The sequence below is a fragment of the Cricetulus griseus genome, chromosome 7, assembly GCF_003668045.3.
Source record: "Cricetulus griseus strain 17A/GY chromosome 7, alternate assembly CriGri-PICRH-1.0, whole genome shotgun sequence".
In the NCBI taxonomy this organism is placed as follows: Eukaryota; Metazoa; Chordata; class Mammalia; order Rodentia; family Cricetidae; genus Cricetulus; species Cricetulus griseus.
The window spans coordinates 67,653,885-67,725,316 of record NC_048600.1 but is presented as its reverse complement, the minus strand read 5'-3'; the positions used below and the strand labels follow the sequence as shown (position 1 = coordinate 67,725,316).

General features: G+C 46.7%; 2 protein-coding genes across 7 annotated transcripts in view; both read right to left on the bottom strand.

Moving 5' to 3' along the window:
• The window catches only part of Kif3a (kinesin family member 3A), a 36,876-nt gene extending 24,697 nt beyond the window's left edge, over positions 1–12,179 (bottom strand). For 2 of the 3 annotated variants that reach the window (XM_027427527.1, XM_027427528.2), the window contains exons 1-4: positions 11,704–11,883; positions 8,419–8,692; positions 335–479; positions 138–222 (exon numbers count right to left, since the gene is read on the bottom strand). In XM_027427527.1, coding sequence (XP_027283328.1) covers positions 138–222; positions 335–479; positions 8,419–8,692; positions 11,704–11,868 — 669 coding nt within the window. In that variant the 5' untranslated portion in view covers positions 11,869–11,883. Of the gene's footprint in view, positions 1–137; positions 223–334; positions 480–8,418; positions 8,693–11,703; positions 11,884–12,033 lie in introns of those variants that run through there. The other variant, XM_027427530.2, reaches the window with a different exon arrangement.
• An 8,295-nt stretch (positions 12,180–20,474) lies between these two features.
• Septin8 (septin 8) lies at positions 20,475–48,878 on the bottom strand. Of its 4 annotated transcripts, none has more exons than XM_027427532.2 (10): positions 48,710–48,878; positions 35,830–35,950; positions 34,045–34,240; positions 33,530–33,716; positions 32,583–32,744; positions 32,009–32,105; positions 31,434–31,602; positions 31,152–31,284; positions 30,850–31,040; positions 20,475–21,772 (listed from the first exon to the last, which is right to left on the bottom strand). In XM_027427532.2, the coding sequence occupies exons 1-10, from the start codon at positions 48,737–48,739 to the stop codon at positions 21,607–21,609; spliced, it is 1,452 nt and encodes a 483-aa protein (XP_027283333.1). In that variant the 5' UTR covers positions 48,740–48,878; the 3' UTR covers positions 20,475–21,606. The 4 variants fall into 4 exon arrangements, with proteins under 4 accessions (XP_027283333.1, XP_027283335.1, XP_027283339.1 ...); XM_027427534.2 differs by having other exon boundaries at positions 33,530–33,710; XM_027427538.2 differs by lacking the exon at positions 20,475–21,772 and adding an exon at positions 25,196–28,209 and having other exon boundaries at positions 48,710–48,877.
• Between the last annotated feature and the right edge of the window lie 22,554 nt (positions 48,879–71,432).

Genomic DNA, 71,432 nt, shown 5'->3' with positions numbered 1-71,432 from the left:
CCTAGAACTCACTCTGTAGACCAGGCCTAGAACTCACAGAGATCCACCTGCCTCTGCCTCCTGACTGCTGGGATTAAAGGCGTGTGATACCACAACCTGCCCTTCAATTTTTATCTTAACTCCAAGTCCATCCTTACTTCCAACCGCTGAGACTGATCCTTGCCCAAAAGGTCTCGAACTTCTTCATTATATATCTCCAAGTATGACACTCGAACCAAAAACCTGCAAGTACAAAGGAATATTCAATGTCTTAAATATGTTTATAAATTTGATGCCTTGAGGTCTTTCTCAGGTCTGAACCTCTCACTATTAGGAAATGGAAGCACTCTCTCACCTTGTGTCACCCTCTGCTTTTGCGATGTGACCAAATATGTGAGCAAATGAGTTTGGGATGACCCCTCTGAGCCCTGGCACAGCACGGACGCCTTCCATGGTGAAAGTCTTGCCTGTCCCAGTCTGTCCATATGCAAAAATGGTCCCTGAGAATGGTGCAGAAAGTCTGTTATTTCCAGAGTCTGATGATCCAGGACAATGAATCTTAAATTAAGCTGTTGACACTGTCATATAACATACTCCCTAAAATAAAACTTGATTCTAAAGCTGGGCACAATGGAACACATCTATAATCCCAGCACTGGAAAGGAAAATGTAAGAGGATCATTACAAGTTTGAGGGTAGCCTGGACTACGACATAAGACTGTTTAAAAAAAAAGCCAAATGGTGGTTGCACATGTCTTTAATGCCAGCACTCAGAGGCATTAAAGTTCCAGGACAGCCAGAGTTACACAGAGAAACCCTGTCTCAAAAACAAAAACATATTCTAGTACACATTCAACCAATGTACAATATGTATCAAGTATTAGCTGGCGGTGGCAGCATACACCTTTGATCCCAGCACTTGGGAGGCAGAGGCAGGTAGATTGTTCGTTCAAGGCCAGCCTGGTCTATAGAGTGAGTGCCAGGACAGGCTCCAAAACTACACAGAGAAACTAACTAAGATGGAGTAATAAAGACTAAATTAACCAAATATCCTGGCTAGAATTGAAAGTAGAAAAAAATGAAAGCAAGAGTTTTCAAAACAATTAATTAAAAAACAATCTAATCCAGGTGTGGCGGCATACACCTTTAGCGCAGCACCCAGGAGGCAGAGGCAGAAGCAGAGGCAGGTGGATCTCTGTGAGTTCAAGGCCAGACTGGCCTATATAGTGAGTTCTAGGACAGTCAGAGCTACATAAAGAAATCCTGTCTCAAAAGCCAAACAAAATTCTGGTCTCCATGCTCCTGCCCTTAACTAAAGCCCTGAGAAAACTTCCTTATGCCAGGGCCTGGGTTGGCTTAGTCTTATGCTACCTCTTCAGCCTCACCTGAGGACTGAGACTGGGCCCTCATTCACCCTAGTTCCTCAGCCTACAGCAGACACAGGCAAATGCTTGCTGAATAAGGTCAAATACAGAGCTTAGGAAAGACCAACAAATCCAGGTCACAGAACAAGAGAAGGCCACAAATAGAGGCCAGCAGACTTCCTGTGAGAACTCCAAAATGAGACTCAAGTGACCAAAATCTGGAGGAGGCAGTGTCCTGGGGAGAGGGATGAAAAGAACACTCTGGACATTGGCAAAGGATGCTCAAGTATGAGTACCCACCAGAATACATGGAGGAGGAAGGAAGCCATCCAATGGGGGTGGGGGAGAAGCATGTTTGGAAAGATTGGAAAGAATGATCAGTATTCACACTAGCCAAGAACAAACAGACTGGAAAACACCACAATTCACAGGATGTTTAGTACAATACACAAAAGGATCTTACCTCAATAGTGGAGAAGGATGGAGCACTGTTCTGGTCTTTATTAGCCAATCTAGAAAGAGATCTGAAACTAGGCATAGTGGCACATGTCTATGATACCAGAAGTTGGAAGGCAGAACAGGAGGATTCAAAATCATTCTGGGCTATATGTGAGTCTGAGGCCAACCTGGGCTATATAGCAAGTTCGAGGTCAACTTAGGCTACATGAGACCTTGACTCCAAACCAACAAGAAAGAAAGGAAGAAAAGGGGCAGGAGGGGGTAGGTGAGGAACAAAGAAGAGAGAATGAGAATATGTCTCCCTAAAAGGGTCAAACTGGTTTTCAAGTAACTGCTCTGAGAACAAAAGGTTTATAGAACTAAAAAAGACCAAGAATTATGGTAAAATTCACAATGTCTAGCATCCAACCAGAAATTGCCACATCCACAAAAGAGCAAAATGATATGGCCTACCAGAGAAGTTAGTCAGGGCTGGAGAGATGGATCATCAGTTAAGAGGCCTGGCTACGCTTTCAGAGGTACTGAATTCAATGTCCAGAAACTACATGGTAGCTCACAACCATCTATAGTGGGATCTGATACCCTCTTCTGGCATAAAATTGTACATGCAGATAGAGCACTCATACATAAAATAAATAAATCTTTTCTTAAAAAAGAATATTTTATAATAATAAAAAAAGAGATCAGTCAACTAAAACCAAATCAAAGCGAGAGCTGCCAGAATTAGTGCCCAAGCAATCAACAGGGCTAGAGATATGGATGTGAGAGATGAAGACCCCAGGCATGTAGACACATAGACCACAGGGTGGGGGGTGGAAAGTGCAGTGAGAGTGCTAAGAGCAAACGAGGCATCATAGAGGGATCAGTACTTTAGAAAACATAATCCTACAAGCAAAACAGAGAAGACAGAAAACAAAAGTGGAGCAGAGCATCAGGCAGCCACAGGACAGTTTCAGTGTTCCTACACATCTCTGGAGTTTCCAAAAGAAATAAGGACAAGGACTAAAACTATTTAAAGAAAGACAGCAGAAAATTTCCCACAATGGATGCAATCTGTAATCTACAAACCCAAAAAGTTTAGTACCACAAACACAAAGAAAGACCCAGCAAAGCATACGGCAATCAAATGAAATGAAACCAACAATAAAGCAAAAAGTCTTCAAGTCAACTGAGGAGAAAGACACACTTGTGATGATGGTGGGGCAAGCTCCACTGCAGCTCCCTACTAGAACTGCACTTCCAGGACACTGAAATGGTTCTGTGGGAAAGAGGCACTTGCCATGCTAATCTGGTCACCTGAGTCTGAACCCTGGCCCCACTGTGACAGTGAAAGATGAGAACCAACTCCACGGAGATGTCCTCTGGCTTCCACACAAGCCCTTGGCCAAGTACATGCCTTTCTCCTCCCATTTCTCTCTCTCTCTCTCTCTCTCTCTCTCTCTCTCTCTCTCTCTCTCTCTCTCTCACACACACACACACACACACACACACACACAGATACACACAAGTACACTTTTTAGAAAAGAAATGTGCTTTCAATATTTCAATATCAAAACACAAATGGATTAAAAGGATGGAGAAAAGACACACCATGCTAAGAACAATTAAAAGAAAAGTTAAAGTGTCTATATCAATACCACACATAGCCAGTTCCAGAGCAGAGTAAGGGGGATGATTTCACAGAGTAAAGGACGTAGCTTAGTGGTAGAGCACTTGCCTAGCAAGCATGAAGCCCTGGGGCAGAAAAAGAAAGAAAGAACGAAAAGAAAAAACAGAAAAGAACAATTTCACAATTTAAAAAAAAAAGTCACCAAGTCTCTGTGAGTTCGAGGCCAGCCTGTTCTCCAGAGCGAGTGCCAGGATAGGCTCCAAAGCTACACAGAGAAACCCTGTCTCAAAACAAAACAAAACAAAACAAAACAAAAAGTCACCACGATGGCAAAAAAATCCTAAGTATTCATGCACTTTCTCACAGAGTCCCAAAATATAAGAAAAGGAAAGAACAAAAAGTAGGAAGTCCAGCATGGTTGTTCATATGTTTAATCCCAGCACTGAGTTCAAGGTCAACCAAAGGTTCCTAGTGAAACCCTGCTTAACAAAAAAAAAGGCAAATCAGAAAATGTACTCAGATTTCTCTGTGATTGACAGATCAAAAAGACAAAAGAGCTGAACAATGCTAGCAAACCAACTGACTAGTAAATGTTAAAAGAATACCCCTGCCTCAACAGTAGAACACACAGCCTTTTCAAATATACACAAGGCATTTAATAATACATTACATTCCAGGGAAGGAAAAAAGTCTCAATAAACCTAGTAAGATTCAAATCACAAAAGTATGTTCACTAGCTTCAAGTGTTAATTTAATTAATCTTTATCACACAACACTAGCTAAAATTAAATTAGTGTAGAATCAACAGAAAACCTCTGGAAAAAAACCCCACAAAATATCTCAACTAAATATAAATAACATATAAACAAAGTATTAAAGAATCAATGAGGTGGATGATTCAATGGGTAAAGTGCTTGTCACACAGGCACAAGGACCTGAGTTCAATCACAACATAAAAAGCCAGAGGTGGTGACATTCGCTTGGATTCCAACACTGAGGAGGATCCTGGAGCTCACTAGCTAGCCTACCCAGCTCCCTATCTCAAAAACAAGGAAGATCCCTCCTGAGGAACAACACTCAAGGTTGACTTCTAGCCTTTGCACACATGTGGGTAATACATGCAAGCATTCGGCACAAACATCAAGGCACGCGCGCGCGCGCGCGCGCACGCACACACACACACACACACACACACACACACACACACACACACACACACACACACACAAGAAAGCATTCTGAAATGGGTGTAAGTGAAAACATGATTTGTATGTCAAAGTCTTAGGTGACACTAAAGCAGTTATGTGAGGGCAGGATATATTACTAAACTATATTAGAGACATGAAACGACTAAACAGCAACCTCAGTTCCCACCTTAAGAAAACAGAGGCTGGGTATAGTGGCTCAGGCCTTTTATCCAGCACTCTGGAGGCAGAAGTAGAAGAACTTCTGAGTCCCAGGCCAGGCTGGCCTACAGAGTCAGTTCTAAGACAGCCAGGTCTACATGAGAGACTCTGTTTCCAACAAACAACAATCAAAAGGAAAAAAAAAAAAGAGAGAGAGAGAGCAAGAGGAAAATTAAATCCAAAGTCAGAGAAAAGGAGCAATTAAGATTTGAACAGAAATCAGATAGAAAACATGACGCAATATAGGAAAAGTGAAAACTACCCCAAGTATAAATCTCCAGTCAGGAAAAAAAAAGACGCAAATCACCATGTGGGGACCAGAAAGGTTAACACAAAACGAAATTGAAGACAAAAGGTTGGAAAGAAAAGTAAAAACTGTCTTCACTGGCAGACAATATAATTATGTATGTAGAAAATCCTAGAGAATTTTTTTTTAAGTATAAGGGTCTGAATTTGATCTCCATCCCCCACCCGAGGGGCAAACACTAAAACCAACTAGAATTACTGTTTAGCATGGTTGCAGGATACAACCTTGCTAAATATATGAAATCAATATATAAAATCAACTGCAAGTCATGAAACAGCACTTTGTGCCATTAGGCCAACACTACCAAAATGACAGTAACAGATGCTGGCAAGGGCATGGAGAAACTGGACGCTCACATTGCTAGTAGGAATACGAAATGGTGATGTCACTATGAAATACCATTTGGCAGTTCTTCAAAAGGTCAAATGAAGTTACCTCGTGAGACTCAGCAATCCCACTCCTAGGTGTGTATGCTCAGAAAAGTTAAAAGCATGTACAAGAGTATCCATAACAACATTATTTCTAACAGCCATAAAGCAGAAACAACCCAAATGTTCAACTGATAAAAGTACAAATAAAATGCATCTATACAATGGAATATTATTTGGTTATTGAATGAATACCGATTCATTCTACAATAAGAAGGAACCTAGAAGACACTGTGCTAATGAAAGAAGCCAGATAAAAGACTACTTGGTATGTGAGTCCCTTTCCATGAAATGCCAGGGCAGGAAAACTCAGCAGAGCACCAAGGACCAAGGTGAGAGGACCAAGTGGCTGACACTGAGATGCAGAATCCTTCTCGGGTAGCTGGAAACTGTCTAAGAACACTGTGATCCACTGAAAACCTATGAGTCCTACATTATAAAATGATGAGTGGATTTATGTCACTTCAATTTTATCTTAATAAGAAAAAATACTTAAAAACCAAATACATGCCGGCCACTGGTTGTGCACACCTTTAATCCCAGCCCTCGGGAGGCAGAGGCAGGCAGATCTCTGTGATTTTGAGACCAGCCTGGTCTACAGAGCAAGTTCCAGGACAGCCTCCAAAGCAATACAGAGAAACCCTGTCTCGAAAAACCAAAATAAAACAAAACAAAAACAAAAATCATTTCTGTATACAGATATGTATGTATGTATGTATACAGATATATATGTATACAGGTATATATATACACGTTATTTTGTTGTTGTTGTGCTTTTTTTTGTTTTTTTCTGAGACAGGGTTTCTTTTCGTAGCTCTGGATATCCTGCAACTCACTCTGTAGACCAGGCTGGCCTCAAACTCACAGAGATCCACCTGCCTCCTGAGTGCTTGGATTAAAGGTGTGCACCACCACCGCCCGTCATATTTCTGTATATATACATATTTCTGTATATCAACAATACTTAGTCACAAGATAAAATTAAGCACACAATTCTATTTACAATAGAATGCTGAGAAGTAGGCAAGAAAGAGGCTGAGTGGGTAAGACACTTGTCACCAAACCTGACAACTAAGTTTATTCCTGGGATTTCCATTGTAGACAGCAAGAAATGACTCCCCCAAGTTGTCTTCTGGTTGTTATACACATGTCCTCATGTAAGTAAGTAAACATAATTTTTAAACTTATAAGAACAACATGAAGCTGGGCAGTGGTGGCTCACGCCTTTAAACCCAGCACTTGGGAGGCAGAGGCAGGCAGATCTCTGTGAGTTCGAGACCAGCCTGGTCTACAAGAGCTAGCTCCAGGACAGATTCCAAACCCACAAAGAAACCCTGTCTCGAAACACACACACACACACACACACACACACACACACAAAGAATAACATGAAAACTATTAGAAGAAGTGAGAGTTTAATTAAGCAAGACATAAACAGACAGTCATGTTAATGAAACAGAAGACTCCTTAGTGTCAGTACAGCAATTCAACACAACTGGATCAATATCCCAAAAGGTATTTTATGGAAACTGTCAAGTTGGTTATAAAATGTATATGAAAATACAAAGGGCAAAACCAATTTTGAAAACAAAAAAAAGACAAACAAACAAACAAACTCAGCCAAGTTGGAGAATGGTTGCTACCTAACTTCAACAGCACTACAAAGCTACTGCTATCAAGGCAGACTAGCTATGGAATAGGACAAGCAGTCCAAAAGTAAGTACACATATTTATGTAGATTGATTTTTAACATTTCCCCCACCCCCCAAAAGCCAATTCAATAGCAAAAGAAGGAACTTCTTGTTGGCTTTGTTTTGGGTTTTTTGGGGGGTGGGAAGCAGGGTTTCTCTGTGTACCCCTAGCTTTCCTGGAACATGCTTTGTAGACCAGGCTGGCCTCAAACTCAGAGATCTGCCTGCCTCTGCCCCCAAGTGCTAGGATTAAAGGCACACACCACCACCATCAAATGATGTTGGAGTAATGGGGTATCTATATATACATATTTGTATCTGTATATATGCTTACCACTGACAATCCAAATTCAGAGATCTATCCAAGACAAAAACATATAGCATCATTATTTATCTTAGTAAAAAGGCTGTATTTCCATCAATTGGTAAATGGACAGTGTGTGTTACAGACATACAACAGAATGCAATTCAGAGAGATGGCGGCTAGAGAATCAGGAAGGAGTTCGAGTCTAGCCTCAAGTACTAACAAATTCAAGGTCAACCCAGGCTATATGAGACCCTGTCTCAATAAAGAAACACAATTCAGTAGTATAAAAAAAAATCACAAAGTAAGCCAGGTATGGTGGTGAAAGCCTTTAATCCTAGCACTGGGGAGGCAGAGGCAGGAAGATAGGAAGACTTCTGATCAGCCTGGTCTACAGAGAACAGCCAGGGCTAGAAAGAGAAAAACTCTGTCTCGAAAAACCAAACCAAAATGTGAACACAACACACGCACTCACGCACGCACGCACTGCACACATGTGGTACAAGCACAGACCTATACATAGGCAAAAATACTCACACATATAAAATAAAAATAAATAAATAAATAAAAGATGGCATTTTATGATGTCACTTAAATGAAATTTCAAAAAGAGAAAACTATGGTGCTGTGATGGCAGATCAAAGGGTGCAGGGTGGGAGGTTGCAAGAACAGTGGAAAGGAATGCTTGAGGATGACATTAGGGTTCTAAACAGTACTGTGAGGTCTCACAGCCGTATATGTTTACCATAATTCATCAAGTTGTCCTTGCAAGTGGTAAACTACTTATCTTAGTGGGCATTACTTTTACAACAATAAAGTGGGATTTTTTTGTTTTTTGTTTTTTTTTTAAGCAAGCTGCTTATTCACTCACCATTGTAGCCTTCCAGAACAGAATCAATAATAGGTCTTGCAGTTAAGTTATATACATCAAGTTGTTTACTTTCTGGTCCAAAAACAGTATCAAAAGTAAATGTCTTTGGAGGTTCGTTGGAAGAATCAGTCTTATGGACGGTGATAGTTCCCCTCATCTCATCCACGCTGACGGCCTGTCTATAGCACATCGATTTCTCTCTTTCATTGAGGGGCCGGCACCTAACAACAACCTTCACATTATCGCAGCTTTCTGGCTTCTCGGATTTATTGATCTGGTGGAGACAATGTTTACAAAGAATGAAATGAACATTCATATCGCCCTAAATTCATCATTGAAAAAGGCTATTTTTCTACCTCAGCACCCTGAATGTGCTAAGACCTCACAAGTCTTTATTAAATGCATATATATATGATGCAAAGAGGAAATTTCTTTTACAATACAAAAGACAGGAGAGAAAACTCTAGTTTATATCTGTAGTAAATGCTTCAAATGCAGAAAATAGACTAGTATATATGACATTTACTCAACAGTCCCTGACATCCTCTGAATTTCCTGCCTGCAAAAAAGCACATGTGAACATGGTTGACAAGCTTTATCAAGAATGTAAGAGGTCAATCTAGGCACTATGGTGCACACCTTTGATCCCAGCACTCCAGGAGGCAGAGGTGGGTGGATCTCTCTGTGAGTATGAGACCAGCCCATATAATACAGTGAGGCCCTGTCTCAAAACAAACCAACAATGTATAAGGTCCTTTGCTCTCCCATGGCATCTAGTTTCATTTTCTAGAATGCATTTGTAAAATTTTTATCATATGAAACACCCATACATGACTTACTATCTCTACAGAAGACAACAGTAAGTTAAGGACAGAGAAGGCCAAAGACATACAAGGAAAAATGTCTAATGAATGTTTGTATAAAGTTTTGATTTTCAAATTTTTACATGACTAAGAAACTAAATCAAAACAGTCCTATTACTATCGATATGCTTCTCTCCAACTCAGCCTTCATTACCCTAAGCTAAGTTACATCACTGGGCCCTGCGTGACAGTCTCCTAACTGTGCTCCTGCATCGAATTAAGCAGCCCTTCAATCTATCCTCCTACATGATAGTGTAAACACAAATCAAATCATGATACTCTCCAATGTAAAACTTTCCCACAGATGACAAGCCCAAAATAAAAAAAAAAAAAGTTATGGCAGTATAGAAAGGTCTCTAGGTTTTACAAAATACTCTGCCTCCTCTCAGCCACAACACCCTGGGTTTCATGATCTTTTCCTGGAATCCTTATTCACTTAGATAATATCTATTTAATCCTTCAGTTTTCAGGTCAGCAGCCACTTCCTTTGGGAATACTTCTCTGACTAGGTCAAATGTGCTTTTTTTTTTTTTTTTTTTTCCTGAGCGCACATCCTGCTTTTCAAGGATACTGTTTTACTCTTGTTTGCTTCTGGATTGATATCTGACAATCTATCTCCACCTGAGTTCCAACAAGCAGTCAAGGGGCATAAAATTTCTTTATTTGGCTCAAATTTACAGGGTCTCATGATACAGGGCAGTCTGGAACTCACTATATGCTAAGGATAGCATTGAATTCTCTCTTTATTATTTTATTATTACATATCTATTATTTATTATTTTATTTTATTTTTGGTTTTCTGAGCCAGAGTTTCTCTGTTTAACAGCCCTGGCTGTTCTGGAACTCACTCTATAGATCAGGCTGCCCTCGAACTCACAGAGATCCGCCTGCCTCTGCCTCCAGAGTGCTGGGATTAAAGGGATGCACAACCACCAACGGGCTGCAATTTAAGTCTTTTAAAAACAAAAGTAGGTCTGTATCTGTAGGTCAACATTCTTTTATGGCAACATTTGCCAATTAATCAGAGCCTATTTCTATCATGTACCACTCATCCACTTCATTTTATTAACACTGTCTTTTCTCTGTTAGTGTGTATGGTTTTCACCTCTGCTTCAAAAGGCAAGCTTCTCTTTCTCCAAAGTCAAAAACTTGCCAAATGGAGCTGGAGGCATGGCACAGTGGTTAAGACCATTTGCTGCTCTTGCAGAGGACCTGGACTCAGTTTCCAACATGCACATGGCAGCTCACAACTGCTTATAACTCCAGTTCCAAAAGAGCCACAAGCCCTTTTCTGCCTTTCCCTGGCATGTGTGCACATACATGCATTCAGGCAAACACTCATACACATAAAATTGAATTTAAAAAATGCCTGGCAAGTTTTGCTCAACCAACCCTACCACCTACATGGTTAGCATATATACAGCTGTTTATTGAATTAACACCTGTGGTGCTTTATTATTTATGATTTATTAAAACTTGCCTGAGTATTCAGAAAGCAAAGTCAGCCACAAGTCATAGAAGACAGGCACACACTTTTAATCCCAGCAGCCAGAAACTAGGACGTGGTGGTACACACCTTTAGTCCTACAACTCAGGATTAAGAGGTAGACGGATCTCTGTGTCCAAGGCCATCCAGATCTACACAAGATTGATCCAGTCCCAAAGAGAATTAGCTCACACGAAGATGTTATCAGCTCCTGGGATCACACACCTTTAATCCCAGTATTAGGAAAGGTATATAAGACAGGAGAAAGGTCTCAGTATCAGGCATTCATTCTCTAGCAACCTTGAGAATAAGAACGCCCAGCCCTTTTAGAGATAAGAGCTCTCTGGTAGCTTGCCTGCTTTGCTTCCCTGATCTTCAGGTTGAACCCCAATATGGTGGGTCTTTTATTTATTTGTGCTATAAGTGCCGTGAAAGCAATAAATAGAAACAAACATTGAGCCGGGCACTGGTGGCACATGTCTTTAATCCCAGCACTCAGGAGGCAGAGGCAGGCGGATCTCTGTCTACAGAAAGAATTCCGGGACAGCCAAAGCTACACAGAGCAACCCCATCTCGAAAAACCAAAAAGAAGAAAAAAGAAAGAAGCATTGAGCACTTTGTGCTGAATGCCAACCCTTGTCCTTCAAGTGTCCTGTGCATTATTTTATCTTTCCCTGATAAAAACCACAAGAAGTTTGTGTGGAAACTAAGGGTCCTGGCAATTTGAATAGCTGTCGTTGGGCTCATAACCAATAAATAACCTTCAGGGCTCAAGTCTTCTCCAACGAGACTTACAACCACCCCCTTATTATGGCACGCTAACAGTCCGTGAGATTTTAGAAGGTAACCAAATCGCCACCGCGTACTCACACAAAGACACCTACGGGTTACATTTTGCACCATAAGCTAAGGCGCCGGAGAGGAATGACAGCTTACACTCTGGGGAGTCGAGGACCAAGAGTGGACTCTGGGGTCTCGGGCATCCGCACGACCCTCGCGGCGGCGGGCAGCCACCAAGCCCCGGCTGCCGGGCAGCGCGAGCCGGGCGGTAAGCAGCACGCAGTGGGGCAACAGGGCGGGTCCCGGGTGCCCCACCCCCATCCCGGTGCTCGCAGGACCCCAGCCCCGCCGCCCTGTCGCCCTTCCACGCCCAGGCCTCGCGGCCTCACCGCCCCGCCCGCTCGCCCGCCGCGCGCTTCTATGGCAACGGCCGCGCCCCCGAGCAGGGCCGCCACGATGAGTCGGAGCTCCTGCGGCGCTCCTCACCGGCATGGTGGCCGCGTCCCGTGCTCCTCCAATGTACCCGCTCGGGATGCAGCCCAACACCACCGCGTTTGCGGGCGAGGTTGGCCACAGGCGACCGAAACACCCCGGGGCTCTAGAGACTGCGGCTCACTCAGCGACAGAGGGCAGTGCGCAGGCGCACTCTGAGCTAGCCCCGCCCAATCTCGGGTGCCCTTGGCTTCGTGAAGGCCGCATGCGCAAGGACTTTGGCGTTCATCTCCACGGACGCCATACCGAGGCAGAGCCTGCGCGGTTGTGCTAGTCCTCAGGGCTGCAAAGCTAAGGTTTACTTTGAGGCCCTGGGGACACCTGGCTCGCTCAGATTGCGAGGACCTTCTGGGGCTGGCCCTATCCCAAGTGTTAAAAATAATAATGGATAATAGCGCATCAGATTCTGATTAATCCTATTTCAATGAGGGATATCAGAGGTTGGGTTCTGTTTCTCTCTGCCGTCTGCCTTCACCGGCGGTTTGAGACTTTGAAAAAATGTGATACATGACCTTCGTCTCTTTGGTTGTACGCACACGTGTACATCTGTGCATTCCTCAACCGTTAAATTGAGTGTCCGGCGCTTCATTACATAGGTGAGGGCTTTTGTTTGGGGGCGGTGCCATGAATTGAACCTTAGGCCTCAGGTATGCTGGGCAACAGCCCTACTACTGATTTATGCTCCTGTTTCAAACTGAGCTCTTTGAAGACAGAGGTTTATTTCTGGCCTGAGGTATCTCAATGAAAATAATATAATAATAATAGTAGTAATGAGGACGTGGGGGTTGGAGAGATGGCTCAGGGCTTAAGAGCACTTGACTGCTCTTCCAGAGGTTTTGAGTTCAATTCCCAGCAACCACATGGTGGCTCACAACCATCTGCTACAGGATCAGATTCCATCTTCTGGTGTGCATGAAGACAGAGCGCCCATATACATAAAATACATGAATAAATAAATCTTTTTAAAAAGGTCATGACTAAGCCTGGCAGTGGTGGCACATGCCTTTAATCCCAGCTCTCGGGAGTCAGAGGCAGTGAGTTCGAGACTAGCCTTGTCTACAAGAGTGAGTTCCAGGAGGGCCTCCAAAGCCACAGAGAAACCTTGTCTCGAAAAACAAACAAACAAAAGTCATGACTGCTCCTGGGTATGGTGGAGGAGAAGCTTTATTGTAGATAAAAGGAAGAGCATAGTCAGAGGCAGGGACATCTGGGAGAGTGAACATGACCAGACTGAGCTGGGCCATGTGAGAAGAGGGGAATGGAGGGAGCAATTGCCAACTAAGAGGAGTATCCTGGGTCAAGAGACTGGTATAGCCAAAAGGGCTGGATTATATGGGAAAGGGCGGCTGTGGGAAGGGCAGCCCAGCCCCTGAGCTATATAGAAGTTTAGGGTCGGGGTTGGAGTGTGTCAGCCATACCCTTTAACAGGTAGGGACTGAGAGATGCTGGGAGAACCTGGTGTCCAGGTCCACTTTGATATGTTAAATAGGCACCTCAGCAGTTTGTTCCGGGTTTGAGATCTAACCCTAACAGTATCCAACCATGAAACTGGCTCAAAGACAAAGCTCCTTCTAAATAGCCACTTGCTCAACAAAACTGGTTTGGATTTTTCAGTTATGTGAGAGTTGTTTTGGTTTTGGCTTGATACAGGGTCTCAACGTATACACCATGCTGACCTTGAACTCACAGAGATCCTTGACTCCCCCGTGCTGGCATTAAAGGCATCTTCATCATGCCTAGAAGTTATAGGAGAGTTTAAGTTGCAAATAATTATAAAGTGTGTTTTGTGTTAACATTCAAAATGTTCATCTTGGAGCTGGAGAGATGGCTCAGCAGTTAAGAGCACATACTGCTCTTGCATTAGACTAGAGTTAGGGGCCCAGCACCAAAGTCAGGCCTTCACAACTCCAGCTCTAGGAGATCCTAGGCCCTCTTCTGGTCTCTGTGGGCACTATACACACATGCATATATATATACTCATAGGCACACAATACACTTAATTAAACTTTAAAAAAATAGCCTGGGGGCTGGAGAGATGGGTCAGCAGTTAAAAGCACTGTCTGCTCTTCAAGAGGTCCTGAATTCAATCCCCAGCAACCATCTGTAATGATACAGATGATATACAACCTCTTCTGGCCTGCAGGCACACATGCAGGCAGAACACTGTATACATAATAAATAAATCTTTAAAAAAAATAGCCTGGGGGCTGGAGAGATGGCTCAGAGGTTAAGAGCACCAGCTGCTCTTCCAGAAGTCCTGAGTTCAATTCCCAGAAACTACATGGTGGTTCACAACCATCCGTTATGAGATCTGGTGCCCTCTTTTGGTGTGCAGATATACATGGAAGCAGAATGTTGTATACATAATAAATAAATAAAATCTTAAAAAAAATAGCCTGATGGTGGTGGCACACGCCTTTAATCACAGCACTTAGAGGCAGAGGCAGGTGGATCTCTGAGTTCGAAGCCAGCCTGGTCTACAGGTCGAGTTCCAGCATAGCCAGGACTACACAGAGAAACCCTGTCTCAAAAAATAAATAATAACAATAAATCTTTTAAAAAATGTTTCTCTTCAATACATCACACAATTGGCCATGAATGTTAGTAAAATGTTCTATATTTCTCAAATGTGCTGAGTAGGAGAGACCCATTTCTTTATGATAATATAGACCACCATAGGACAACTGTTGCTAATAGATGATAATCCCTCATTGATGGGGGAGGTCCTTCTGTGTATATGTTTGTCCTATTGGTTGATAAATAAAGCACTGTTGGCCAATAGGGGAGCAAGTTAGGCAGGACTAGGAGAGGAGGAGGATTCTGGGAAATGTAGGAAAAGGACACAGTTGCCATCTAATCACCGGGAAGACAGGACGCATTCCGCCGGCGTCCTGGAAAAGATAAGTCTTTATAAAATATATAGATTAATAATTATGGTTGATAATTAAGACTGAGCTAGCAGATAAGAAATCCTAGTCATTGGCCAGCAGCATTGTACTTAATATTAATCTCTGTGTGTTAATTTGGGCACCCATGTGGCAGCAGGCACAGGTGGCTTGGCAGAAAGATTTATCATTACGCCTCATCATTTTATTAAAGTTTTATATTTATTTATGTATGCGCACCAATACGCGAATGCCAAGATTCATGTGTGGAGGTCAGAGGACAACTTTCAAGAGTTGGTCTCTTCGTCCACTATGTGGATCTCACCAATGGAATTAAGGTAGTCAGGCTTAGTGGCTGTACCCACTGAGCAATCATGCTGGCCCCTAAACTTTTTAAAAGATGTCTTTATCCTAAAGTAATCCAGCTTCCTAGTTATGCCTACTTTACCTTGTATAATCCTGCATTCAAATGCATGCTACATGACATTACACTACACTGAGATATAGAGGCCACTATAAGCGTCTGGAAGCTAGAGACTTCAGATATGACCATTGTACATTGAGTCGCATGTGGTGAGATAAAGGCAGGCATATTTCGTGAGTTTGAGGCTATCCTGGTCTACATAGAGAGTTCCAGGACAGCCAGGACTATGTAGACAGACCCTGTCTTAAAACAAATCATTTGATCCACACATTATGAAATAGGTAGTAGTTGTTGTCCTTACTTTATAAATAAGGAAAATTCTTTCAAGGTCCCCTAGATGGCTACCTGACTCAGAAAACATGTTCTCAGTGAGCCCAACATCATTGTGATTAAAATTTCCCCAGACCCTGCCCTGCATATCTCCTCTCCCTACTTTATACATCACTACAGCTATCTGAAAGTCAATACATATGAAATATACATATAAACTTTTAAAATCGCATTCACTGATTTATTTTGGTGGGAGCAGGGAGGCACACGTGGAGGTCAGAGCACCTCTGGGGAGGTCAGTTCTCTTCTTCTACCACAGAGCCTGGAGATGCAATTCAGGTCATCATGCAGGCCAGCATGGCCTTTATCCACTGAGCAATGTTGCTGATCCTACATACAAACTTTATTAAGACGTTATTGATGCCTTGTACCCTACAATTCATCAGTTTAAGTTGCACACTTCATTGGGTTTTGCTAACATGAGTAGAAGTGCATGACTAGCACCACATTCAGCTTACAATATTTTCTTCACCCTAAAAAGACATTCTGTGCTTACAGGAGTCGTTTCTTCCCGGCTTCCTTCATGACCCATGATCTCCCAGTACCCTGAGTCCTAGACAATCATTTTCTTCTCTATGTCTTTACCTGTTATGGATAGCTCATACAAATGGAATTACATCATGTGTGGCTTTTTTGAATGAATTCTTCCACCTTTTTAGCAAGATTGATGTTATAAACTTTGCTTGCCTGTATGTATGTATGTACGTATGTACATATGTACATATGTATGTGCACCATGTGAGTGCCTGGTGCTCAAGGAGGCAAGAAGAGGGAAACAACAAAACAAAACAATCCAAAGCATTGTCAACTCCAAGGTGAGACTGTAGCTCAGTTGGAAGAGAGTTTGCCTGGCATGCATGAGGCCCTGGGTTCATCCATAACACCTTCTCTGGGTGAATGTCCCTAATTCCAACACTTGGGAGATAGAGGAAATTCAGAAGTTCAATGTCATCCTGGGCAAAAGCCTAAAATACATGAGATACTGTTTCAAAAAAAAAAAAAAACCAATATTACCAGCTCCCTATAAATTCCTTGTATCTCTTTCCATCATTATTCAACATCCCAAGGCTACTGTGATGGTTTGAATAAGAATGGCCCCCATAGGCTCATAGATTTAAATACTTGGTCACCAAGAAGTGGCACGGTTAAGAGGTGTGACCTTGTTGGAGTAGGCGTGGCTTTGTTGGAGGAAGTGTGTCACTTGAGATTTCAAATGCTCAAGCCAGGTTCAATGTTTCTCTCTTCCTGCTGCCTGTCTATCTGAATGTAGACCTCTCAGCTACTTCTCCAGCACTATGCCTGCCTGTGCATCACTATGCTTCCCATCATGATAATATTGGATTAAACCTATGAAACTATAAGGCAGCTCCAGTGAAATGTTTTCCTTTATTAGAGTTGTGATGGTCATGGTGTTTCTTCACAGCAGTAGAACACTGACTCAGACAGCTAGTATGCAAGTGGATAAATGCAGAAATGACTGGACTACCCTTAGAGGAAGGGATTATCACTTTTTCTTTGAGACAGGGTCTTGTGTAGCCCAGGCTGCCCTCATATCTACTACATAGCTGAGGATGACCTTGAACTTGTGATCCTCCTGCTTCCAACTCCCAAGTGCTGGGATTTCAGGCATGCACCACAACACTGCCTTTATGCGGTTCTGGAATCAGATCCAGGGTGTTACATATTGTAGGCAAGCACTGTACCAACTGAGCTACATCCACAGCTGCAATTATCACCCTTCTGGATAAAGTGCAAACCAGACCCCGAGATCAAGGCTCAGTAGCAGTGCAGACTGTAGGTCAGGAGCCATCCCAAGACTGAGGAGCAGTTTCTTGATGCTCCTCCATCTGGTCTCATGCACCCAGAGCAGTCCTGTGAGATGCAGGTTGTATGGTCAGGCACACCAGATATCCCATGAAGACAGGGATTTTGTCTGAGGCACAGGTTTGTTTAGGGAAGAGGTGTGAAGCATGGGTATAAGGGAGGAAGAGGGGGCAGAGTCTCTCACTCACTACTGGGATCAGACTTTCACAGTCCTAGGGACCTACCACTCAATATCACAGCGAGTCTTAAGATGCAGTCGCCCCCAGTGGCAAATGAGCCCACCAAGCCCACCTCTCTCTCGTAGGTGCCCCAACTGTAGGGTCACAACATGCCTGGATGTAGGCTCCACCATGCTGGTGCCTAGGGTGAGAGGTGTTAGCTATCTCTGAGTCCTGCATTGCCTTTGCTCTCCTGGCACCTTCTGTCAGAGGACCCCTGGTGGCCTTTCAAGTTCCTCAAGCCTAGGCCGGACTTGAGCAGCCAGTGGCCTATGCTGCATCTCCAGTGTCTCCTTCCATAGTGCCCAAAGCTTGCCCTCCTGATGCTCATCCTGCATGGAGATGATTTGCACACCTGTGCCTTGGTAACAATCCATTACCTCTTCTCCGGTACCCAGGACCCTATGCTCCAGGGAGTGGTCTCCTCACATAGCTATCAGGTGCTTCTGCCTTAGAACAGGCCACCACTGAGGTGTTTAATTCCATCTGGGTTTAATTTAATATTTCATTGACCCTTTGGTCACCTGAATCAGGAGGCTCCTGACACTACTGGACCAGGACTCCCCCAAACCTATGCACCACCCTCATCCATTCTTTTCCCAACAAGTCGAGTTGAGCCTGACCTTGCTAGAAATCCTTTCCGGGCTCCCAAAGCTAAGAACGTCTTCCATTTCTTAACTATTTTTAATTATGTGGTATGAGTCTGAGTGTGGGTTTGTACATGTATGTGCAGGTGCCTGGGAAAGCCAGAGATGTTGCATCACCTGGGAGCTGGAGTGATAGGCAGCTGTGAGCAGCCTCGTGTGGGCGCTGGCAACCATACCCTGGTCCTCTGCAAGAGCAATGTGCACTTTTGACCACTGAGCCATCTCTCCAGGCCTTCCTTGAAGGCTAAATTCAACCTGGCTCTTCCTGCTACCTTCCTACATTCATGTGATTACAGGAAGGTAGAGAGGCCTTGGTGGGATGGTGACAGTTGCTAGGACAAGTGACTTCAAGTCTACTTCCAGAACTGTGACCTAGTTGTGCCCATGAACTTGGCTCTTAGTGACTCTGACACTCTTCTCTGAGAGGAGCAGGAGGCCCAGATGCTGGAGGGAGAGCAGAAGCTCCAGATTCACTGCAGATTTGCTTGGCCATCAGAGTTTCACTGTGGATCTGTCAGGAGATGTTTTCCCAGTCAACTTTCCAGACTTTCACACGCCCCCTGACCTTGTCCACTTTGAGGATGGGGATACTGCTGCCTTCCCTTGGCTGATCTCAGTCTCCAAGGAAACAGGAAAATATGGCTTGTGTGTCCAGTTCCAAACCTTCAATACAATGTTTATTATTATAATATCCTTTGTGAGCTGGAGAGATAGCTCAGTGATTAGGAACACATGCTGTTCTTGCAGAGGACCTGTGTTTCTTTCCCAGCACCCGCATGGTGGCTCACAACCATCTGTAATTCCAGTTATAGGGCATCTGTCTTCCTCCCCTGGCTTCCTGGGGCACCTGCACTCCTGTACATAACCCCCCACATAAACACACACACACACACACACACACACACACACACACACACACACACTTTTTAAAATATGTTCAAAAAGATACACTTTGTGCCCTCTAAAATTCATTTTTGTTCAATTAAGCCTCACATGAATGACCTTTAAAACAAGTATTTCTGGAGGTTATAGTAATATTTTGTTTCTCTAAAAGTGTAGGACTGTCATTAATGCCCTTGGCATTTAGAAGTTTACAAAGGCTTCTGAGGATAAAGCATAGTTGTGTTTGCTTTTGGTTTTGACTTTCTTAGACAGGTCTTGGGAAGCCAGGCTACACTCTAATTCACTGGGTAGCCAAAGATGACCTTGAACTCCTGACCCTCCTGCATCCACTGGCAAAGTGCTGGGATTGTTTGTGTACCACCACACCTGACAGAGACCGTTTTCTCAGAACTGAATCATCTTCAGTAAAGGCTGAAGGCAGGGGTGTGGAGCTATGGATCAGTTGGTAAGGAGTTTGCTATGCAAGTAAGGACCTGAGTTGGATTCCCAGTACCCATGTTGTAAAAGAAAGACGGGTTTGGTGGGGCACACTTACAGTTCCAGCCGTGGGGTGGTGTAGAGACAGAAAAATCCCTAGGAATTGCTGGCTAGCTAGCCTCACTTGCTTGGCAAGTTCCAGGCCAGGAGGAGATGAGAGACCCTGTCTCAAAAAAACAGGTAGTTGATACCTAAAGAATGACATTCAAGGATACCCTCTGGCCTCCACATACCTATGTAGTACACACACACACACACACACACACACACACACACACACACACACACACACACTCCAAAGGGAAAATAAGGTTGACGGAAGATATGAAACTGCAGGACTGTGAAGGCCATGGGCAGTTTGTTACAGCGCCTGTTCAGGAAGCTGGAAGGCATCTTTTTTCTTTCTCCATGTAACCACACTGGGACTGGGAGCAGTGAGCAAACCCACAGCTCCTGGGAAATTTGGGGTGAGGTCTTGCCCTGACCCCAGACGGCCCAGCCTGGGGAGCACCTCTGAGTCTGAGCTGGCAGGCAGTGGGGCTTGAGACCTTTTGCAAAGGGGGTCCATGCGATGTACATTACAAGTCACCACTTCATAGTGACTTGCCAGACACACAATGTGGTTTGGTTTTTCTTCCAGAAGTATTTTCAGTAGCAGGCCACTAGAAGACAAATCTACTCAGCTTGTGGATGCCCCAGTCCCCATGATTAAGAAAACAAAAGCTACTGTGATGTGATATAGGGCTTTAGCCCCTTTTATTTTCTTTTTACAGTCAATTCCATGTGTAAAAGACTTCACAGAGCATTGTGGCTCTGACTGTACCCCAGGGGAGCTGCGGAGGAAGGGGCTGGCTAATCTGGACAGACTTCACTAGGACCTCCACATGGGAACTTTGCTGGGCTTCTTGGTTATAATAAGCAGGAGTTGACAGAGTCTCCCTGAGACTCATCTGTGCCTTTGGAACAGCTGTTTACAACACAGAACACGCAAGGCACAGGCGTGCAACACACCCTTGCACATGCACCACGGCGAGGTGACCCGCAAAGGCTCACAACATACAGAAGCGTGAAAAAAGTGTTATCTTTATATCCCACACCATTCCACCAGACTCTCACGTCTAAAGGACACAGAAGTCACTGGACAAAGACATTTAGACAGCACTATTATGGTCAGTTTCTCTCTTAAATACACACTGCAAAAATATTTTAACTTTCTGTTCTATGAATATTGTATATAAATATCTGTCTGCCTTTGCTCTACTTTACACACATTCACTTAGCTGTCTTTATTCACCTACACACAATCCTTATTGAGGCGTTAGACCGTACTGATCTGGCACTTAAAAAAATATCAGACACCGGTTCGTGTGGTTTTAGTTGGGGGCGCGGGGGGATGGAGGTCATCCTTCCGGATGTGCTTCTGTTAGTAAGGCAAAATTATGCAAATGAGGAAATGGCATGGCGTTTTGGTCTGTTACGAAGCATGAAGGTTAAATCACTAAGGGCAGTTTCATTATGGAAAACTGGTGCTGTTGACAAGGTTTCTCCTCAGGTCAAATGATTACGGGTAACTTTCCCGCTCCCTTTAGTTTGAACAATAGGTTCACATTTCTCAGAATCCAAACATGGCCATCTACACTCTTTAGCCTCAGAGAGACCATGTCACACTTAGCAGACTACCTGGGAACGAAAGGGGTTGGGCCACCCCTGATGGAAATCAAAACCGTTTGCACTTTTGGTTATTGATATGTGAAAACTAGGGGGAGAGGGTGGGGCTCTGTTCTAACATTAAAAACCATGGTCTCCAGTTCCACACCCTGATGGTCCTGAGCTGGCCCCCATGTGGCGAAACTGCTGCCTCAGAGGAATCCTTCCCTCCACGTCGCATCCCTGACCAGGCAGCTGCAGCACTGTAAGGCGGGCCACCAGCTGCTGCAGTTCAAGGGTTCCACATTGGTTTTGGTCATCATCACTTTAGAGTTGGAGAGGCTCATGCCCGACTGCTGTGCTCCTATATCTGATCTGCTAAAGAAAGCACAGGTAGACATCAACTTGGTCCTTCTGGCTGACATGTTCTGTGCTGAAAGGGGTACCCATGGCCCTTCTTGTTCCTTTGTGGGCTCCAGAAGATGCACTGAGCATGACGGCTATGACAAGAGTCGGTCGGACTGTAGTCCGTGCTTTCTGTTTGTGGTCATGCTCTGTGCTCCCTAGTATGGCAAACCTTGAACTCATGGGGAAGGGTTTTGGCCAATGAGGAACAAGAATACAGGCAGTTTGATGGCCAAGGTGGGGAATGGGCAGAGGATCTGAGTGCTTAAATCGAGTGTGTGGTGACAGGCATAAGGTGGGGGCCGTGTCAGCAGCCCTCAGGACAGATTAGGATGGAATGGTAGATTAATGATAGTTACTGAGGTTGGAGATGAAGGTTCCTAGGACGGTAGAGTTAATGCTATGAAGTAGGGTACTTATACCATGTTCAAAGTGCCTCACGTGACCATCTTGGCACTCGACTGCCCGTTCCTGTGTCTGATGACTGTTACCAGTCTGTGCTGACACCCATCAGTGCTTAGCAGTACACAGGCTTCGAAGTGCTTGTGAAGCCACACCAGAGAAATCTGTGGTTACCCTCCTAGACCAATTCTGTTTCACCTCCCAGTCAGCCTCTCTGCTACCACCCTGAGACCTCCAGGACCTGTGAACTCTTTGGCTTTAAGTGTCTCATAATGAGACTGGGAGAAAGTTCTAGAACCACTGGGGAAGCTCCTCTGTTCTCAGAGGAAAGTTGTATCAGGACCAGAAGAAGTAAAGTGGCCTGAAGCTGTGACCCTGCCTCCCCTCTCTGTCCTCTGGAACCAGGAAGTCAGGGAGAAGGCTGCACACTTACTTTTCCTTCCTCAGCTAGGGCTGGCTCTGTCCCTCAGAGCTGGAGTAAGAGCTAGTGTGAGCCCTCCTCCACCTGAAGGATGGGGCTGGTCCTCGGGTGTTTTTCATTTTCTGAGACAGGATCTATGTGGTCAGGGCTGGCTCAGAACTCACAGAACTCCACCTGCCTCTGCATCCCCAGTGCTAGGATTAAAGGGGTGCACCACCATGGCTGGTTCCCTCACAGACCAATTCTTGCTGTTCTGCCTGCCAGGCTTGCCAGGTCCTTCCAGCTTCTTAGACTTAGTCGAAAACACAAGAGCAGCACTTCAGTCCCAACCACCCTGCTCCGTCTCAGAGATGGGAAGTCTCTCTGGATCTGAGTGTCCCAATGTGCTGGTGATTTCCCTGGTGGACTTTGAAGCCCTACAGTTCCCTCATCCAGAGGACTTCATGCTAAGGATGCTTCTGTGACACATATGAAGAGGATGCAGAGTCCCATGCTGCTGACTGGGTGTGAGTCCAGCCTACCCTGCCTGCCCTGCTGCTAGGAGACCTGCATGGATGACAGGGAAGAAGCCAGCTGCCTCTCTGAAGCCATAATCAATACCATGGAGCCAAGTTGGCCAAGATGCCAGCTGGACCTGTGTCAGTCCCCAAACTGGGGACTTGAATGACAAGGCCATAAATTCAGAGGTGGTTCATGAAGCTTTGTCACTGTGAGAGGCAATTTTATAAATGAGCTAAGCCATGGGGTGGGGATGTGGGTAGGAGTAGGGGTGGGTCTGTTGCCAGATGCTCACTGTGTGGTCAGGGATCAGACAGGCCACATTGTGAGGCCAGGGTACCATTTTTCCTCTTTGTTGGTTTTCCTTATTGGAACTTCCCTCCACACACAATTTATTTACATACAATGTGGACATCAGAGGACAATTTGTGGAAGAAAGTTCTCTCTTTCCACATGGTCTCAGGGAATCAAACTCAAGTTGGCAGACTTACAGCAGCCCTCCCGACTCCTTTTTTCCAGCCCAAATTGCAGCCCAGGCTGACCTCAAGCCTAAAAATCTTCCTGCTTCAGCCTTTGGAGTACTGAGATCACAGGCACATGGCACACCTGACTGTCAGAAGTTTCTGTAAAAATATACTTGGAATGGATTTCAGTGCTGCAGGAGACCTACTTTCCATTAAAAGAACTGTTGTGCATCCCTTACTAGAGTCATATATACCTGGAACCCTGTCCTCTGGGTCTTGTTAGTAACTGTTCTCCAGGTAGGTTCTGGGAAGACCAGGAGACAAATGGGGATAAGGGTAGGGAGCTGACAGTAGCCAGAAACCTGACATTCAGACATCTCCAGTTACCTACAGCAGGCAGGCAAGGTAGACATGCTGACCTGCCTCTTGCTGTTCCCATCCAGAGGCCAACATGCATGAATAGATGCTGTGTTGGGATGGGAGTTCATCTTAAGGGCTCACACCAGTGTGGGTACCCTGTGGCACTGGCTGTCTGCTGCATGCACAGCACCTGGGCCTGTCAACCAGGTGGCTCTAGCTGTAAAATGTCTGAGCTGATCCTATTCTCAAGCTCATGGAGAAAGAATATCATCAGAATGAGGAGGTGGCCTATTACCTGTGTGTCTACAAATGAAATTATTCTTCTTGGGTGGTGAATGCTTCCACTGCCAAAGTACCACTGTGCATTGTTAAAAGACTGCATCAGGGGCCCAGGGTCTGTTCTGTCTCTTCGGTTTTTTACTAGGAACTTACCTCACCTCAACTTATGATTGGATAATATGAACACAATCCATCTTCCTTCTGTACCCACCTGGAAGGGTGAGGGGCTAGTGAAGAACTGAGGCCAGAGGAAATGGAGATGGAGAAAGACCAGAAGCATCTTGTTCTTTTCAACTACCAGTCCACCCTTCCTTCCAAACATTTCCATCTCCCGAGGCATCCCACCTCCACAAAACCATCTCAGGCCCACAACCCACACCATCACACTATACTTTAACAGTGACCACATTTCCACTCTTCCCCTGTGATCCTGATAGGATGTCAAGCTTTAGCTCAGAAATTAAGGATGCAGAAAACCAATATTCAAATTGTAGCTCTTCCAGTTGCTTGCTGTGCTGCCTTAGGTAATTATGAAGTCTCTCTGGGACTTCCCCTATAAAATGTGGTCAGAAATAGTATCTAATCACAAGATGATGAGGATTAGAGATGTTAGAGCATGTCATTACAAGAGCTGAGAACACATACGTGTTAGCTGTCCCAAGCCAAGTTTCCTCAGTAAAGATGTAAACTCATTGAGGGTAGGGTATGCCTTCTCTCAGTCTTGGACCCTATAACTCCTCAAGAGCCACAGACTGCAGATTCTCCTTCTTGTGACTCCTTCGTACCACAAGCACTCACAGGTGCCTGTATCAGGATTCACTAGGAAATGAATTTTTTTTTTCAGGAGATCTGTCCCCACAAAGGTCACAGCAGAAGCAGGCTGTATTTGCCACAGCTACAGAATATTAATATGCTCAAGAAACTCGAATCAGAAAAGCTACTGCCCAAAAATGACACAGCAAAAAACTCAAAATAAATGCAAAATTTAATGAAAACAAATGAGTACAAAGTGGAAGGAAAGGAACAAAAACAAGTCAATGGATAGAGGAGTAAATGGATTAACAACTGAAGTGGTTTTAGAAATGCATGGTAACATAACAGACAAGCAAGCTGGCTTTCCTGGGTCTCTTACCCAGTGTGAGCCCTAAACAAGGGGAGTCCACACACACACACACACACACACACACACACACACACACACACACACACACACACAAACATATACAGGGTCAGTGTGCACCATCACAAAACACCTGGATTCAGGCCACCCAGTATGAGGGAGAACACACATCTTGGTTGGCCTGGAATACTTCTGCTTGATGGTTGTTGACTTGGGTTTCTTTTCTTAGTGCTGGGGAGAGAATTCAGTCCCCAGTCATGCTAGGCAAATTCTCTAGCAATAAATCACATGCCCAGCATTTTTTTAAAAATTTAATACAGGGTCTTGCTAAGTGGCCCAGGTTGGCTTTGAACTTTTGATTCTCCTGCCTCAGCCTCCTGAGGGCCTAGGGATTTGGCATGATTATTAACAGAATCTTTTTCTCTCAAAAGTCCAGGTTTGAACCATAATTTACATGGTGATTCTACCACAACACAAAATGACTAAAGGGAAACATAACAGCAAATGTCAACATGATCCTATGACAGTCCTTATGAAGCCAACAAACGACAGGGAAGGAGGAGTAAATCCAAGCTATACGTGGGGGTCGAATCCCCAAAGGGGCAAGTTTCTTGTTTTTCTTGCACACGAAGGATTAATTTAACCTCAGCTACAGATAACTAAATTCCACACAGCAGGAGAAAAGCTTGCCATGGCTGACAGGATCCATGGGGGGCAACTTAGACCCTAGAAAGTGCAAGCCAAGTCTCCCCAGGGATGCTAGCAAGCTTTGGGCCAAAAGGTGGGCACTGACCAAAGCAGCCTTCCAGTATGCCCAAGTTGTGGCTGGTGAGCTGTAGGAGACAATGGTAGAATTTGCAGGCTCCTGAGTGTCCAGCATGGGGCCAACAGTCCTGTTTTATACAACCGGTGGACCTGTTGGGTCATCCTAGTCTCTATATTATATTGGCTAGAAGAGACTGCTCCGAAGGTCAGGTTTGGACCTAAGTGAATACACCCTCAGATATACAGTGTCCCTAAGAGGAGCCACTGGCCTGCAGTTCACCTCTGCCTCAGACACCAAAGTCCAACATCAGTTCTGCCATGACTAGAGGCAGATGAGCTATGAAGCTCACAAGGTTTCCAAGGCCTGAACCGAATTTTATATTCTTTTGCTTAAAACAGTCTTGGTAAATAGCTAAGTCCAGCCTTGCAGCCAGGATCCACCCTGGACATGGATTTTCCTCAGAGCATCAGCAGACACTATTCTCCTGCTGTGTGGGGCCTCTCACAGGTACAAGAGGTCTTAGGGGCATTGAGCCTCAGTGGACTCACAACCTTCCCCTCCAGCTCACTCTGAATGAACCATCATCTTAGAAATTCAGAAGAAGCCAGACTGGTCCTGGACGAAGAGAGGCAGGCCTGGTAGAAAGGGGGAAATGTGGTGGGAGAGAGATGGGGGTGTAAAAAATTGAACCCCGCATGAATCAGTGTGGTTCCCTCAGTTTCTCAATGAGTGGCCCACTGGGTAATCAGCTTCTCAGGATGAAGTCTTTCTGGGGAGCCCGGGGTCCAGTCTCGAGCTATACAAACACTGAGGACATTAGTTTTCACCCATTTTCAACCCTGAGGCTTGCAAACCATCAGGAGCAGAGCAGAATGGATTTTTGTCAGTACTTTTCTTGTTTTTATTTTATTTTTGAGACAGGATCTCATGTTAGCCAAGCTGGCCTCTACCTCACTATGTAACTGAGGTCAGTCTCTGGCTTCCTACCTCAAGCACTGGCATTACAGACCTGCACCATCACACATGGAAGTGACTTTAAGCGTCCATCTGGAAACTACAGCTGGAGGGGAAGCTCTTAGCTGCTAGGCTTTTGGGTTTTGTTGTTTTTTTCTCCCCCCTACCCCACCTCAAATTGCCCTAATACTTCAGACACCTTTATTTCCTTGCCTCAGCCAGGAAAAAAGTAACAATGACCTTGACATGACAGCCTTCTCCCAACTGAGCACATTGATTGGGAGCAGGCAGCTTATTTGGAGTCAAACACTTAACACACATGCACTTGGTCCCTGTCACCTGTAGCACCTCTAGGGCAGAGACAAGGGCTTTGGGCTGCTGTTCCATTTACATTCACAGTAAAAAGGCTGGGCGTGGTCTTGTTGGGGGTCCACTTCAGTCTGTAAAGAAGTCCCAAACACTGCCAGAATAGGAACTTTATTTCCCACCTCTCCCTATATATCATAGGGGTGCTTTCTATGTAAGAAGGTTTAGAGGTCTTTTTAGTTTAAAAAAAAAATCAGGCAATCTGTGTTACTTATGAAAATAATGGGAAAGATAGATATTATTTGTCTTTACATTGGTGCCAAAATAAAAATTTAGAAGTGTTTTAGAGTTATTGAAATTAAGCTCTAGGTTAGAAAAATTAAATGAAGGGTAAACAGGCGAATTTTGCAGCATGTATACACCAGACCACAGGCCACGCCTAGGCACCACATGAGTCGCTGGCTTGATGATGAACAATTAGGCCTAGAATCACTGGCTGGGGCCATCACTAGAGCGGCCCATAACTGCTCCGTCAAGGAATAGTGACACTGTAAATGGAAGACCAGCCACCGGCTCTGGAAAAAATAAACCTTGTCAGTTTTGGATGCCAGCATTCATGGCTTTGACACGTTTGCATAGAGAGGGGTAGCTGGCCAGGCCCAGGTAGCCTGGGGCCAGCAGGTGGGGACAAGGCAAGGCTGTAAACACTGGAGTCTGTACCGGCTCCCAGTCCATCCTCACACCATGTTATGGGAGAAGGGTCACAAGGTGTAACTCAAGCAACTTAACACATGAAAGTCTAAAGTCCGCTCTTGACATGTAAGTCTGTGCGTGCTTTAACTGAAAAATAAAAATAAAACAAACAAAACAAAAACAGACACATTAAAAGATACGGAGACCAAATCAAACAAACAAAAGACAGCAAGGTGGACACTGGGAAAGGGCAGTCAGTTTGGCATTTGTGATGAGCAAAGCAGGGAACTCGCTTCAGTTTGTGGCGTCCCGGGCTGAGGGTCAAAATCTGATTGGAAGTAATTTCGCAAAAATTGATTAAAATTTAAAGAATGAATACAAACCAACTAAAGCCATTTAACTAAATGGCCATGAAAAAAATTCACTTCCCAAATGCATGCCTGGCCCACCCTATCCCACTGGACCAGTACAAGAGGAGTTGTGGACCCCTAAATCCCAACCAGCTCCACAGGTACAATGTCTTCTCTCCCAGGGTCAAATCGACTGAAGCTCCCTAGTGTAAACCCCGAACAGAAAGGGCTGGCTTTCCAGACCCAGATCTGGGAAACAATATTCCAGGAGACCAGATAGCTGGGACAGGCCTCTACTGTGTCTATCTTCACAGTGGGGTTCTACACTCAACTGCCCTGCAGTCTTTTTTTCCTTTCCTTTTCTTTGAGTCAGGGCTCTTGCTATGTAGCCCAGGCTAGTCTAACAACACATTAAATAGCTCAGATTGACCTCAAAGTTAAAAGCAAGCCTTTTGCCTTTGCCTCCCCCATGCTGGGAACATGGGCATATGCTACCTCACCTGGCTGGCCCTGGGACTTCTCCCATTTTCTTATTTGGGGACACTGCCTACTAACCTCTAGGCCACAGCAGCAGAAAGCAGGACAGTCACTTTGAGTATATAGACTCTGTCCCCTGTCCCTCTCACAAGGAGGCACATTTCTGAGATGCCAGCTTAAAGCCCACACTGGTTGCACAAAAACCTCCACACTCAAAACCAAGGGCTGGGCATGGGACCAGGGCTGAAAGCAACTACAAATTCTCGCTGGGAGGAGCTGGGCCTGGGGTGCTCTGGGAATAGGCAGCTGGGGTGAGTTGTCAGGCATCAGGATGGGGGAAGTCTACAAAAAGGGGGAACACCTGTCCCAAAGCAGAGAGCAAACCTTGGGAACCACAATGTGCATCTATTCCTAAGTGCTTTGCCTACCCCAGGGAGAAGCACTTTAAGTTTGAGGCATGAGAGTTAGAGAAAGTGTGTGAGTGTGTGTGTGTGTGAGAGAGAGAGCACATGCATCAGTAAATGCCACCTAGGGGTGAGGCAGGACATAGTTGAATGAGTTCATGCATCAAGATGTATCCCAGGGTGACAACTAACAGTCCACTCACTGTGTGGGCCTGACCTCTAGACTCCATGACCCCCAGATTGGAAGGCTTGGGTACATGTCTCCTTAAACAATACAAGGGATAATAGGAGCCCAGGAATGAGGGTGAGAATGGATGCTTGCTTACTTTTTGGGTTGGCAAGAAAAAAATGAGACCAAATATAAGCCAAGGGCCAGGGAAACCCAGCCTCACTCACTACTACAGCAGTGAAGAGGCCCCAGATGCTGAGGCGGATGGGAACGCCATGGCGTGATGGGGCCTGAGTCTCTGAATGAAGTAGAGTGGGAGACTGAGAGCTACTGGAGACAGGGTATCAGACTCCAGATAAGAATGTGGGAAAGGGCTGTGGAGAACACCAATATGACTGGGATGCAGACCAGTGGTAGAGAGCTTATCTAGCATGTGCAAGGACCTGGGTTCAATTCCTAGAACCACAAAATAAATAATAGTTGGTTTTTTGTTTGTTTGTTTGTTTGTTTTTAAGAAGGCAAAGAAAAGGAGGAGGCAGTGGGGCGGGAGGAGGAGTAAGCAAAGAAAATGCTAAGGAAACATAGCTAGGAATTCTTCTGTGTCGTTAACTTGACACATCTTAAAACAGCCTCCTTGCCATCTGTCACTCTCTATTCTACAGGAACTGCTCTAGCCCCTACAAGAGGAGCAGCCCTGCTTCCACCTCTGCAGACCTTCCAAAGTGACTGTGTAGAGACGACAGTCTGGGGCAGTGCTGACTGGCCTGCCATTATGAGTCCCTGCTGTTATGTGTCATCATCTACCAGCTAATATGAGTTCCACAACCCCTGCGCCAGAAGTCTAGGGGGATATGCGCCACAGATGCTCAAGCAGAAGCATAGGTTCTTTTGGAATCTGGCAGGAAATGAGGGCAGTCCCACATCCATCCCTCTCCTGGCCTGACAGAATTGTCCCAGTCTCCTGTGGCTACACCTGCTTGGCTGGTCCTGGCTACTTGGCTGTCCATGTGACCCAGCTCCTTCACTGCTATAGCAGTGAAGAGGCCCCAGATGCTGAGGATGCTGTGGGGGGATGAGGATGCTATGGGAGCATGACGGAGGAGAGAGAGATCAAAGGGGAGAGGTGAGTGTAGGGCACGGGGGGCTGGATGGAGAGTAAACAGCTGCCAAGAGAGAGACCCAGAGGGTGAGACATCGAGAAAGAAGACTAGCACAGGAGCAAGAAGGAGGTGCACAGGTAGAAAGCAAGTGAGGAGTTGAGGGCAAACTACAGTGAGCCTGAGGCTGAGCATAGGTGAGTGGTGACCCAGAGGGATGGAGAAGCGGAGAGCAGGAATGACTGAGCCCAGGGGTAAGGAGACAGCCCAGGGAGGGAGATGCCACTTACTTCTTCTTGTCCTTGTCTTTCCTCAAGGGCTGCTGTGAAGTGGCATGCAGGGCCTGAGCCTGCAGGGCCTCCATGGCTGCCTTCCTGCAGTTGAAGGCGTTGGTCTCCTCCTCCAGCTCCCTGCGCTTCTCCTCCACCTTGCGTTTCTCTTCCTGGTGGATTCGCTTCAGGTGCTCGAACTTCTCGTGGAGCTGGGGAGGGGAGAGGGCGGCACCTGGGTATGGGCAGTGTAGGTCTCCCACCTCCGTATCCGCCACCCGCCCTGACACTTCCTCGCCACAGCCCCTCGGCCTGGCACACACCTCCCGTTCCTTCTCCTTCAACTCTAGCTCTGTCTCCTTCACTTTGTTGACGAACATCTGTCTCATCTCTTCCTCCTTCCTCTGTAGCTCGCTCAGGAACTCCTTCCTCTTGGCCTCATATGTCTCTTGGAGGCTGTGGAGACCCAAAGGAGAGGCCAAAGGTAGAACTGAGGCCATCAGAGCGATGGAGTCAGGTAGAAGCTGAGGGCGAGAGGGTGCGGCCTGAGAGAGCAAGTGCTGGTGTGACAAGAGTGGCTGAGGCAGCACAGGGCAGACTATCACCTGAAGGGCTGGCTGTCACCATCACTGTCCTGGAAGCCCATCTCCTCCAACTTGCAGCGTCGGTAGAGCTCGTAGTGCCGACTGTGGGTCTGCTCCCGCAGGTCCTCCATGTTCACCCGAATCAACATCTCCCGCAGCTTCACGAAGTCGCAGTGATTCTCATTCTCCACTGAAAACAGGCGTGAGAAGCATGAGGCAGGCATGCAGACAGGCGGGAGGAATGGCTGGGTGGCAGTTGGGTGCCTTGGTGGCTCCAAAGCATCATGAAGCAAGTGTTCAGATCAGCAGGGGAAAGGTAAGACAATGGTTAGGGGCCTTGGTGGTTCCACACAGCAAAACAAACATGCAGATGGTTGGGGTACAGCAGGACAGTGGTTGGATGCCTCATGAAGGAGGCATGGAGACGGGTAGAGGAACAGCAGGAAAGTGGCCAGGTGCCTCAGGGAGTTCCACAGAGTGAGGTGGCCATGAAGATGAGCAGGGGGATAGCAGGACAGTGGTTAGGGCCTCAGCTGGCAGGACAAGAGGAGACTGAGTTGAGGCCCCAGCTGGGGATGTACTCGCCCCACACTCACCCTGCACCACTCCCCAAGGGTACTGTCGTGCTCGAACCAGCTTGTTGCCCACCTTCACCTCCTCTGTGCTGCCCACCACAGCAAAAGGCAGGTGTGCCTGAAAGGGGGCCCAGGTATATTTGTGAGCACTGAGCAGGGATGAGGGGACAGACTCTCTCACCACCCCTGCACGCTAGGGAGGCTCTGGGGTTAGAGGCTCACTTCCTATCTGTTCTCGACTCCTGTCTGGGTTTTCCTGCCTGTGGGGTGCTCTTCTCAAGGGCCAGTAGAGCTCACTGACAGGACCTGTAACTCTGGCCATGCCTGTACTTGCTCCCTCAGGCATCATTTTCCCACACTTAGTCTAGAACCTGTGACACTAGATCTAGTGGATCCTTAGTGCAAACCAACATCCAAATCCTCTAGTCTGGTGCCCCCAGAATTCAGGCCTGAGAGGTGTGGAATGCCCACCCACCCTGTGCTGGAGACTGGAAAGATAACATTCTGGGAAGCTGAGTCCCCAGGGACTAGGTCACAGACTTGTGTCTCCAAGCCCTCTGGTTCTGGAGCCTTGAGGCCCTTGTCCAACACTCACATTCATGACTGCATTGATCTCTGCAACAGCCTCATCGTCCGTGGGAAACTGGTAGATCTGCACTCCATTGCTGACCAGCTCACCCATGATCTTGATCTTGAACTTGTGGAGTTCGCTCTTGGAGATGGTGTCAGCCTTGGCAATGATGGGAATTATGTTCACCTGTGAAGGTTAGGGGAGGAGGCAGCTATTTTGAATAATAGTCACTGACCATGGACAAGCACTAAGAGGGGGAAATCAGGAAGACAGTGGCTCCAGTGAGCAGTCACAGTCCAAACTCAGCCATCTGTGGCCACTGTGATATCTGGACCCCTAGGCATATTCAACTTGGACCCAGAATGCTCTGAAGGTCCAAATTGGCCTAGGGTCTGACAGATCCAGTAGTGGTGACCAAGCTACCCACTAAGCAAGTAAAATGACCCAGGAGTAGCAGCTATGGAAAAATGCTCCCGGGCCAAGGTTACCCCATTTTTCATGGTGACAATAACTCCTGAGATGGAAAGGCAGTCACAAGGGCTGAGAGATAACTAAGGGGAGCACATGTCTTCCAGGACCCCAACCCTTCCTGACATCCTATGAAACTGTCCTGTACCCTCATTCACAATCCAATTCTGAGTCATTCTCCTCTCCTAGTGGGGAAGCCATGTCAGACAGGAAAGAAATGCCAGGGGAAACTAGAGATTAAGAGGCCGGGATGGAAGTGGGACACTCTGGGCAGAGGGTCAGCAAGAGAGGTTAGTTACAAGGAAGGAAAAAAAAAAAAAAAAAAAAAAAAAGCAAGGCTCCAAATGAGAAGGAAGTTGCTGAGAACAGAGCTCTGAAAAGCTCAGTGAGGGCCAGTGAAATAGCCAGAGAGGACCAAGCTGACCACAGGATAGCCAACTGCAGTCACCCACCGCCTTCCAGAGGTGAAAGAAAGAGGTCAGGTGACAAGGAAGGGCACACACCTTGCTATCTAGTTTCTTCATGGTTACCAGGTCCAGGGACTTCAGGGAGTGCCCCGTGGGAGTGATAAAGTAGAGACAAACATGGATCCTCGTGTCATGGTAGTCAAAGAGTGAACGGCGGATCTTCAACTCCTCCTGTAGATAGTTTTCAAACTGTGCGTCGATGTAGTCAACTATGGGCCTGTAACTACAGACAGCTTCATCACCTGGGAGGCAGGCAGACACTGGCTGCAGCATGAGCAGCCCAGAGCCCAAGACAGGCTATCCCCACTCTCCTCCCTGGGACCAGCTTTGCCCTATCTGGTATAGGATTGGCCTCTTCTCCTATACCCTCCTAGAGAAAGAACCGCTCTGTCAATGGCCCAAGACCTCAGCCCTTCCCCAGCAGCCTTCCCAGGTCATCTTAGAGCTGTATGTACAGGGCAGTTTGAAAGTGCTTGGGATGTTTTTTCAGGTGGGGGTCAACAAGTTCAGAGTGGACAAGGGTAGGTGGAGCCGCCCTTCCCGCCTCTTGCCTGTCATCCTTATTGATCTGATCCCCAAAGCCCACAGCATCCACGATGGTCAGTTTGAGATGAACATTACTCTCTTGGAGGTCATAGGTCTGAGGCCGCAGGCGTACACTCTCCTCATGATGACTAGCTTCCTCAGTCTCAAAGGTCGTGTTGAAGAGTGTATTCATTAGTGTGGACTTGCCGATCCCAGTCTCCCCTGGTGAGTGGGGACAGCAGGGAAAAAAGCGAATATCAAAGGCTAGAACCGGGGCTGTCTAGCTAGATGAGGTGAGGCTCAAAGGCCCTCAGCTGTAGAATGAGACAGGGGAAGGAAGCTGCCTGCTCCATTCCTCACTGCCCTGTCCTTGGTAGCCTCTGAAAAGTGTGGGGGCTGTTGCTCAGTTTTAGAGTACTTGCATGGCATGTATAAGGTTTTAGGTTTCCATCCCAACACCAACCCCTACCTCCCAACCCCAACCCCCAAAAAAGGTCTGTAGAATGGCTCAGGGGTAAAGGCACTTGCTGCCAACCTAGCAACCCAAGTTTAATCCCTGGGACTCAATGGTAGGAGAGGAGAAGTGACCCCAAGTTGTCCCCTGACTTCCACTGTCATGTGCCCCCTCAAATAAAATGAATAAATTTTTAAAGTGGAGGGCAAAGGAAAAGGAAAAGAAAAGAAAAAGAAAACAATATTCAGAAGAATCATAAAGGAAGCCTTTGATGTAAGACATGGCTATTCAGGGCATGTGACATTTCCCTAGGGAGTGGGGAAAAGGCAGTACCAGGCTATGGAGATACCACTGTATGCTGGCTTCAAAGGGACCTAGTCACAAAACACAGCTTATTCTGAGCATCACCCTTTTTTGGTCAAGGTGGTCATCAGTCCACAGGAACAGGACCTGAAACTACCAGGAGCTGTAGCCTGAGCAGCCTCAGCTTCTCGTGGTCTCCTTCCCAAGGGATACCTGCAGAGGGCCCTGCACAGTCTTTGTGCCTCTGGGAGTCCTAGGCTTTGGACACATGGAGCCTCCCCAGTCAGGTTGTGTTTGTTCCAAAGTGTACTAGAGTTTTACCCTGTGATCTGGTGACAAAGTAGGGTCTCATTCATCATCGTATCCTTGTCACATAATAAGACGGAGAGATTTTTTTCTTTTTGGGTTTTTCAAGACAGGGTTTCTCTGTGGCTTTGGAGGCTGTCATGGAACTAGCTCTTGTAGACCAGGCTGGTCTCAAACTCACAGAGATCGCCTGCCTCTGCCTCCCGAGTGCTGGGATTAAAGGCATGCGCCACCAACGCTGAGAATTTAAGGACTTATTTTTATCTATATGTGCATGTCAATGTGAGTGTATGTGTGAATACCTATGGGAAGTGAGAAAGGGGGTGTCCAGTCCCCTGGAACTAGAGCTACAAGTAGTTGTGAGCCATCTGACATCGACTGGTGCTGGGAACAGATGCCCTATCCTCTGGAAGAGCAGCAAGTGCTCTTAAGCACTGGGCCATCTTTCCAGCCCTGTGATTTTTTTTAAATAAATGAATGAACTAGTGACTGTGGAATTTCTATGATAAACACCACTGTTTAGGCAGTACTTTCATGGAACCACTTCTGTTTCCTCTTTGTGGTGACTCTGAGTCAGGTCCTGGCTTTAATCCTGTTCTTGATCCTGGCAGAGGCAAGGCCAAAGCCTAAACCCAAGATCTCCCTCTTCTTGGGAACCCTCCACCCCAGCTTGATAGGTGCCAGAACAGCAGAACACTGTCTCCAAGAAATCTCTCCTATCTTCTGCCCTGACCAGGCCACCACTTACCCACACAAAGAATGTTGAAGCTGAAGCCCTGTGTGACTGACTTGCTGACCAGCTGGTCAGGGAGGCTGTCAAACCCCACATGGCCGCCCAGGGACAGGCTCCGAGGCTCAGGCTCTGCGTTCTGCCAAGAAAAGCACAGCATGACAGTGAGCTCCCTGAGGGAAGAAATGTCTGTGTCAGACCAGCCCTGATGCTGGTGCCTGAGTTCTCAGCACCACCCAGGATATACCTTGAAGTCATCAGGGTTCCAACTCCATGCTACACTCCCATAGAAGGCCCCTGAGTTCCCCCCACCCCCACACATTAGAGACCAGCTGGCCTTGAACTTGCTATCCCACTGCCTCAGTCTCCAAAGTGTTTAAGATTATAAGTGTGAGCCGGGCATTGGTGGTGCACGCCTTTAATCCTAGCACTCAGGAGGCAGAGGCAGGCAGATCTCTGTGAGTTCAAGAGCAGCCTGGTCAACAAGAGCTAGTTCCAGGGCAGCCTCCAAAGCCACAGAGAAACCCTGTCTCAAAAAAAAAAAAAAAAACAAACAAAAAAAGAGGAACAATAAGGCCCCTGAAGAGAGTCAAGGCTGGACTCAACTTTGTGAGGATGATTTCTCTGGTTTACCTGGGAATGGGAGTAAGATACTACCCTGAGGGCAGGTTTGCAGGTCCGCAGAGCTCCATGTTGGGCAGAACCATACCTTTCATCCTCTGTACCTATGCCCTAACCACCACCAGGGACAGGAAGGCACACAGGAGTCTCTCTTGTCCATAGCTCCACAGTGGAGCTCTGAGCAATGTCAAGGCAACCTTTTGTAAATGTGGACACAGCACAGTGGGCAAAAGAGTCGCGGGGGTAGACGGGAGGCCCTGTGGCTTCTGCTACACGAGAAACTCCTCAGCACCTAGACATCAGCTCTCTACAGTCACACCCTGCTGCCTTGGCCTGTACCTCTCTAGCCAGTCTGGCTTCTGGCACAAAAACCTAACCGGCCTCAGGATACCGACACCTGTCCCTATCATGCCTAAGTATGTCTATAAGCAGTCTAGATCTTACGTGACTATTCTACCCATTACAAACAAGCCAGGTTTGCTCTAAACTTGTTTTCAAAGACTTGGTGGAGCCTATTTTTCACAATGACCCTTCCTCCCTATCATCATCCCCAGGGCATCACGGCCTAATTTACCCACTCACAAGTCCCGATGGGGCTGCAAATGTAACCTGATGAAGGGGCCATCAGGGGCTTTCTTTCCTTGATGCCCACATCAGAAACAATAGATAGTCTCCCCTGCCACCACCACCCCTTTGTCTGGCATTCAGGCCTTCCCCCCAGGCTCAATTCCATTCCAGCCCCACTGGTTACTTCTAAATTCCTCTCTCTCTCTCTCTCTCTCTCTCTCTCTCTCTCTCTCTCTCTCTCTCTCTCTCTCTCTCTCTGTGTGTGTGTGTGTGTGTGTGTGTGTGTGTGTTTGGGGGGAGGTGTGTTGTTGTTTTGTTTTGAGACAGGCCCAAGCTGGCTTTGAACTTGTGCCAAGAATGGCTTTGAACTTGTATTTCTCGTGCCTCTACCTCCCCAGTACTGGAATCACAGGCATTTGCTGCCATACCTAGTTTTATGCAGTGCCAGAGATCAAACCCAAGGCATGCTAGGTGAGCAAACTAGCAACTGAGCTGTGCCTATATCCTCCTCCTTTCACGTTATTTTGTTAATTACTTGGAGGGGTATGGGTGGGCTCACACATGTAAAACACCCCTGCAGGGGTAAAAGGACACTTGTCAGTTCTCTCCACCAGTGTGATTCTAATTCCAGGGACTGAACTTAGGTGGTCACCCTTGACAGCAAGCACCTTTACCCACTGAGCCATCTCTCGGGGGCCCAAGTCTCCCTTTTTTTTTCCCCAAGTCTCCCTTTTAAGCTCAGCAGGTTCCCTGAACTCCTGGGCTCTCAGGGCTCTCTGCCTTTTTGTTGGCACCTGACCTTAGCTGGCCCCTCCCAGACAACGTCTTGTTCCCTGCACCAACCCTTAACATTTTATGCATCTAGGTTCTCCACCTCTTCTCCCCACTTCAGGAAGCTCTCCACAGGCTGGGAAAGCTGCCTGTGTTTCCTATGCTTCCCATCCTTGCCTGCCATGACACCACTGATCATTTTTTAAGTTCACGAACACCATCTTCAAATGCCACCACATTGGAGTGCCACCTGCCCACCTTACAGAGGACTTCATTATTCAGTCTTCCCTCCTGCTTGTGACAGCCTGAGGATCAAATGCAGGACAGAACAGTCTGGAGATTTTTAGGTGAAACTGAAAATCTCCAAAGTTGAGGGCATGGTGTGCTTGCCGAGGAGGCTTTGTATTTTTTCATGCTCTCCTTCCAAGGGTGACACAATCAGAATGCAATCCAACATCCTGAAGTCCGCCTCCAAAACTGACCAAGTCAGCTGTGTCTGGAAACCACACCACCCACATACACACCACACACACACCACATATACATACACACAAACACACACCCCACATATATATAACACACACACACACACACACACACACACACCACATATACATACACACACACCACACTACACACACATACTCATTCCACAGCAAAACGCTTGCAGAAGAAGGAGAAGAAAGGAAGGAAAGAAAGGAGGGAGGGAGGGAAGAGGAGGAAGAGGAAGGAAGGAAGGAAGGGAGGAAGGAAGGAAGGAAGGAAGGAAGGAAGGAAGGAAGGAAGGAAGGAAGAACAGGCCAACCTATGCCTCACTTCCCCCAACTACAATTCTGGGCTCCAAAGGCTATAAGAGCACTGAGGATGGCACAAGCCTACCTACCCAGGCTTAGCAGCCCTGCCTCTTCTTCCCTCACACAATGCAGCTTTCTCTATGAAGTGTGGAGGACAAGGAGGTCATCACCCCCAAGTTATTGCCCAGGCTGCACTGTGTCTACCAAGGAACATCAGGGACCAGAGTGGACATCCATCTCTGGTGTACCTACAAACACAGAATAATAGCTACTGCCTTGACAGAGACAGTGTCCTTCCCTGTCCTCAGGAGACTGAGATTGACTCTCACTAATGCCACCCTTCCTGATCACACATTTGGCATCAATAACTCATGACCCAAAGTGTCCTACTTACTGCAAATTGTCACTCTCTCCTCAGATGTTTGCTAGCCTGAGCAGTCATAGCACAGGAAGAACTAGTAATAACCAGTGTCCCCTACATGATGGATGCAATGACCAGGACTCAGAATATCAGGTCTCCAGCTGGGGAACAATCAGCATGGCGCAGAGCCAAGTAGCTCAGGGAGCCTTTATGACTAACCTGTAATCGTCTGTGGAGCTAGCCTAAGACTAAAGCCCTCTCAGAAAAGGTAGCAGGGCCAAGAAAATGGCAGAGTAGTTAAGGAGCTACGTCTGCCCAACCTCTGGTCCCTTCGCTATGTGTCTGGCATATATCCCTAGCTGGGTAGGACCTTAGCACTGTGACTGCTAATCTTCACAGAACAAACATGCACAGGATAGGAGAGAGTGGGGAAACTATTAAGAGGAGGCAAGGAAGGCCTAGGCATCTGAGTTTGCAGCCTCAGAGAGAAATGGAACTCACAAGACGATACCAGCCATTCGTTAAGAACAACCTTGTTGGGGGACAGGCGTTGGTGGTGCAGGACTTTACTCCCAGCACTTGGGAGGCAGAAGCAGGCAGATCTCTGTGAGTTCAAGGCCAGCCTGTTCTACAAAGCAAGTTCCAGGACAGCCAGGGCTACAAAGAAAAACCCTGTCTCAAAAAACAAAAACAAAAACAAAAAAACAAACAAACAAACAAACAAAGAACTACCTTGTGGGACTGGAGAGATGGTTCAAAGGTTAAGAGCACTCCAAAGGTCCTGAGTTCAATTCCCAGCTACCACATGGTGGCTTACAACCATCTACATGAGATCTGGTGCCCTCCTCTAGCATGCATAATAAATAAATCTAAAAAAAATAATAAATCTAATAAATACATTTTTAAAAACCACCTGTGTAAACTAAACTACTTAACGTTTCCCACCCGGTGTGGCACTAACCAGGGCCTAGCCCAGCAGGGATGGTGAACAGAACAAGCCAAAGCACTCTGCTCCACATTGCAAGGCTCCCAACCCATCACAGTTGGTAGTCACTGGACACATCTGCTGTGCAGCAGGCAGTGGGACAGCCAGCAGTGAGGTGAGGCCACCACATCCTTGACCCCAGGCTTGTTCTAAACTCAAGTGCCACCAAGGTCAGGGAGGCACTGTAAATGGACAAAGGATTGATACAGCAATGCTGATGACCACCACAATTACAGCTATCATTTATGAGTTCCATCTTACTTACTCCACATGGCAGCCCCTCGAGGACTACTGGGGCACTGTGAGATGGTCATTTACAAGAGGATCTGAATGGAGACAATGTGACTGGGAACTCACACTTCTGGCCACATTACTCTGCTGCCTCCTGACAGCAGCTGACATGGTCACGTGTAGAATCCTTCTAGGAAGAAGTGGAAATGGCTCAGATGTGGCCCAGGGTGGCAACAGGTCTGCAATTCCAGAGAGACTAAGGTGGGAGGATCATGAGTTCAAAGCCAGTTTGAACTACATAGAGAGACCCTGTCTCAAAGCAGAAATACAAAACATAACCAATGGAGGCACGTGCCATGAGCAAATGCAGTTAGGGAAGGAGGGTCATGACTTCAAGGCCAGTCTGGACTACCTAGGGTTAGGGATGTAGCTCAGTGGTAAAGCACTTGCCTATCCATCTGTAAGGCCCCGATTTCTATCCTTATTACCTCCCCAAACAAAACAAGGTGAAAAGAAAACAAGAGGTGTATACCACTAATATAAGTCAGGTATGGTAGAACACACCTGTAATCTCAGCACTGGGATGCAAAAGACAGGAATTCAAGGCCATCCTCAGGTATTTAGCAAGCTTGAGGACAGGCTGGGCTACATGTGATCCTGTCTCAAAAAGAAAGAAACTGAGGGACTGGAGAGATGGCTCAGAGGTTAAGAGCACCAACTGCTCTTCCAGAGGTCCTGAGTTCAATTCCCAGCAACCACATGGTGGCTCACAACCATCCGTTATGAGATCTGGTACCCTCTTCTAGTGTGCAGAAATACATGGAAGCATAATGTTGTATACTTAATAAATAAATAAAATCTTTAAAACAAAAAGAAAGAAACTGAAAAGGAAAAAGGGAAATTAAAAAAATAAAAAGAATAAAAGAAAGAAAATACTGGGCCAAACATGGTATTTTGGCATTTTAGAGAATGGATCTAGAGCAAAGACGTTACTGCATGAGCTAGTCTGGTAGGATGACCTGGGAAGATGATGTGTCCACTCCATTCTGGGGGCATGGAGGCCATGGGAGACTGTTCCATGAGGATGAACCTTTAGATTAGCAGGCCCTAGGCAGGCACAGATCTTGCTGACTCTGGTCCTTTTCGAATCCAGCAAACTAGGGTGCTCACCAGGGGCTCTAAGCATCTTCAAAGACCCCCTGAGCAGAGAGACAGAGAGACAGACAGAGAGAGAAAGAGAGAGAGAGAGAGAGAGAGAGAGAGAGAGAGAGAGAGAGAGAGAGGAGTTGGCAGCTTGGAGATCTGCACACAATAAGGAACTCCATGGGCCAAGATCCCCTCTTTAATCACTAACAAGCTCCTGGATCCTGAGCCAAGACCCAGATTTCTACATCACCCTTTCTTTGGTACATCAGAGAAAAGAACCTAACTAAGAGGTGCAGTCCTGCATGCCCTGCCATCCAGAACAAAGCAGACGATCCTGTTTACTATACAGCCCAGTGGGTAACTGAGACATCCTCTCCTGGTTCAGAATGGCTGTCTGAACCCTCAGGATCAGCCCTAATTGACAGACATGAAGAACTGCCCATTACACCAAGAGTTAAAATGGCATCTAGGGAGAAATCAGGCCTTGGAGTTTGTCCCCACACAAAAGACGATACTGAGACTATAAATCATCAGCTCAAGTATCCATACTAACAAGAAGCTGCAGATGAATGAAAATCCCCAAACCCTTGCCTGGCGTTAGTGGCGCAGGCCTTTAATTCCAGCACTCAAGAGGGAGAGGCAGAGGCAGGCGGATTTCTGTGAGTTTCAGGCCAGCCTGGTCTCCAGAGCAAGTGCCAGGATAGGCTCCAAAGCTACACAGAGAAAGCCTGTCTCGGGGAAAAAAAAAAAAAAAGAAAGAAAAGAAAAGAAAAAAAGAAAAAAAGAAAAAAGAAAAAAAGAAAAACCCCAAGCTCAGGGGGAGAGGGTGACTGGAGAGATGGCTCAGAAGTTAAGAGCACTGGCTGCTCTTCCAAAGGACCTAGGTTCAATTCCCAGCACCTACATGGCAGCTCACAACTGTCTATAACTCTAGTTCCAGAGGATCCAGTACCCTCACACAGACATACATGTAGGCAAAACACCAATGCACATAAAATAAACTAATTAATTTAAAAAAAAAAGAACCCCAGTTTGTGTTGGGAGGGAATCAGAGCAGATATTCAATCGAAGATATGCGGTTCCTGAATCCTGGATAAAGAATAGCTCCCGGGCCGGAGAGATGGCTCAGCGGTTAAGAGCACTGATCGTTCTTCCAGAGGTCCTGAGTTCAATTCCCGGCAACCACATGGTGGCTCACAATCACCTTGAATGAGATCTGGTGCCCTCTGCTGGCGTGCAAGCAGAAGACTGTATACATAATACATAAAATCTTAAAAAAAAAAAAAAAAAAAAAAAATAGCTCCCTAATGCCGAGTCTTCCACAGATTTCTCTAGTGCCTTGATCTCTGAACATATCTGTTCCCTGGCTCCCACACCCAGCATCTGCTGGCCTCCTAGGCTATCTTAGGGCTTAAAAATTCAGAAGGCAGTGCTGGAGAGATGGCTCAGGGGTTACGAGCATTGACTATTCTTCCAGAGGTTCTGAGTTCAATTCCCAGCAACCACATGGTGGCTTACAACCATCCGTTATGTGATCTGGTGCCCTCTTCTGGCACACAGTGTATACATGATAAATAAATAAATAAATCTTTAAAAAAATATTCAGAAGGCTTTGCCCTCTTGTTCCTCTCAAGGCATCTTCGGGTATACCCTGCCAGTTAGACAGGAAGCCCACTCCCTAGGAGAACACTAGCCCTGGCTGGGGAAGAAGGCCCCAAGCAATGGACCCAGGACACTGAGCCTTCTCCACCCATGTTCCTGGCACAAAGTAGCTTCAGCTACTCCCAAGTAGCCTGGGCCTTAAAAATAGCCAGAGCAGAGGCCTCCGGCCAGAACTGTGGTGTTAAGCACAACTGTCCTTGAGCCCAAGAGGAATCCTAGGAATTTTCCCAGGAAAGGCTTAGGCTCTGGTCCCAGGATTCCAAGCAAGCTTCTAAACCCAGGTCAGAGGTTACGAGAAATAACTAAAAGGTTGTTTGCATGTGGGAGAGCAAAGATGGAGAAGGTGTCATCTTGGACCTACAGAGAACAGAAACGGGACACACTGTCCTCAATCCACAGGACACCTAGACAGCAGTGTCTCTCTTCTACAGCAGTAACTGAACACCTGGGAGGAAGATTCAGATCCAAATCAACCTTCATAGTGCCACCGTGGTGGCCCACAGGGTTAACAATGGGGAGATGGCTGCTGTGCCACCAGTCACTCTCACTAGACCAGTCATTCCCCACTCTCCTGTAGGAAGACCAGGAACTTGGTAGCTTAACTGTCCCCCACCCCCATCCTTCCTAGGCCCCAGTACTTGGTTCTCTGTCCAAGATACTTTTCTCCCTCTTCGTATAGTCAACCTGCAACTCATCAACTAAGGATGGTTCAATCCACAGTTCTACCAAAGGTTTCCAAGAAACCAAAAAGCACAGTTCCTGGGCCCATGCCTGTCCCCGCCACCCACAAGGCCTGGGACAGACACATTCTTAGGCTTTGATGTGTTGCAGGGAGGAAGAGGAAATATCCCATCCTGCCAATGCACATATGGGGCGCTCTGCTGCAGAAGGTATAGCAGCTCCAGTTCTCCGGCTGGCTGGAGACTCTAGAGGCAGCCACCACTATTTGCCAATAGGGAAAGCCACAAGTGGTTCAAACTCACTCAAAGGCGAAGGCTGCATTTCCTCTTAAGCAAAACACCAGCCTTGGAATGGAGAATGCGGGTCCCAAAATGTCCCTGCCTTATTTACCACCACAGGATGGATAATGGCACTGTCGAGGACCAGAGGGGTGCTTTAGTACCAACATGGCCAGAGGCGGCTGTGTAGACACAGCTATGCATCTCTGTTGCCCATCCACCCCAGCAGCAGGCAGAGGATCAGTTTTGTTCCTGGGGAGAGAATCCTGGGTCCAGCCACACGGAAGCCAAGGTCCTGGGAGGCCCACACCCAGAAGGTCCCACAGAGAACAGCCAGACAGCATGACCAGAGATGGACTCTTACTTCTCTTCCTCTAGTTCTGTCCCTCTAACTTGGCTCTGTCACAAAACCTACTATGTACCTGGAAGCTAGTAGTCCCAAGAATACCCAATTTGTCCCCAGGCAAACAGGGCAATTGTAGCCTTGCCAAGAAGCTCCCTGCCCTGTCCTCTGCTGCCTCTTCCCAGCTAGGCTTCCCTACAGGAGCCCCGAGGATGCACAAACTCCTATAGAAGCTAATAGAGAACATCCCAGCTCCCAAACAGGGCATTCTGATTCTGGGAGACATCCCCAAGCAGACACGTCTCCCTCCTACCTAACAGCTCCAGGTCTGGCTGGCCACAAACACAGCTAGTAGTCCCAAGACCCTACAGGCAGCACAAAAGCAGGAAGCTAAAAGGCCCTGAGAGACACCTGGAGGCCAGCCGGTCCTTGTTCTTTGCTCTGTCATCCTGCAGCTGGGGCATGGCCCCAAGGAAGCTGGGTTTCAGCCATAAAGGCATTTGGGATAGTTACTGTCCCAAACACTACACACTAGTTCATCCTCGGGCTCAAAAGTACATCACCTCAAGGCGCCATCAGGTGGAAGCTAGCATCTGGGTGTTGGGCCCATTTCACCCAACCTCAGCCTGCTGACATCAAAAGACATGAGCTCAAAACATCCATTGCCCCCACCCCCCACCCTGCCATCAAAGCTTTTGGACATACCCTCAGTGCTCCACTTCTACCTATCCTCCCTGTCAGGTAGAATATGGCACTGTAGTCAGTCTGTTCTTCCCATCCTCTCTCTTCCGGCCCCAAGCAGTCCATAGTCAAATGCTCCCTTGGGTCATCAACACCTTCTCACCAGACTCATACCTCTGACCCATCCCATAAGGTCCCAATAAGGTTGGTTCCCTAGTATAGGAAGGAAGGAAGGAGGGAAGGAGGAAGGAAGGAAGGAAGGAAGGAAGGAAGGAAGGAAGGAAGGAAGGATAGGGCAACCCCACCTCCTAGAGAAAGGTGTAGAATTGTGGCTTTACCTGTGGCATTTGTATGTGACACCTCGATGTTAGCCAGTGGGAGCTAGCTACACAGACATCCTCTGCCCAGAAAGGCTTGGGACGGCTACTGGGCATTTACACTGGTTATGGAGATCCCAGGGACAGGGGCTTTGAGCCACATTTGGGTGAGAAGGCTGCCTCCCACATCCCTAGCTTTAGGACAAAATAGGCACTCCTTGGATAGCATGCTTGTTGGGGAAGTGTCAAGATTACAAGGGTGACAACGGATGTAACAGATGGTGCCGAGGATAAAGCAGAGATGGGGGGTAAGTGACTGGCTGGGAAGAATGCCAAGTATGAGGCAGCCTCACGTTTCTTTCCTCTCCCCCGCACATCTTCACTTTGCCTGGAACTACTGGGTCCCTCACCTAAGAGTCTGAACCTTGTTCCATTAGATGCAGACAGGAGATTCATAGGAGCTGGTCAGGGTAGGAGGGGAGTGAGCCTCAGAGTCAGAGACCAAGAAGCAAGAGAGGGACCCCAAGAGTGCAGCAGGAATCTGACTACCCAAGGAGAGCAACAGATGACAGAACCTGCTGAGAGATGCCCCCACATAGCCATCAACCTAAGCCTGAGCTGACCAAGGCTGAGCAGGACCCAGTCAGAGGTCAAAGACTTGGGGCCAGCAAGATAGCTGTGGGTGAGGGCACCTGCTGTCACATCTGACAGCCTGCATTCCATTCCCAGGACCCATATGGTGAAAGAGAAGTTGTCCTCCAACCTTTACATGCACACCATACATACATACACAGGCACACATAACAACTAAAATACAATAAAGATAGGTCTATAGGTCTATGGTATGTACAGCATGCTGGGAAGAGTGGGTAAGATACCAGCACACGTCCATCACAAAGTACATCGCTGAGTGTGTTCATTTTTTCTTTCAGGCAGCACTGGAGACTGAACCCAGGGCTTCCTACACAAGTTCAGTAAGCTCTCCACCCCTGAGCTATAGCCAAAACCCTTCTGTGTGATCTTGTAGGCTTCAGACTAAGACAGTTTTCAGGTGCTCAAGGGCTTCCCTGACCACCTTTGCACAAGCCAGAGGGGCAGTGAATACCTGCCATAGCACCACCAAACCTCGCAGCTGACAAAATATCCAAACATGTCTCCAATAATCCAAAGACTACAATTAACCTTCAAAAAAATTCTTTAAGGACTCAGTATGGTTACATACAAGATAAGGGAGGAAATTACCTTCCCAGGATGACAAGGAAGGGAGGAAAAAGACCAGACTTCTAAATTCCAGCCAAACTCCACCCGGTATCTCCACCCAAATTCAGTCCCATCCAAGTCCTCCCAGGAGGCTGATGGCCCAGAGTGCAGAGGGCGGGGAAGGCATCCATCCCTCTAGAGTAACCATCATTCTAAGGAAGGTCCCAGAATTCCAGCATTACAGCTGCACTGAGTCTGTCCCTTCCCTGTGTTCTGGCTCATTATGGGGATAATGTGAAGACTTCCCACAGAAATGATCCAAAAGCAAACAGAGGCAGGTCCTCCCAAGCCACAGTTATACAGTGTAGACACTCAGCTGACCCTCTGAGGATCATCTCTGGCCACATAGTGAGGAAGAGAGGTGCATGCAACCAGGCACACACATTCCCTGCTGCCATCTCATACATGATATTTACTGAGTCCTTATCATGTACCTGACATTACTCAAGTACCTCACCTGCATTCCTTCACAGAAGCCACACAGCTCTGTGAGGGAGACAGCATTTCCTCTTGCTGTATAGATGAGAACACTGAGGAGGGTGTTTGCCAAAGGTCCCATGACCAACAAGTAGCATTTCAAAAATCCTCTCAGGCCACTGGTTCCAGTTGCTCTACACACACACACTCTCATCTGTGCAAGATCAACTGTTCGACAAGCCTCTGACCTCAAAACAAACCCAGACATAACCTTCCAGTCAGCTAGGTACAGAAAATGCAGCATGCAGACACACACACACACACACACACACACACACACACACACACACACACACACACATATCTTTTGGTCTCCATTGACTCGGCAGGTTTATAAGAACTCGGTTGTTTTCCTGGAATACATAAATTCCATTTTACAGCCACGGGAGTGAAGCCGGTCTTGGTTTGGCCCAGCCTCTGCAGATTCCCCATGTACTCAAACTTATTTAACAGACACACGTCCCCCCCCCCTCCAAGGGGCACAGAACACACCAGTCTACACGTTATGAAACCAAGAGCTCCTGTTTTATTATACATAGTCCCAAAGACCAACAAATGTATTTTCAGATTAAAGAAGAAATTTGCATATATAAATTCAGATGACAGTATTTATAGCATAATTACATAAGTCCTGTCTCCCTTATTTAGCCCCAGAACCAATTCGTTATCGGTCACACATTCAGAATTCTCTCTCCCTCCAACAGCCCTGGGCTCTCCTCCACCTCCTCCCTGCCTTCCCCTCCTCCCTTCCCAGCCGACCAGGGCCTCACATGCTGGCAAGAGGACACAGCTTCCTTCACTGTCACAGCCTAGCCTCCCAGACACACCCAAATCCAGCCTTAGACACCAAGAGAGTGCAGACAACCCCCAAAAGGCCTCCCTCCGAGTGCTATGCCCTGGCTCTGGTCAACAGACAACCCTGTTAGGACCACCAAGGGATGTCAGCCCAGAGGAAGGCATTCCCTGCCTGGGGCCCAAACACTCAATGGTTTGGATCAGGAATCACTTCAGCTCCTGAGAAAGGCTGCCGCAGACCCAGAGCCTACCACTGAGGCCCTGGACCTGTCTGGAGTTACACCCAGGATCCAGGCTCCTGGGGAACAGAGGAGGAGATGAGGGGCAGGCCTGGGTTCTTCAGGACTAAAGTCTGCAACTCCCCTGAGCGCTCGTGTGTGTGTGTGTGTGTGTGTGTGTGTGTGTGTGTGTGTGTGTGTGTGTGGGTGGGCTGAGCGCTCGTGTGTGTGTGTGTGTGTGTGTGTGTGTGTGTGTTGTTGTGGGGTGGGGTGGTGTGTGTGTGTGTGTGTGTGTGTGTGTGTGTGTGTGTGGTGGGGTGTGCGTGTGTGTGTGTGTGTGTGTGTGTGTGTGTGTGTGTTGTGGGGTGGGGGGGAATCCCTGGATCCCTGGGGCTCCATCCTCACTCTTTGCGCACAGTTAACAACACCTGCGCGGCTAACTCAAGTCCCCAGAGATGCAGGAACACCCTGGGGAAGGAGAGTCGAGGTGGAGGGGTGGGGGTCCGGGATCCTCCCCTTTGGACACCAGTCTGTCTTCACACCTGCCAGGAGCCGCCCAAGTCTTGGCTTCTTCCCGCGAAAAGGAGCTTACGTCGCCCGAAGCCCGACAATCCGAGACCCCCTCCCGGGTCCCCGGGTTCGAGGCCCCGCCGCGAGGTGCTGACAGCCCGCCTCGCGCCCCCTCCGCGCCCCGCGCGCGCGGGCCTCACCGAGATGCGTTCCAGGTCGGTGGCCGCCATGGCGAGCTGCGCACCGGGCGGGGGGCTGCGGGAGCGCCGGGGCCGCGGCGGGGACGAGCCGGCTGCGGGACGCGCTCGCCCGGGCGGCTGCGGCTGAATGGATCCAATATGGCCACTTCCTGGAAACTCCCCTTGGCGGCGGCGGCGGGAGAAGCCGCGGAGCGGGCCCCGCCCCCGCCCGCGGGACCGGCCTCCCTACCCGGCTCAGCCCCCTCGCAGCACGCTCCCCGTGGCTGGGACCGACCGGGGGTCTCCGCGGCCTGGCGGGAGGTACTAGCTGCGGGTGCTGCTGGGACTTGTAGTCCGCGAGGTGGGGGGCCCGGACTGCCACGTCTGGGGGATCCGGGGCGCTCCCCGAGGCCTGCTGCGTGTCCCTGGGAAGCTAGGTCAGTGCACAGCACAGAGGGGTGCTGCGTGCGCCCTGGGGCTCCGCCTCCAAGCTGACTGTCCCTGCTGGAACCTGCGAATGCACTGGAACCATCAGGCTAAGAGTTCATGCTCTGCAGATCCGTGAGAGGCCCCCTCAGCCTCTTCTGCCTATGCCCGGTGGGTCCCACCTGATGCTCTAAGCAGGAGCTAGGGCGGGAACCCCAGGCTGGACCGGTGCGTCCGGCCAGGCAGCCTTTGGCTCCTTGCGCAATGATGAACCGGAGAAAGATGCACAGTTTGGAAAGCGGAGCTCCACCATCCACGTAGTATATTGCTAGCCATCCTCACCCTGCCTGTCCCACGAGTTTGGAGTTATGTCATTATGCAGAGAGGACCTTTCTTCCCACACCATGCGCATCTTCTTTTCCAACCTTACCACTCAAAGAAGTGCACAAACGTCTCAGCGGGCTTGGTAATCTTTTTCCAGTGACTATACAAGATCCAGCGCTCCCCAAGTCCTTTGCCCGACTTTCTCTCTGGACTTACTGATAATAAGGCAAAGTTTACCTCTGCCCCTCTACTTCCCAGGAATGCCCGCCCCCACCTCCAATATCTTCTTGAGAAACAACCCTGTCCTTCCACTCATTGGCAATTTGTGCCTGCTGGAGGGATCTGGAGACCACATCTGGACTTGGCACACGCCCATGCAGCAGAGCATTCACCTTCTCCCTGAAGTGGTTTTTCCTTTCTTTCTTTACAAACCATAGCTTGTCTATAAGGTGAACTAGCATCTCACCCAGCTGGACTTAACAACGTTCTATTTTGTTGTATGCTCTTTACATGCTATTGTTTCTTGTACATTTCTCTGACAAGAAATGGGGCGGTCATGCAGCTCCGTTGGTAGAGTGCTCGCTTGCCTAGCATTCGGGAAACCCTGAGTTCTGTCCCCAAAGCTGCATAAGCCATATGTGACAGGACATATCTATAATCCTAGCATTTGAGAGGTAGAAGCAGGACAATTCAGAGTTCAAGATCATCCTCCACAGTATAAGAAATTTGAGTCTAGCCTGGAATACAGGAGAGACTGCCACCCCCCAAAAAGGTGGGGGGGTGCAGTACAGTGGTTAGTTTGGAGAGGTGGATCAATGGCAAACTTTCCTGTTTGAATCAGAGCTTTGCTGCCTGAGGTGCATTGTCACAGAGAAAGCAGACTATGTCACTTTCTACTCCCCACCACCACCCCACCCATCCCTGCCCAAATGCAAAACCAGCAGGACTCTAAACAAGACCTGACTGTACTCCAGGAAACAGGGCCTTCCTGGCCTCTGCTTCTCTGTGTCTGTTTAGAGTTTCTCATACAGGTTCAAATTTTTCATGGTCCCCTGCTATTTTTGTTTATGACTTTCATTTTTCTTCTTTAATAAAAAGCCTGGGACGTAGCTGGGGGGTGGGGTCCCCGAGGACTGTCACAAGTCCTTAGGTTTTCTCCCCAGCCCTGGGGGTAGGGTGGGGGGGAGAAGGTCTTGACTTTTATCTCAAGTTCAGAAAACGTTCCAAGGATGAGAGGCTGGGGTGGCTGAGTGGCAGAGCACTTGCCTATCAGGAGCAGGGCCCTGTGTTTGATCCCCAGCACCGAGGAGCACTTGTACTGTGGTTACTGCCAAGCCTTGCAGTGGGTTTGCTAAGTCTGTTTTTAAAGTTCTATTTGTACTTTGTTGATGTTGTTGTTTTCATTATATATTTGGGGAAGCGGTTGAGACTGGGTCTCACCACGTTGCTCTTGCTTTTGTAGAACAAATGATGTTTAAAGTTGTAGGGATCCTCCTGCCTCTGTCTCTTAAGTGCTTGGATTACAGGTGTAACCATGATTAACTACTGCTTCTTCCTCTCTCTCTGTTTCTCTGTGTGCTCATGTTAGAGATGTATGTGTGCATGTGTGTACAGGCACACTCCAGAGAGTCAATCTCTTCCCCAGTGTGTGTGTGTGTGGGGGGTGTCTCCTCCCTTTTCCACTAGACATGACCACCCAGAGAGCCTCTGGGATCCACCTGCTTTTACCACAGCACTGGAATTACAGATGCTCACTGCCAGGCCAAGGTTCTCACATGGGTGCTGGGGATCTGAACGCAGGTCCTCCTGTTTGTACAGATGAGCCATCTCCCTGACCTGATCTTTTCCAGGCTGGCCTCACTCTTGCAGCAATCTTTGTGCCTCAGCCCCTCAAGTGCTGGATATGAGGAGTGATCCCCCATGTGGTCCTCACCTTTAATCCCAGCACTTGAAAGGCAGAGGCAGAGGCAGGCAGAACTCTGAGTTCCAGGCTAGCCTGGTCTACACAGTGAGTTCCAGGACAGCTAGGGCTACACAGAGAAACCCTGTCTCAAAAAAACTACTTTTGTCAAATGTAGGTGATGTGTTTAAGAGTATACCAAGCCAGTTGCTTCCTATTCTCCATTGATAAACAATGCAAACGGAACTACAAGCTGCATTTCTATATGTGTGTGGGTCACGTACCGGTCAGAATTAGATCAGACACTTCAATTAAAATAAAGTTTCTTTCCTCCTCATCCCTGCCTTCCCATGTTGTCCAGGGAAGTAGCTTAGTGCTTTACTGACTCCCCTCCCCGAAGTGCCCCCCTTGTTGGTACCCAAGGCTTTGCCCTCTTGGTCTACTGTGGTTATCCTGGGTGTGTCTGCACTCCGGGCAGCAAACAGGCATGGAGATGATATAGAGGAAATGAGCAAACACTCTCAAACAATTCCAGAGGCTGCCATGATGTACCTCTAGTACTTCTGCTAACACCACACTAGCCAGAGCTGGGAAATGAGGTCTTTATTATTCTGCCCAGCACAGGTATAGCTAAACATTCTATGAAATTCTAGAAAAGGGACTGTGAACAGACTCAGTCTGCAAGGTGCCTGCTGTACAAGCATGAGGGTCTGAGTTCAGATTCTCAGCACCCATCTGAAAAGCCCAGTGTGGGAGTGCACACCTGTGACTCCAGTGTTGTGGGTGTCAGCCTGCTAGATTTTATAAAAATGATATACATACACCTTAAATAAGTTAAACAGTACAGTTTAAATGGCCCCAATGTCACCATCAGGAAATGACTAGCACAGGCATCATTGTACATTATTCTAGAAAGGTTTAGAGACAGGAGGAAAGGTAACAGATATAGAAGTGTCCACCATGGGCCAGCAAGATGGCTTAGCAGGTAAAGGTGCTTGCCGCCAAGTCTGATGATCCCCAGAACTCATCTAGTAGAAAGGGGAAAACTGACCTTTGAAAACTGGTCTGAAAAAATACACACATACATACCAGAGATAAAATAAACAAATGTAAACCGGGTATAGTGGTACATACATTTAACTCTATGAGTTCAAGACCAACTTGGTCTACATCATGAGACCTTATCTCAAAAAATAAAAAAAAAAAACAAATAAATATTTTTTTTCCAAGACAGGGTTTCTCTGTGGCTTTGGAGGCTGTCCTGGAACTAGCTCTTGTAGACCAGGCTGGTCTCGAACTCACAGAGATCCACCGATCCACCTGCCTCTGCCTCCCGAGTGCTGGGATTAAAGGCATGTGCCACCAACGCCCCCAAGTAAATAAATATTTGATCTATAATACCGATGCTACTGAAATGAAGCACTGTTTAATGGTATTTGAACTTAATAGAAAAGAAAGTTGGAGTGAAATCTTAAGGAAAAGTGAGACCTCAGTGTGTTTCCTGACCGCAAGAGATATTGCTTCCTAAAAGACACCGCTGAGGTTAAACAAAAAAATTGCAACACTGTCTGGAGACTTGCCATTTTCTTCAAGTTCGCCTTCCTTCCTTCCTTCCTTCCTTCCTTCCTTCCTTCCTTCCTTCCTTCCTTTCTCTCTTTTTCAAGACAGGCTTTCTCTGTGTAGTCCTTGCTGTCCTGGAACTCGCTCTGTAGACCAGGCTGGCCTCGAACTCAGAATCCTCTTGCCTCTGCCTCCCAAGTACTGGGATTAAAATTCACATCTTTTATATGTGTTGGTTTTCCCCATCTTCTTGGCTTTGTTAATTGTTATTCTTACAGTGTCTGGACTAAGAACAATCACATTCTATTCTGGAAACAGAATTCTACAATAACTTCGTATAAAATTTAAATAAATTAATTTGATGCTCATCAACTGTCTTTCACAACGTGTTTCCATTTGCAATAAAAAAAAAAATACCTCAGTTCTGCTCTTAATGGAAGGAATCCATTTAGTTGTTTTTCCAAGAAGGGTTAGGATGCTTAAGAATGTCAACTATGCTGGGCAGAGGGGCACATGCCTTCAATGCCAGCACTTGGGGAAGCAGAGAGAGAACCAATTCCCACAAGTTATCCTCTGACCTCCACAGGTGTGCATGTGCCATGGTACAATCATGTCCTGCGCCCCAACACACATGTAATAAAGAAAAATTGTTTTGAAGAATGTCAGTTAACAAATAAAGGTAGGCAGGCCACGATTTCCAGCATGGAATGTGGTGGGTTGGCTCTTTTTCCTTCTAGGAAGAGTCTGAAGCCAGCCTGAATTTTTCCCTTAGAGTTGATGCTTTTCTCTTTGAAAGAAAAAAATCACTCTACCTATTTATTTGTTTGTTTTTTAAAGACAGGGTCTTTCTATATAGTCCTGGCTGTCCAGGAACTCCATCTGTAGACCAGGCTGGCCTGGGATTCACAGAGATCCACCTGCCTCTGCATCTCAAGCACTTGGATTAAGATGTGCATCACCACTCTCTGCTCATTTTTAAAAAATTGATAATTATGAGATGTCTTAGTATTCAGTATTCCAAATCTCATTTTCTGGAACATCATGTGTTCTCAGTCTGCCATGATGGGAGGTTTTGTTGTGTTTTTGTTTTCTCCATTAAAGGAAGCCTCCCTTGGTCCTGGCTTTAGTTTCTTGTAGAATGTTCATAATGTCATCTTTGTTATCCTTCATTCCTATAGAACTATTTGCATCTCTTCGCCTACTTTAATAATTTGACCTCAGTGGGCTCCACTCTTTTGCTAACTGGTCTATTAGTTCTAACTGATCTATTTGTTCTGTAATGATTTTTGTCTTCAGTTTGTATTCTTTATGTCTCATTTTCTGGTTTCATTTTCCCCTTTTGGAGCCTTCTACTTATTTTTATTATTAGTGTGTATGCATGAGCACACATGTGCACAGTATGTGTGTTTATGGAGGTCAGAGTCAGTTCTGCCCTGAGAGATTGAACTCAGGTCATCAGGCTTGGAGGCAAGCACTCATACCTGCTGAGCCATCTTGCCATCCCTTACGTTCTTATTAACTGACTTTGTAGCATGAAACCATTAAAAGGAACTTCTTCTGTTAGGATTTTTAGGGAAGAAGGGTAGGAACCCCTTTTGCCCTCTGTTTCCCTTTTATTAATCATTAGTAATTTGTTCTTTGTTGCCATGTGCCCCATTTTGTTTTGGTTTGGTAGCTTGCTTGCTCTCTGTCTCTGTCTCTCTGTGTATGTATGTTTGTGTGTTTTTCTCTGTGTGTCTGTCTGTCTCTGTGTATATGTGTGCTTCTCTCTGTCTCTCTGTTTCTGTCTCTGTCTCTGTCTCTCTCTCTCTCTCTCTCTCTCTCTCTCTCTCTCTCTCTGTGTGTGTGTGTGTGTGTGTGTGTATGTGTGTGTATGCTCATTGAGATAGTATCTCTCATTTGAGGCTAGCCTCAAATCTCTATGTACCCAAAAGTGACCTTTAACATCTCATCCTCCTGCCTCCACCTCCTACGTGCTGGGATGTGGGAGGGCAGGCATGCACTGTCAACATCTTCTTTACACTTCTTACCTAAGTCAGGAGAGACTGACTTTTTGACCATTGTTCCACTGCCTTCCAGCCTGGTTTCCCCTGAGGGTAGCATAGCTTCTCTTTAGAGCTGCACACTCCTCACTCATCTGAAGGGAGGGAGAACTCAGCAGAGAGTTCGACAGTAGCAGACTGCACACTTTTTTGGAATCCTTCTGCATGATCTTTGCTTGAGGTTCTATTTAACAAACTGGGGCCAGACACACACACACACACACACACACACACACACACACACACACACACACACAGGCAGACACACAGGCACACATGCACATGACAAAGTAGATATGAAATTAGCTACTTAAAAAAATATATATATATATATATATATATATATATATATATATATATATATATATCTGGAAGGGGCACCTGCCAGTGAGAAGCCTGGAAATGGAAGTCTCCTTGTTTTACCGAGGCCCAGAATGCCTTCAGTAAAGGAACCACAAAGAGGGTCCAACCTCCAGCTCCAGAGAATCCTGATGAAGCATCTCTATGGTCCACAGACGCCCAGCAGGGAGGCAACATCAAGCCAAGCCTGTCTAAGAGAAGCCTTCAAATTGTTTTGCTTTGTTTTGAGACAGGGTTTCTCAGTGTAGCTTTGGCTATCCTGGAACTCACTCTTGTAGACCAGGCTGGCCTTGAACTCACAGAGATCTACCTGCCTCTGCAGAAGCCTTAAACTTTGTAAGTGGTGTGCAATTTGTCCATATTCTCTGTCTGTGGTCTGCCTTGCCCTGGGGCTCTAGAACTCTGGGCCAACACAGGGTGGGTGCTTTCTCTTGTTTTAACTATGGCCAAAAAGAACTTTTGGAGTGGGGTGTGGTCGGGTGGGGTGGGGAAGAGCCAACTGTCCAGGAACAAAGGAAGTGCAGTCTATAGCACAGAGGACTGGAAGTGTAGCTTCCAACCCTGCAGCACAAACAGATGAGCTGGCCACAAGCTGCCCAACAGAGTGACATTCCTAGGCAGAGACGAGAAAGTCAAAATGCTTTTCTTTGGGTGGGGGGATGTGACATTCAAGAGAACGAATGCTTCAAATGCTGGCTGTCATGTCAAAAAAAGAGAGCAGGTACATCTATGAGACCAGATTCAAAATGGAAGGCCCTGCAGAGCCATCCAACAGGGCCCAGAGAAGCCAAGAGGCAAAGAGAAAGGGCCCAGCAGGTGGAGCCCTCCCCCGCCCCAAATAACTACTCCATCTGCTTTATTCATCAGGCTTCAACAAAGGCTTCTTCTACAGCTAAAAATAAGGCAGAAACCTCCTGGGAAGTTATTCAGAGACAACGTGAGTCCGGAAAAGTCTGCTGTAGGGAGGGATCTGGGAGGAACCTCTGAGGCGGAGTTAGGAGAGTGAAAAGGAGAAGTTTCACATGACACCAATGGGTCCGCCAGGAAGATGGGAAGAAGTTCCATGGAGAGTGGGCAGGAATTATGCTAAGTAGAAGAGGAAATAATAATCAATAAGCAATAAAGAGAAGACACAGGTCCTAAGGGAAACCTGAGGACCTGACTATTGCACAAAACCCACCTACACAGCCAGAGGAACATGGCTAAGGCCCATAGTACAGCTGACTGGTTCATACTACTGATTTGCAAGTGTTCTGTGAGTTCCAGGCCAGCCTGGTCTACATAGCAAGTTCCAGGCCAACTATGGCTGTATAGTGAGACTGTGTCTCAAAAAAAAACAAAAAACAAAAATAAAAACAAAACCTAGAATTAAAATTAACACGCCCCACCGTGTGTGAGTGTGTGTGTGTGTGTGTGAGAGAGAGAGAGAGAGAGAGAGAGAGAGAGAGACAGAGACAGAGACAGAGAGACAGAGAGAGAGACAGAGAGAGAGAGACAGAGAGAGGGACAGAGAGAGATGTTTATGTATGTAAGTATGGAGAGGAATTTACCCAGCACGAATGAGGAAGTCAGACACAACTTTGTTCCTTGCTGTCCACCTTATTTGAGACAGGATCTCTTGTTACTCATTCACGAAGTACACCAGGCCTCCTGGCCTGTGAGCTTTCAGGGATTCTCCACTTCCTGTTTTGCCACAGGAATGCTAGGATTACAGATGTGAACTACTGTGCCTGGGGGACCCTATCTCAGGTCTGGAAGCTGGATGCTAAACATAGACAGAGAGGGCCAAGGACATCTCCCTTTCATCACTCTTTGTGTGTGTGTGTGTGTGTGTGTGTCTGCATGGGCACTTGTATACATTTGTGTTCCTGCACAAATGGAGGCCAGAGGAACTCAGGTGTCATTCTTTGGGCACTGTCTATTTAAAAAACAACAACAAAAACAAAAGCAGGGGCTCTCATTGGCCTGGAATTTACCTAAAAGGTTAGGTTGGCAGCTCTAAGGATCCACCTGTCTCTACCTCCCCAGCACTTGGATGACAAGCTTCTACTACCATGGCTGGTGTTTCTTACATGGTTTCAGAGGCTTGGCCACTGAGCATTATTACCAACTGAGCTTCCTCCTCAGCCCCCTGCTCCCCCTATGACTGAAGAAGATAGCTTTTCCAGTTGCCTCCTGGTAAAGTTTTAAATGTAAAATGTGTCCAGCAGCCTCCTGTGTGTCTCAATACTTGGTCTCCAGCTTGGGGGGGGGGGCATTTAAGGAGATGTGGAGCCTGGAGGGTGTTGGCCTAGCTGGCTGGGGTGGGTCACTGGGAGTGTCCCAGTTTAGCTTGTTCAGCTTGCTGAGCTGGCCACAGCAGGATCTCAGCCATACACTGCCACTTCCTCAGAGTCCCTCCCTCTACATCATTGCCTTCCAGGCCTCAACTGGCTGAGCCCTCTGAAACTTGGAACCAAAGTGAACCATCCCTGGAGTTGTTCTGACACAAGCTTGAGCCACCCTGGAAGAGAGAACCTCAGTTGAGAAAATGCCTCCATCAGGATTGGCCTGTAAGCCTGTCTGTGGCGCATTGTCTTGATTTGTGATTGATGTGTTGGTGGCCCAAGCCCCTGAGAGTGGTGCCATCCCTGGGCAGGTGGTCCTGAGTTGTATAAGAAAGCAGCTGAACAAGCCATGGACAGGGGTGGTGGTTGGGTGGCACATGCCTTTAATCCCAGCACTCGGGAGGCAGAGGCAGGTGGATCTCTGTAAGTTTGAGGCCAGACTGGTCTGCAGAGTAGTTCCAGGACAGCCATAACTGTTTCACAGAGTCTCACCCTGTCTCAAAAAAACAAAATAAAACAAACAAAAGCCCATGGAGAGCAAGCCAGTAAGTACAGTACCTTTCTCCATTGGCCTCTGCTTTAGTTCCTGCCCTGACTTTCCTCAGTGATGGAGTGTGACATGGGGAGTTATAAGCTGAAATAAACCCTTTCCTCCCCAAGTTGTTTTTGCTCATGGTGTTTATCACAAAAATAGAAAGTAAACCAGGATAGTTGTGCATGCCAAGCATTTTGTCTCAGCAACAAGACAGGTCCCATGGGGCCTTCCAGACCAGAGCTGAATCATGTGACTACAAGAGGTCCCGGGATTGCAAAAGGCAGGCCCAGGCTGATGCAATATTTGCCAGCTGTGCTGATGAGCATATTAAGTCTGAAGGAGAAGACAAGAAAAATAAACTAACAACAGCGGGCAAAGTTGCTAAGATGTGTTTGGTACAGACAGCAAGACGGCAACTTGTGAAACCCACTGGATGCTGAATAAATGAAACCCAGGAGTCCAACAGATAAGAAGACAAGGCACAGAGGAGGCTTACTTGGAGATGGAAAGGTATTGGGGGGCAGGAGAGATGGCTCAGTGCTTAAGAGCACTTGTTGCTCATCCAGAGGACCCAGGTTGGATTCCCAGCATCCACATGGCAGCTCACAACCATCTGTAACTCCAATTCCAGGGGATCCAACACCCGTCTTCTAATACAAATGTATCTCACATACATGCAGTCAAAACATCCATATGCATTAATTTTTTTCTTTTGGTTTTTTTTGAGACAGGGTTTCTCTGTGTAACAGTCCTGGCCATCCTGGAACTCACTCTGTAGACCAGGCTGACCTCTAACTCACAGAGATTCACCTGCCTCTGCCTCCCAAGTGCTGGGATTAAAGGCGTGTGCCACCACTGCCCAGCCCATTAAATAATTTTTTAAAAAAAGAAAGGCATTGAAACTCCAAATGATGCTGTAAAACCCTGCCAACTCTAGATTGAGAGTTGTTATCCACCCCCTGACTCCCCAGAGACCCCGTATGCTCCTACTAGCTCCTCCCTAACTGCATGTCCTCCCTAGGTGGGTCTTTGGCACTCATTAGCTTTAGCTAGGTATACTGCAACACAGCCTGTCCAAGACTGGCTTGGAACTCACCATTTAGGCAAGGATGACCTTGAACCTCTGATCTCCCTGCCTGCACCTCCCAAGTGGGATTACAGGCATGCACTACCACACCAGGATTTTTACAGTGCTGGGAACTGAAGGGTTTCATGTCTGCAAACACTCTACCACCTAAGCCACAGCCCCTCACTATGAGTCCACTGTGAGGAAACCAGCAATTTTCAAGCATCTGAAATTGGTCAGTGAGTCTTTCATGACCTCTAGACCAATTGCCTGAGAGAGGACTCAATGGCTATCCTACACCAAGATAATTCCACTGGTGACAAACAATATTGACTATTCCCTAAGGCTGGAAAAATGGCTATCTAAACAAAACCAGAGCCCTGTTCATCAGGCAAAAGGGAGAATGACTGTTGGGCAAAAGCTTGAAGGCTTCAGAGCTCGAAGCCAGATACCCTGACTTCATTTTAGATAAAGGGAAGAACTCTTCTCTCTGAAAAATGACAGAGTAGAACCTTCAGAATTTGTTTTTATCAGTGAAATTCCTGTTGGGGAGGAGACAGCCAGGATTTTCTAGATCTTTCTGAGCATAGATGTTTCTGAATTGTGTTTGTTTTCCCTAACTGTGACAACACAGCGGAGGTGACTGGCTGACGGGGAAGAAAGGTTTATTTGGGCATAGATGGAGTTTCTGTTCTGCCTGGGCTCACAGTTTCTGTCTGCAGTCACTTGGTCTTGTTGTCTGGGATCTGTGATGGCACTGTGCATTGTGGCAGGGAGCATGGGCAAGAGGAGGCCGGCTCAATGAGGCAGTGGTGGTGCACACCTTTAGTCCCATCATTCAGGAGGCAGACACAGGCGGATCTCTGTGAGTTCAAGGCGGGTCTGGTCTCCAGAGAGAGTTCCAGGATAGGCGCCAAAGCTACAGAGAAACCCTGTCTCCAAAAACAAAAGAAAAGGAAAAAAAAAAAAAAAAGAGGAGGTCTACTCACACCATGACAGTGAGAGAGGGGACATGGGGTGGGACGGGGACTAAGGTCGTGATATCTGTCCCCTTCAAGAGCATGTACCCAATGACCTAATTTCTTTCTACCAGGACCCATCTCCTAAAGGTTCTGTCCTCTTCCAAAAGTACTATAGGATAGCCCCAAGCCTTGAACACCTGGCCTAAGGCAGACAGTCCAGCTCCACACTGCAGCCTGAACACCGAGGTCACTTAGTCATTATACAACCATTTCCTTATAAGCCAGAAGAGATGGCTCACAACTGTGGTCACAGCATTCAAGCGGCTGAGGTGAGAGGGTTGCTGTTTGAGTCCAGCCTTGGACTACAGTGTGACAGCCTGTCTTTTAAAAAAAAAAAGTAAAAAATAGATTTACCAAACACTTATTGTATGCTGTGGGCAAAAGATGGCTAAGGCATGGCTACTGACTGCCGTAGTTCAGACTTCAATGTGAGAACACAGCTCAGTGTAATCCTGGCATTCAAGCAGCGGAAGCAGGCAGATCTCTGTGAGTTCCAGGCCAGCCTACATATGCAGTTCCAGGATAGCCAGGACTACAAAGAGAGACCCTGCCTCAAAATAATGATAAATAAATAAATAAATAAATAAATAAATAAATAAATAAATGCAGCTCATTCCTTTAGGAGTCGTTTCTCGTGGATCAGTAAAAAGGCTCAGTGGATAAAGGGGCTTGCTGCCAAGCCTGACAACCTGAGTTTAATCCCTGAAACCTACCTGGTGGAAGGAGAGAACCAACTCGAACAAGTTGTCTTCTGTGGTACACACACTACCACTACTATATATATATTTTTTTAACCTTTAATTGTAAGGAGTCTTTTTGTGTGTGTGTGTGTGTGTTCAGCTCACTGGGCACTATTTACCAGCATTATGAAGCCTGAAGCCCCAGTTGCCTTGTGCTGACAGCCTGTTTACACATCTGTCACTACCAACCTTTACTTGTCCATCTATGCCTCGTTCGTTCACCTACCCTGCCTCAGGTGATGTTTCCATAACCCTGTCCCCTGACAAGCACCCTTGTCCCTGTTCCTGTTATCTGGGCTGTGCTACAGGAAGCCCACAGGCAGACATCTGAGGAGTCCACCATGCAAAAACTGCTTCCCTCCTGCTTGCCCAGATGGCCTGAGGGGACAGGGGCACACTCAAATCAGGAAGTACCCTGACTCGGTGTCTCCTGCCAACATCCAGAGGCCAACACAAGGAAGGATAGGGAGGCGGAAGGTTCCCTTGGCCATGACAGTTAAGCTGAGGTTTCAATACTAATTTGCTGTGGTCAGCAGCAGCTTCCAGTAGAAAATATGAGCCCACCCAAGGCAAAAACAGTCTCCAGGAATGTAGCCAGGGCCTTGGGGAGCTACACAACTCTTCCAGGTCCCCACTGAGAATGTGACAGCAGGTCAAATTGCAGTACAAAAAAAACCCATCTGCTTTCTCTGCATGCTCCAAGCTGCTCAGAATGGCATGAAGAGAAAAAGGACCACAGCCCAGTGCCTGACTGTGCTACATCCTCACATCTATGCCCAGCAGGCCTCCTGTAGGCAGTCCTGCCTAGTCACCTCCAGGCCCCACTCCCCACTCCCCAACCACGCTATCCCACTACCACCCTTGTCAACCACCATTCCATCTCTTTGCACTTGGCCTAGGCTTGAAATCTAGTCAACAAATATGAAAGAGGGCCCTACTTGGCCCTGGAGACACAGGGATGAATCAAGCCTTGTTCCAGTCCTCACAGGGTAATGGGGGGCCAGGAAAATACAACCCAGAAGGCCCAGGAGGGCCAGCTGTGCTGTAACAAGCTGCCGTTCCAGGCTAACCTCTGACCCCTTCCCCTCAGTCCCTCTAGCACTGAGCACCCATCCCGGGACTATGGTGCCTGAGCCCCATGAAAGCTGTGCCCCAGCTCCTCTCAAAGTACTGTTTACTTCTTTTTCGTTTTCCATTTTCATGTGTGGGAGTGCCAGTGCATGCATTTACACGAATGTTTTCTCATGTGTGCGTTTGCATATGGAGGCCCAAAGCTGATGTGGAAACCATCCCCAACCACTCTTCTATCTTATTTGTAGAGGTCTCGTCTGTCAATCAAACCCCAAACTTGCCAAGATGGCTAGTGTTGCTAGCCAGTGTTGTTCAGGGGGATCCTATCTCCACCTTCTGAGGCTGGACTTTCAGGTGGACCAAAACACCCAATCGATATTTATGAATTTACTTGGCATTTGTGGGATCCAAACCCTGGCAAGAGCTTTTTACCACCAAGCCATCTCCCAGCCCTTCTTGGGTTATCTGTTCCCTTCAGCAGCCTCAGTGGTTACTTCTCTCTCTTCCCTCCTTCATCTGTCCTCTTATTACACTCAAGTCCCCCAAGACTCTATCAGCTAAAAAGCCTTGGGTTGACCCAAACTTCTTTGGGTCTTCTCATCATTCTCCTACCATTTGCTGACCAAGCTCCTGAAGAAATAATCTATGCAATAGGGTCTTGCTGTGTATCCCTGGCTAGCCTGAAATTCAGGACAACACTGCCTCTGGGTCCTCACTGCTGGGTACTCTGCTCTTCAGCTCACCATGTCTTGGGTCTTTGGTCTTTTGTCACACTGTGTGTGTTTATGTGTCCTTTAAGAGCTTGTAGCACATAAAGCGAGGACCTTATCACTGACCTAAGTCACAGCCTTAAGGAAACTTGGTGTTGCAAGCATCAATGACCCCTTAATAACCAAGTTCAATGACTTCCTATAGTATCTGATCCCACTCCAACCTGCAGAAGAACACCTCTGTCACTTTCTCAGTAATCTGATAAGCTTCTTGAAAAAAAGAGTCAGCTATGTCAGAAAAACTACAAAGGAAAGAGAGGGGAATCCCATCACCACACTCCATTTTCTGGATTGACACATCTTTTTATTTCTTTTTTTTTACACTTATTTATTGTGTGTAGGCACGCACACCCACACCCACACCCCCCCACACACACACACCAAGCATTCAAGTGGAGGTCAGAGGACAAGTTGCAGAAGTGAAATCTGTTCCTCCACAGGCACTGCACAAATATGGCGTGTAAGCATGCAGGCAGGCAAAACACCCATACACATAAAATAAAAATGAAGGCTTAGAAAAAGAGAAGTAAACTTTATTTTTTAATTTTTAAAGGAAAAGGGGTAGGGAAGTGCCTTGGTGGGTACAGTATTACTGTGTAGTCATAAAGGCCTGAGTCAAATGCCCAGCAACCAGGAGGCAAACACTCCGGTGTGGCAAAAACTGCAACTTCAGTGTGGGAGACAGAGAGAGGCAGATCAAGCTGGCTCACCAGTTGGGTGAATTAGTGAACTGACACTTCAGATTGAGCAAGACCCTGTCTCAAAAAATAAGGTGGATGGGCAGCAGAAATGGCTCAGCAATTAAGAACACACATTGTTCTGGAAGACTATCTAGGTTTGATTCTTAGAACCCAAGTAGGGTGGCTCACAATCATCTGTAACTCCAACTCTGTGGAATCCAATGCCTTCTTCTGACCTCCAAAGGCTCAAGGACAAACACATGAATAAAAAGAAAAAAAAAACCTTTAAAAAATGATTCAGACATCAGACAGGCACACAGCACACATGCATATACCACATAGCCACCCCCACACAGCCACCTACCCACACACCAAAATATAGAATGTAGACCACATAACAAGAAAAGCAAAACCCAGAATGACTTTAAATTTCTCATTAAGAACACTGATTGCTTAGAAGAAAATGCGTCAAAGTTCTCAGGGAAAAGTATTTTTAACCCAGAATTCTATAATAAGCCACACCGACAGTTTGCCACAGGAGAGGGGTGGGGGAACTGGAGAGATGGCTCAGCAGTTAAGGGCTTTTGTTGCAGCTGGGCTTTGGTGGCACATGCCTTTAATCCCAGCACTCTGGAGGCAGAGGCAGATGGATCTCTGTGAGTTCGAGGCCAGTCTACAAATCTAGGTCCAGGACAGGCTCCAAAGCAATACAGAGAAACCACTCTCAAATAACAAACAAACAAAAAAGAGCATTTGTTGCTATTACCTACATCAGGTGACTCCAAGTGTCTATAACCAGAGGATCTGCTGACCTCTTCTGGCTTCTGAGTGCAGCTACACAACACAGATGTGGTGCACAAATAGGCAAGTGCACACATAAATCTTTTCTTAAAAAGAGGGTGGGGAGGGGCTGGAGATACGGCTCAGGGGTTAAGAGCATTGACTGTTCTTCCAGAGGTTCTGAGTTCAATTCCCAGCAGCCACATGGTGGCTCACAACCATCTGTAATGTGATCTGGTGCCCTCTTCTTGCATGCACTGTATACATGATAAATAAATAAATAAATCTTAAAAAAAAGGGGGTGGGGAGAACATGAATTGAATGAATGATAAATGTAATTTTAAAAAATTTAAATAGAAAAACTAAGCTTGTCTCACATTAGGTGTGGAAGAAAGGAGAAATAAGCTTTAAGAAATTAAATGAAAACAATTAAAATCCTTCATTTATAATTGAATTAATGAAATTTTTTTCTCTTTTTGGTTTCTTCTCCTTTCTTTTTTATATTTTTAAGAAACACGGACATCAGCCGTGCTGTGGTGGCACACACCTTTAATTCCAGCACTTGGGAGGCAGAGGCAGAGGCAGAGGAATCTCTGTGAGTTGGAGGCCAGCCTGCTCTACAGAGTTAAGTTCCAGGACAGCCAGAACTACAGAGAGAAACCCTGTCTCAAAAGAAAAGAAAAAGAAAGGAACATATACACCAAAGCTGGGCAGTGGTGGTGGCAATATATATATATATATATATATATATATATATGTATATGTATATACATATTCTCCTTCAGTGTTTCAAGACAGGGATTCTCTGTGTAGCCCTGGCTATCCTGGAACTCACTCTGTAGACCAGGGTGGCCTTGAACTCAGAGATCTGCCGGCTTCTGCCTCCTCAATGCTGGGATTAAAAGTGTGTGCCACTGCTAGCCCGACTCAAATATTATCATTTCTTTTAATGATTTTCATCCATGGTTCTGGACATGACTAGATTACAGAAACTGCAATCTCCAGACTTCTCCCTCTCACCCCTGCTCCTGGCTTGAAGCAGTCATAAAGAAATTCTACACCCCATCCCTGTGTGATAATAGTGAGATACCCATGTCCCAGAAGGTGCTGCCCACTGCCTGTGAGGACAAACGCTACTGTGTTTTCAATACCTGGGTTTGAAATCCAGAGCTTCACACTAGATAAACACCCCACCACTGAGTGACAGCCCACTCAACCCCAAATATTAAAGAATCTGAACTGACAGGCTCTGCTGGGTCTCCCCACCCAGCCAATTTGCATAAGATGACAGGCTTTTTGCCCAATCACCTTTGTATTTAGTTGTCCTTGTTCACATCATGCCTGTGGAATGCATTCTTCATAAAAACCCAATGGGCAGGATTCAGAGAGCTTTTGGACAGCTGGCAGGTGGAGATTCCTGCAGGACAGAGCACTCAGAGAGGATAATGAAGTTTTGTGCTCCGTCTTCTGAACCTCAAGCCATTTATCTCTTCGTGTGTTCTTTGTAATATCCTTCATAATGAACAGGTAAGCCTGTTACCCAGGATTCTATTACAGCTGGTGAGTATGTCAGAAGCAGAGATTAAGAAGGGGGGTGGGGGGAGCTGGAGGGATGGCTCCGTAGCTAAGAGAACTTGCTGTTCTTTCAGAGCACACAGGTTTGATTCCTAGTACCCATAGGATTGCTCACAAGCTTCTCTAACACCAGTTTCAGTGGATCCAATGCCCTCTTCTGGCCTGCTTGGGAACTAGGTGGGCATGTAGTGACAGACATACATGCAAGCAAAACACCCATATACATAAAATAAAAATAAATCTTAAAATAAAATAGGAACTGTCCTAGGGCTGCCCCTTGATTTTGGGGATATGATGATCTCTCAGGTAGACCAGTTGGATCAGAACTGAACTGTACTAAGGATACTTGGCCAGTGCCTGCTGCAGAATTCCTGCTCTGTTCTAATTTGCCTCTATACTGCCACGTTAAAACATTGACCAAAAGCAACCTGGGAAAGAAAGTTAATTTGCCTTTGGCTTCCAGATCCACAGTCCACCACTGAGGGAAGCCAGGCAGAAACCTGGAGGCATGAACTAAAGCAGAGAGCAAAGGGATGAGGAGTGATAAACAAAGCTAGCTTCTTGTGGTTTGCTCAGCTTCCTTCCTTCCTTCCTTCCTTCCTTCCTTCCTTCCTTTCTTTCTTTCAATTTGTCCAGACAGGGTTTCTCTGTATAGCCTTAGCTGTCCTGGAACTCACTATGTAGACCAGGCCAGACTTGAACTTGCAAAGATCCACCTGCTTCTGCCTCTTCAGTGCTGGGATTAAAGGTATGCGTCACCACAGCCTGCCTGGCTTCAGCTTTCTTTCTTTCTTCCTTTCTTTCCTTTCTTTCTTTTTTTTTTTTTTTGTTTTTGAGACAAGGTTTCTCTGTGTAGTTTTGGAGCCTATCCTGGCTCTCCATCTGGAGACCAGGCTAGCCTCAAACTCACAGAGATCCACCTGCCTCTGCCTCCCAAGTGCTGGGATTAAAGGAGTGCACCACCAACGTCGGGCTCAGCTTGCTTTCTTATACCACACAGGACCAGCTGTCTACACTCCCCACAGTGGTCTGGGCTCTCCTATGTCAGTCATTAAGAAAATGTTCCAGGGCGTTGGTGGCACACCCCTTTAGTCCCAGTACTTGAGAGGCAGAGGCAGGCAGATCTCTGTGATTTCGAGGCCAGACTGGTCTACAGAGTAAGTGCCGGGACAAGCTTCAAAGAAATACAGAAAAACCCTGTCTCAAAAAAAAAAAAAAATTCCAAAAGTTTGGCAGTTGTGGCACAGCCTTTAATCCCAGCACTTGGGAGACAGAAGCAGGTGGATCGTTGAGCTTGAGGTCAGCTTGATCTGCACTGCCGGTTCCAGGACAGCCGATGCTACACAGAGAAATTCTGTCTTGAGAGAAAAAAAGAAAGAAAGGAAAGGAAAGGAAAAAGAAAAAAAAAAAAGAGAAAACGCTCCACAGACAGCCCTACAGTCCAATTTTACAGAGGCATTTTCTCAACTGAGCACCTCTCTTTCCAGATGAGCCTGGCTTGCAATGAGTTGACAAAGGACTAACCAGTCCAGCTTGCTAGTTGGTGGAAAGAAATCTACACACCATTTGCAGTCACAAAGTCTTTTGTGTTCATTGTTGAAGTGAGAGACGAGAGGAAATTAACCTAAAGACCACCTAAGCAACTTTCCCTCTCTCCCTCATCCACACTTACATACTGAGTTAAGGTCATGAGAACTTGTCTTCAAAGAAAAAAAAAGCCAACACATCCCTGAGGCTCTGGGGGACATGAAGATAAACAACCACAGCAGACAGCTGCCCAGCACTAGAGCTTAGAACCGACTGTAGAGTGTTTCAGAGGGGAAAAGGTGTCCTGATCCCAGGGAAGGCCACACCAGGACATTCCACCTTCTGCTATGGGCTCCTTGCTGCTGCTTGTAGCATTTCCATCAAAAGCTGTGTCACTCAGGGCCTATGGCCCTCCAGTTTATAGTGTTTTGCACAGACATCTGGATTAGAAGGTTTTCTAAGTGGCGCTCTCTGGTATTAGGTACGGAACAGGCAGAGGGGAGCCAGATTGAGGGCCAGGGGCAGGTTGCCAGGGACAAAGGACAGGTAGGGCCAGGGCAGATGTGCCGGGAATCAGTGACTGCTTGCCATAGGAGCAGGGGAGCTGGGTGGTTCCGGGAGGTATAGAATCATGCCATATAGCTTGGTCTGCAGGAACTGGGTGGGTCACAGTGACACCTTCTACCAACTGGGGAAGTCTGGAGGAGGGGCAGAGAGAAGACGGCCAGTTGGTTTGGAGTCTGAGTCATGGAGTATGTATACTGCCCTGCCCTGAGCAGCCTGGCACCATGCACCTTCTTCAACCTATTTCTGTGCTCAACTACCCCTTCGGCCCTGAGCTGTCAATCTGAGCACCCCGCTGTTCAATGTGGTGATATCTTGCTTGTACAAAGCCTGTCTGAAGATCAGAGAATGGAGCTTGCCACCAACTAATCATAGAGGTTTGGAGGTCTTTACAGACAGACAGGAAGGAGATGGCTGGGTGGAGAGGATATAAGCAGGCAGAAAAAGGAACTCGATCTCTTGTCTGCTGAGACACTAAGGAGGTAAGGTGTGGCTGTAGCTTGCTCCTTCTTCTCTCTGATCTCTCAGCATTTTCCTCTATGTCTGACTCTAGGTTTTTATTAATTAGGCCAATTAAAAACTCCATTTACATTTTGGCACCCCAAGTTGGGTAACACATGTAAATGGATGTTTCTGTCCTGCTTAGTCCCAGAGCCATTTAGTCCCAAATAAACACACAGAGGCTAATATTAATTATAAACTGTTTGGCTGATGGCTCAGGCTTCTTATTGGCTAGCTCTCTTTTAATTATTAACCCATTTCTATTAGTCTATGTATCTCTATGCGGTCTTGGTTTACCAGAGAATGCCCAGGTGTCCTACCTTCCTGGTAGCTACATGGCATCTCCCTCACTACTCCCTCTCTGCCTTCCTCTTCCCAGAATTCTCTTAGTCTGGTAGCCCCACCTATACTTCCTGCCTGGCTACATCCTGCCTGCCCATTGGTCAAAACAACTTTATTCATCAACCAATAAGAGAAACATATTCACAGCATACAGAAGGACATCCCCCATCAGTTCAAGGGACAGATAACTACGGACTTTGTCCACAATCCACACTTCTCCCTTCTCAGGCCCTGCGAGGTCCTGTTCACAAGCAACTCTGACGAGGCTTCTCCCTCCTTCCCACCCAGCTGGCTCACAAGCTGCTTCCTCATCCTGAACACACCCTTCCATATATTTGCTTATTTGGCTGCTGCAAATACAGAAGGCAGATGTGTCATGAATTACCCTTTATATGCTTTATTGTAAAGGAGAAGGACCGGATACCACATTTTACTCTGAATAGTCACACTTCCCTGTATGCAACCTTGTGGACCTTTCCAGAGGGATGCAGGCAATGTAAGGTGGGGGTTGGAACTGAGAGGACTGTGAGGGCATCACAAGTAGAGAAGATAGGGACCAGTTCAACCAACTGTCTTAAGCCACTCCTGGCCTACAGGCTCAGCAAAGGATTCCTCTTAGAGAAGCTTTTCTTGCAATCTGGGTACCTTAATTTTATTTATTTTTGAGTTGGGGTCTTACATAATGCAGACTAACCTCAAACCCAATATGTAGCTGAAGCTGGCCTTGAACTCTGAATCTTCCTAGCTCTACTTTCTGAGGTCTGGGGTGACAAGTGTGTACCACCACACCAAACACTGAGTATCTTAAAACAACTAAAATTTATTTTCCACATTTCCTAAGACCAGAAAGGCAATATCTCCTACATGAGAATCTTTCATTGCTCTTTCCAGCCCTTAGACACCCCAGGCAGCCAATGGCAGCATCACTCCTGCGTCAGTTGCTTCCAGCTTTTCTCTTGCTTTGTCTCCTCTCCAGTCCCTTGTAATGCCTCCAGGCTCACTGTCTCATACATGTACACTCAATGGATTCAGGATCTACCAGAATGACTGAAAGATGTTCTTGTGCTAAATCCTCTATTTAATTATATCTGCTAAGATTTTCAAGTAGCATCACCTTCATGAATCTGGTGACATATCTTATAGAAGGTTGACCGTTGCTGTGCTATAACTTCTGAGCGCACCATGGACATAGATGTATTTGAGATAAAAAAAAATTGTCTTTTTAAATTTCAGGTTTACTTATTATTATTGGTGTGCATTCAAATACCACAGTGTGTGTGTGTGTGTGTGTGTGTGTGTGTGTGTGTGTAGGGTCAGAAGACAACTGTTAGGAGGCCTTTTCTCCATCCATTGTAGTTATGGAGATTGAACCCCAGTCCATAAGCTTGAGCAGCAAATGCCTTTATTGGAGCCACTGAGCCATGTCTCTAGCTCCATAAACAATCTTTGTTAATGGGAAACATAAACAATATTGGTTTAAAAAAATTTAGATGGAACACTGGAATGGAAAAATCACCACCAAGAAGCAGCTGTTTAAAAGAGAGAAAGAAAGAAAGAGGGGGGGGGAGTCCAGTTCTAGCAAACATTAATCCGATTGTTTCTGTCCCAGCTGTCGAAGCCACACAGAAGGCTCTGTGCAGACTGTGGTCTTATTGTCTGTCCCCTGGAGAGCTTCTGAGACCCAGTGATGTTGAGTTCCTGGGACACGAGAACATTGTGACATTTTGCCAAATTTTTCCAGTCTAAAAAAAAAAGATAAAGAAAAGATTCTTTTGCCATGGAAATTCTATGATCGCTGCTAATGAAGGGAAAGATTGGACAAGGAAGAAGAAAACACAGTGCCACACACAAATAACTAAGCAGAGCCCCAGCCTCTCTCAGGAACACGTTCCCAAGATGAAACAAGTCTTTGCTCTTTCCAAGCTCCCCCAGCACTATTTTATTTTTTGTTTCCTGCTCTGGCTTCTGCCATTCTGTCTAGAATTGAAGCCCTGAAAAGCTAATGTGGTGGGGGTTTGTTTTTTGTTTTATGAGGAGGGGGAGATGTTGGGATAGGGTTTCATTCTGTAGCCCAGGTTAGCCTCCAACCTAGGGAGATCTTCCAGCTGCAGCTTCCTGAATGCTGGGTACTGGTGTAAGCCACCATATCTGGCCTAATGAGTTTTTGTGTTGCTAACAAGTCTATGTTCAGTTGACATCTGAAATGTACCTGCAGAAAAAAATTGGGAAGTTGAAGCAGGGGGATTAGGAATTCAAAGCCATCCTCAGAGTACAGCATGGCTCTGGAGGGAGGGTCAGGAGCTGAGGCTATAGATATTTCATGACCAGCCTGGGCTACAGGAGCCCCAGTCTTTAAACTAACTAACTAACTAACTAACTAACTAACTAACTAACTAACTAAATACAACAAGCCCAGCATAGTAGTGCACACCTTTAATACCAGCACTCAAGAGGCAGAAGCAGTCGGATTTCTGTGAGTTTAAGGACAGACTGGTCTACAGAGCTAGTTCCAGGACAGTCAAGGCTACACAGAAAAACCCTGTCTCCAAAATCCAAATAAATAGATAAATAAAATTAAAACAAAGCAAAAATTTCAGAGAAACATTCCGAAGAACCCACTCCTAAATCCTAG

Coding starts and splice junctions, on each gene's coding strand:
- Septin8 (XM_027427532.2), bottom strand. CDS start 48,739: ATGGCGGCCACCGACCTGGAACGCATCTCG. Junction 32,106..32,582: donor AGATCAATGCAGTCATGAAT/GTGAGTGTTGGA, acceptor GCCCCCTTTCAG/GCACACCTGCCTTTTGCTGT. Junction 31,285..31,433: donor GGTGACAGCCAGCCCTTCAG/GTGATAGTCTGC, acceptor GGGTCTCCACAG/CCTCCAAGAGACATATGAGG.